Raw genomic sequence first — 72,089 nt, forward strand, 5'->3', positions numbered from 1 at the left:
TAGAAAATTTGTGTTAGTATTTTTTGATGATATACTAATCTACAACAAGTCTTGGAAGGATCATGTTGAACATGTTGACAGGGTGCTACAACTATTGGAGGAGAAACAATTATATGCAAAAAGATCCAAATGTTTCTTTGGAGTAGAAGAGGTGGAATATCTAGGTCATATTGTGTCTCATGAAGGAGTTGAGGTAGACACTAGCAAAATTAAAGCCATTAAGGAATGGAAAATTCCCACATCCATAAAGCATCTGTGAGGATTGCTCAGGTTGACAAGGTATTATCACAAGTTTGTTAAGAATTATGGGAGAATAGCAGCACCTCTAACAACATTATTGAAGAAAGATGCATTTTCATGGACTCCAGAAGCAACAAAGGCATTCGAACATCTTAAAGAGGAAATGTGCCAAGCACCAGTCTTAGCTACACCAGACTCCACAAAAACCTTTATTGTGGAATGTGATGCTTCAGGAAATGGAATTGGTGTTGTTTTAATGCAAGATGAAAGACCCATTGCTTTTGAAAGTCGTCCAATTAAGGGAAAGTTTTTACACAAAGCTATTTATGAGAAGGAAAACACTCCATGCACTTAAGAAATGGTGACCCTACCTAATGGGAAGACACTTCAAGGTAAAAACGGATCATGATAGCCTTAAATAATTTTTAGAACAAAGATTATCCTCTGAACAGCAACAAAAGTGGGTCACAAAGATGTTGGGTTATGACTTTGAAATCATCTACAAAAAAGGGAAGCAAAATGTGGTGGAAGATGCACTCTCAAGAAAGGATGAGGATGTGGAAGCATTGTTGTGCGCCATTTCTATTATCCAACCAGATTGGATAAATGAAGCAAGAGAGGAATGGAAGAATGACAAAGAAGTGTGGGCACTTATTCAAAAGTTACAACAAGATTCCATTATTTCTGATACATTTAGCTGGCAAAATGATTCGTTATGGTACAAAGATCACTTATACCTCTGTAAGAATTCCCAGCTAAAACAAAAGATTCTTATGGAATTGCACACTTCTCCCTTAGGAGGGCACTCAGGATTTTAAAAAACTTACCACAGGGTTAAGAAGGAATTTTTCTGGGATGGCCTTAAATCAGATATTCAAAATTTTGTGGTGGAATGTTTGGTTTGCCAACAAAATAAAGTTGAAACAATTAAGACACCGGGTCTATTACAACCTTTATCCATTCCAAGCCAATGTTGGGAGGAAGTATCAATGGATTTTATGACAGGTTTACCCAAGTCTGAGGGAAAGAGTGTCATCATGGTGGTAGTTGACAGACTTACCAAGTATGCACACTTTTGTGCATTATCACATCCATTTAAATCCATTACAGTTTATACTGCATTTATGGAAACAATTCAAAAGCTACATGGAAACCCAAAGATTATTGTAAGTGACAGAGATCCCATTTACATTGGAAATTTTTGGACAGAATTATTTTCTTGTCTTGGTACTCAGTTAGCTCATAGCTCATCTTATCATCCTCAATTTGATGGGCAAACTGAGATAGTAAACAAATGTTTGGAAGGATATCTTCATTGCTTTGTATCTCATAAACAAACACAATGGGTCAAATGGTTGCCTCTGGCTGAATGGTGGTATAACACTTCCTTCCATAAAGCAACAAAAATGACCCCATTTATGGCACTTTATGGGTATCAGTCACCATCCATCACATCATATTTAAGAGAAAATTCTAAGTTTCAAGCAGTGGAACATCACATCGAACATCAACAACAAGTCCTCCAACTCTTAAATGATAACCTTATGTTGGCATAGAATAGAATGAAACAACAGGCAGATCAACATCATAGCAAAAGAAGTTTTGATGTAGGTGATTCCTAAGGCTACAACCATATAAGCAAATGTCCCTCAAGCAAGCTAAGAAGGATAATAAATTATCACCAAAGTATTATGGTCCATAGAAGGTGTTGCAAAATATTGGTACTATGGCATACAAATTGAAGCTTCCTGTAGCTTCTCGATTGCACCCAGTTTTCCATGTTTCATGTTTAAAGAAGGTTATAGAAACAAGCTCCCAGTTCAAACAATATTTCCAGAACTTGACGAGGAAGGAAAAATTATATTTGAACCAGAAGTAGTCACAGAAACAAGAACTCGACAGCTACAAAAACGATCAATTTCAGAGTATCTTATCAAGTGGAAGAACTTATCCGCTGAAGATTCCACATGGGAGGATGAAAGTTTATACAGAAGCATCTAGAACTTCTCAAGCATTGAGGACAACACTTTTTTGGAGGAGAGGGGCATGTTGGGTCCCTATAATACTAGTGATTACCCCATTACTATTGTAGTTTTACCCCTTATTCATATTGTTGTGCCCCTATTATCCCCATATTGTTATTACTGTGCCCCATAGGATCCTTCTATTCTTATTTTTGTGGCTTTATATTATTATTGTTACGTCGGATGGGTTATATTGTGACTCCTTATACTCCTATATATAAAAATGAGGTTTTGTCATTTGAATCATCCAAGAATTGTTCATTTATGTAATGTAAAGGAGGTTGCCCCCTCGAAGAGGCTGAATTCTAAGGCGTTGATCTATCTTTTCTATCTTTTTCTTAAGCTGGTTTCATAACATTTTCCACCCTAAGTTTTGTAATGTAATTTCAGCCTACCCATGATCCATGGACCATGGGATTGTATAAAGAGAGCGAGGCTCTAAGTTGTAAAGGAAATAAGAGATACATGGAAGAACGGATGGAGTCAAGAAGATAGCGAGCATAGAGCAAGAGTCTAGTATCTTGATCGTAGTCGTAGGAAGAGGCTCTGCAACTGAGTGTGCAGAGGCCTAGTAGAGTCTACAGCTGAGTGCGCAGACCCCTGTAGCTGAGTGTGCAGGGAAGAGTCGAGTCTGTAACCACAGAAATAGATAATAAAGAGAAGTTTGATTCCAAATATTGTGTATCTATTTTGAGTTATTATATTTGATATCTTTTGCTTTTATACCGTTTTATTTATTACGCGCACTAGTATGAATGGTGAACAATGTTAAGTATAACTAAACACATGCAAGTAAGCTAAGTGATCAACTAATATTGGGCTAATAGTAGGGGATTGGTTACTAATGCGGATCGAGCCCTGAGTAGGGATGTGTGAAGGCAACATCATAGGCTGCGAGGTATTGATAGGTGTGCATAGTGACGTGCATGTAGGGTCAAACCATAGACCACCGAAAATCATCAAACATCTATAGGGTGCAGAAACCTGGTTCTAGCACCCTCCCATACTACTTCGGGTGAGACCTCAGTCTGCACTTCGCGGACTATTGCCGAAAGGGCCAATAGTACTGGGATTTGTTTGGCTAAATCACCTTTGAACCTAGGTCAGGCCCCTACAAGCCAACAAATGGTTCCCTTGCCAGGACCGGGATCTGCATAAGGGATGTCTGATGTCATGTCACTGGAATCCAACCAAGAAAGAAATTGAAAGGTTGTTGCACAACAAGTTTCACGATTTCACGGCACAGGAAATCCATGAAATTTTCTTTGCATCCTTTCCTTCTAAGCTATATGAGTGGATCGCGAAGCTAGCAGATAGTGAGGGAAGGTGTAGGCCTGACAAACCCATTGTGTGGGCCCCAGAATTAGTGCGCAGATTAGAAACGTCAGGAGATAAGATTGTGCTCACTGTGGACCATTGGCTCGATCGAATTATAGGAGTACTTATCACTGAGTTCGTGGTATATACAACCGTCAAATACAGTGAGGCAGAACGACGCTTCCTCAAAGGACTACGAGGTAAGTATATTAAATCTTTGAACACTTGGATTAAGATGTGATTGTGTGAAAAGCGGGTTATGCGAATAAATTAATGACTTGTACTACACGAAGTGGGAAGATCTACAGAAATGGAGGTAGTGAAGAATTAGAAACTAGTCCCTTAATTTCACCCTCACGGGAAAGCAAGGAAGAGCTCGTGAAAGTTTCTCCAAGAAGCGCGGTAAGTCTGATAAGGCAACGAATTCCACACTTACCACCCCCACCTACACCGCCACCCGTTTCACCCTCTTCACCTCCATCTCCACCCACACCACCTCTGCCACCCCCACAGTTTAGTATGGCGAGTGCAATCAAACTGCCGATATTTAGAGGAGTAGGGAATGAATATCTAGACCAATTCTGGTTCATGGTAAGGGCGGTATGGGAAGCACAAGGAGTCGTGGATGACAATATAAGGAAGGATATGCTGGTAAGCACATTGCAGGATCGCGCATTAACATGGTACATTAAGCATTCTAATAACCATCCAAATGTAGGAATCAAAGAAATCTAGGCTGTGCTAAACAGGGAAGTTAGCATGCCAAAGTCAGAGACATAATTAATTATCGGGTTTAAGGAGATCGTGATGCTCTTAGGCAAGACCCCCTGGGATCTGGACCAAAGACTGAAGAGCATGATTTGTGAAACCAACATGACTTTGATGGATGGGTAGCACCACGCATGGTTTGTAGCATCATTAACACCACATTTAATGACGGCGTTGTCACAACAAAAGCTTTCCACCTAGGCCGAAGCTTTGGAGATGGCAATGAGATTGCATGAGACCCTTATACAAGATCTGGTTTGGGAGTCCAAAAAATCCATGTGCAACAAGAAAATTTGTGTTTGGAAATGCAGAATTTGAAATGGATAGGACACCTCGGCCAGAGGTGCGCGAGGAGGTATGGTGCATAAAATACAACGGCTAGGGGCATGACAAGGACCACTGTCCAGTTTTCGTGAATTACTTGGTGGGAGGAGGGATGATGCTATTAAGACCTAAGGCACAAGTAGGACCAATCATGGTGCCTATACTATGGTGCACGATCTGTCAGATAGGAGGAAAACACACTATGGATAAATGTCATCTATTGCAGAAATATAAGTAGACGTCCCAACAATTGTGTTGTAATTTCTACAGGTCAGTAGGCCATGATGAACACACCTACAGAAGCTACGAACTAATGATGGATCAGAATCCTACCTACAGGGTACAAATCAAAATGCGAGCCCTCGACCCAAATTCAGGAATGCCGCGTGCTGGATTTTCGGGGCGCAGACGAGGTCAAGGTGGAATGGGACCAGGAAGGGGTCACGGAGAGCTAATTTGTTACAATTGCGAAGGGCCAGGACACCATGCCTGCGATTGTAAAAATACGACGAGGACATCATGTTTGTACTATACTCATTTTGATCATGAGGTAGAAGACTGCCCTACATTGATAGAGAGGCTGCGTGAAAAAAGGGTACTCCAGCCTCCTCCGACTTAGAATCTGCAAATGATGAGGTATGAGCCGCGTGAAGAAGACCCAAATGGAAACATAATGCTTAGAAGTAGTAGCACCATTGGTGATGATAAAGGTAAGAAATCAAAAGAAAGTGTGTGGGTTCACAAGGCTCCTACAAAGGAACCTGAATTTGATTTATAACGCATAAAGGAGACATTCATGGAAGCTAAGAAGAGATTCATGGATGCCTCCACTTCAGGTAGTAAGGATCAACTAGAACCAGGGATGGATCCTTCAATGCTCACTACCTTTTTGGAGACATGCATGAAACTGCTATGCGAAAGCAAGGCTATAAAAGGACTACAGGAACTTATCACTAGGTGCGCAGGGTCAGGAGAACCGCACGTGGTCCGGAAACTTGGAAAGCATGCATTATGCACAGGAATGGAATTGAGATTGACTATGCAAACTGGAGAGTATGAAATGGATCAGGTAATTCTAGATCTCAGATCGGATGCGAACGTACTGCCGAAACAAACATGGGAACGCATGGGCAGGCCCACACTACAATGGTGCCCTATTCAATTATGAATGGCGAACCAACAAAAGATCTTACCCATGGGTAGATTGCAAGAAGTAACGGTGGATAATGAAGGTGCGAGTGTGCTAGCGGATTTTGAAGTGATTAAGATTGTCGATGACAACAATCCATATCCTGCATTACTAGGAATAGACTGGGCCACCGATATGAATGGAGTCATAAATCTGAAGAAGCGCAAAATGATTTTTGAGAAAAAGTCACTACGTGTAGTAGTACCGCTAGATCTGGTCGAAGGAGCGCAATACACTGAACCGGTGCGTGACGATGATAGTGATGTCGATCTCGATTGTATCTACAAGATAACTGTGCAAGAACAGGATTGGGTGAACCCTACTACAGATGGTAGGATTTCTTGGGAGCGCAAAAGCTCCTTCACTTCAGATTCGGACGAAGAAATAGAACGATGGCAAAATCAACTACACGAAGTAACCACGCTTAATTGCAACATGATGGTTAGATCACTACACTGCCTGAAAACATAGGTAAGGGATCTGCTGATGTATGACGGGTTGACAGCGGTGGATGAATTCCTGAAAAAATTTGAAAGTGTAGTACTAGAACAACAGCAGTTCAATGCTCTGAAATGGGGACTGCGCACAATGCCCGCAAGATGGTGGGGTACACATCAGAGAAGTTTTGAGGACTGGTGCGGATGCAAGAGGATGATTCACCTATGATTTGGAAAACCCCAGCTAAGGAAACTAAAAAATCCCAGCAATCAACCCGTTTCTATACAGAAGACACATTTGTGTGGGTTCAACCCAATCTGATAATGCCTACACCTCATAAAGATTGCTCGTAAATGGACGAGGTGATCAGCTCGATGTAATGAATGAGCAGGCAAGTCATCGAGATACGGTTGCACAATGTGCTTGATGTCATGAAACACATAAGACATGGCCCTTTGAAAAGTTTCTCCGGCTTTCTTGAGCCCAAAAGGTAACTTGCAATAAGCAAATGTCCCCCATGGACAAATGAAAGCCGTTTTTGGTTGATCGACAGGTAGAATATTGATTTGATTGTATCCGGAAAAACCATCCATGAAGGATAATATTTCGCTGCTGGCACAATCATCAATGATTTGATCGATATAGGGAGTTGGGTAATTGTCCTTTGGACAGGCTCGATTAATGTCCCTATAATCGATGCATATTCTTATTGTTCCCTGCTTTTTGTTAACCGTGTTAGAAAATTATATATTACGGAGCAATGGAACACATAAAATATTGCAGAAATATAAACACAGAAAACGCACAAAACAAGAGAGACACAGATATACGTGGTTCACCCAGTTTGGGCTACGTCCACCCCGAGCAGCTAGTCCTTCCTTTCTATTATCCAGCGAAATGAAGAGACACAACCTACAGCAAATCCGCTGTAATATCCTCTGTTTTCTCTCACAGTCTCACCTCTCTGTTTCTCGCTCATAGAATACACATCTATCACACAGCCTCAAATACAATACCCTCATACAAAGAGAGGGGTTTCCTTCTAGGGCAAAAAAACCCTAAACTAAACATAAGTTCTACCGTCAGATCATCCGCCTAATGAACGGCCCAGATTGACTAGAAATTACTATACTTTTACAAGGCAATTTTACAGCTGTTTTTAGCTTCAGGGGCGCTACCCCTGAAACCCCCCGCCAGGGGGGGGCTCCCAAAGGTCGCAGTAGCCCCCCCTGGACCCCCCCTGCAGCGAACATTTTACGGGCGGCATTGGGGTCCTATGTGGTGATACCTTTGAATATAGAAGATAATCAGGCTCCACACCCAACAAACGAGAACAATATTCGATACCCAATCCGTTAACAGGATCGGATAAATGAAACCTTCTTTGAGTAATTTTTCAACTTCTGCTTTAATTGCAGCAGCTTTTCTTGGGTGAATCTGACGCAAACGTTGCCGGACGGGTTTAGCGTCCGGGTAAGTCTTGATCTCATGAACAACAATCGTGGGATCAATTCTTGGCATTTCCTCATAGGACCAAGCAAACACGTCGTGGAATTCTTGAAATAGGGCCTTATATATCTGAATTTCATCATCTGTACACGAGGCACCTATATGAATGTTCTCAACAATTCCGGGCTTAACCGAAATGTCAATAGGAATAGTTCGAGAGATGTTTCCCAAATTTAACTCTAAATCAGGATGTTTCATTGGATTCTGAGGTTCCTTGACATATTCAGTTGTAAAAATTGATGAGAAATCATTTTCAAAATGATCATTCTCGGGTAAAAGCGAAGATCTGTGATGGAGATCTTCCCATGGTAAATCATCTACACATAGGATTTCACGAATTTTCTCATTAGAGTGAACAAGTTCAGAAAACGTGATTAAATCCGAGCTTGATGGTAAAAGTGATTCCTCACGGACTACATTCATGAAGTCATTTTCGGTTGAAAATGGGTCGGTAAACGATTACACGGCCTCATACACAATTTCATATGGACTCAAAGGCATGACATCACCAAATGAGTCTATCTCAGATTCAGAAGGAATGATCCAAGGATCATCATAAACAATGGTGTCTGATGTAATCATATGAATGGTTGCAAATAAAGACGATGCGTTGATCGAAGGAAAAGGAAAAGTTCCCAGTAAACCGACATCTTTAACTAGTCCTACTCCAACATCCTTATATGGGATAGTCATTTTACCGACATGCTGAATACTTTCCAAAGAGGCTGGGTCGGATGAAAAGTAAGCTAGCTGGTCCATTGTTACGATCTTTCCATTATGAGGAAACTTTATAACTCGAAAGACTGATGAAACGACTGTTGTCATAGCGTAAGACCAACTTCGACCCAAGAGAAGGTTGTAATCTAGAGGGGCATCAACCACCTCCACATCTAGATTAATGATTTTTCCTTCAACCCCTATAGGAAAATTATGTAGAATGCCAAAAGGATGAAACCCACAGCCATCAAAGGCCTTTAGAATCGTCGGGGATTGATTTAGCGAAGGAGAACCAAGCGATATCCAACAATGTATCGACATAATACACGTTGAGGCTCCCTCATCAATCACAGTCCGATGAATAGGCCTATTTTTGACTATCATTGGGATCTGGAAAGCCATTTGGTGAGGCAAACGCAGTGTACTATTTTCTAGATCGAAAATTATTAGGTTCGAGTCCTGAACATCAACAGCTCCTATAGCCGACAAAAGTAATTTATATTGTGCTGGACATGATTGAAGCACTTCCAAAGCCGACATTACTGAGGGTGAAACAGCTAAATCCTCAACAATGTTATAGTTCTGAGCTGCTCTCGCATGTGGATTGAAAGATGACTTTCGAAGTACAACCTTGGCGGCCAGTTTGATTACCAAGTCTGGATTAGGTTTCTCGATCTGTAGTGGATCGGAACCGGGAGCTGAGGTTGATGGATTAGAATGAGAAGATTCTGCTTCTTTACCATCAACAAGACTTTTACTACCATAATCTTGCGTTCGAGTCGCAATCCTAACATGGGACATCATCAGTATGGGTTCTTCATTGGCACTCGAGGAAGAACCTATCATCTTACTGTCTTGAGCTGGAAAAGGATCCTACAAAACAGCATGAGTTTGGGAACCTTTGACAATCTTCGCAACCTCTACATGATGAGGGTAGTCTCTTGTAAAATGTTCATCGTCACAAATGATACAAGGATAACGAGGTTTGCACTTTTCATCATTGGATTCCGATTTTTCAGGTTTCTCCTTTGGATTTTTGTTCGTTTTATTCTTCTTCTTTCCTTTCTTCTTCCCACCGGATTTTGATTTGGCTGTAGATGACTCTACAATGTGAATATCGGCAGAAATCTCTGCAGAAGAATTTCCTGTTGGGGAATCAGGCAAGGTTATGATAGGAGAAGAATTCTTGGAAGATTTCTTCTTACTTTTAGTGTTAACTATACCAATCATACCATTGGCGGCATGAGATCCCGAAGGAGCTGCAGCGATTTGATTTTGCTTGGGAAGATCGGGGACTTTCTCGTGTAACGTACCTGACTGAGTATAGACCAAGTCAAGGTACTGTGCTTGAGAAATTACTTGCTCCTCAGTAAAAACTCTGGCTTTAGCTACATCTTCAGTGATATTTGGCAACAAAGATTTTACAAACCACTCGGCCAAGATCTGATCCAGAATAAACACCTTCACTAAACGTTGTCGACGTCTCCACTCATGAATATGGTTTGAAATGTAAGTGGATGTCGATTTATTTAACGAAGTTAACAATTCCGTGCCATTGTCATATCGGACTGGCAACTGAAAATGAGTTAAAAACGAGGTAGCTAACTGACTAAAATTATAAAAAGTGCCTCACGGTAACTCAATATACCACTTGGCCGTGAGACCAATTAGAGTGCGCTGGAAAAGTCTAATACAGATTGAATCATCTAAAATGGAGTTAGATGCACACCAGAGGTGGTAAGTCATCACATGGTTTGACGAGTCCTTTCCTGATTTACCTTCGAACTTAGGAATGTCACTGGGTAACTTATTCGGCATTGGCGGCCAAAACGAAAGATAATTAATGGGATCATTCGTTAGGTGCGACAAATAAGGTATGTCCAAAGTTGCGATAAACAGTAACTAACGATTTGGGATATTTTATCCTCCCAGAAAACCAAGATTAACCGGACCATACTGGGGTTGTTGAGGTTGTTGATAAGTGTACCCAGGGTATGGTTGATACTGATAGACTGGCTGCTGCACAGCAGGACCGAATTGGTATTTTCCCTGGTATGGTTGATAAGTAAATTGTGGTTGACTTGTGACAACCGTACTTGAACCAGGTTGTCCTACAGGCATCTGAACCGAAGTTTGAATCGTAGATCCAGACGGTGGTAAAGATGTCTAAGGAGTAGATAAAGGAACAGTAGAAACCGGAGCTGTCGATACTCCGAAAGTAGGAGGGGTAGATTGAACAGATGTTGCGGAAGCTGTAGCAGTCATTTGAAGCGGAGTACGAGGTGTACTCCGCCCAGACTAAGAAACTACCGAAGCTACAGAAGTTTGAATGTTAGACTGGACTGGTTTCTAGGGTGTACCAGAAACTAAGGGTTGTCCAGTTTGAGATAACAACGGTACATTTGGCTGCAACACCTGTTGAGTTTGCAATGGATCCCACACTATATTCATTCCGGGGTACTGACCCATAACAGGTTGAGAATATTGAGGACCATAACCGGGTTGAGGGTAGGATTGATAATTGAAAGGTACATTTCCCGTTCCTTGAACATACGTTTGACCGAAGGGTGGTTGGAAACCTTGGTTCGAGTACTGACCTTGGGTTTGATACCCTTGAGGCACGTACTGATACTGGGGTTGACCTTGAGGTATAAATTGATACTAGGGTTGACCTTGGGGTACATATTGAGTCTGGGGTTGACCTTGAGGAACATACTGTCCCGTAGGTATGTACTGTCCTTGAGGTTGCCGCCCAGATGCAAATTGAGTACCTTGAGGTTGCCCCCAAGCGATAATTTAGGCTGCCCCCCAGGCGGTAACTGCCCACCTTGAGGTTGAGGATTGGGAATAGAACCTGACATCATGAGAATGTCTTCTACGCTCAACGGCTTAGTACCATTGCTTCCAGTTAATAAATCTTGCTCAATGGGTTGAGGAGATGCTCCCAAAAAAGTACCAGAAAGGGACTGATACCCAGAGGGAACAGAGGGACCGTCGTACAAAAAGGATTCAGGCGATTGAGTAAACACGAACGACTGTCTTGACATATTTAACGGAGGATAATAACCTCTAGGTGTTGGGTGATAAGGAACACGAGGTGGTGAAAAAATTAACCCTGGTTTTTCTAAGAAATTAGTCAAAGAAAGATACTAAGTACTGCTCCTAGGTGGACTGTAAAAAATTGATTCACGCTCCCTTAGTTCAATAACAGGTTGATTTTCAGGGATAGGGATGCCTACTTCTTCTTCCGGAGTAGCAAGTTCTTCAATAGCAATACGTCCAGAAGGAAGATCTTGGGTGATTACTCTTTTTACCCTAGGTGAACCAAGACCACTAGAAGCTGGAGAAGCAAACCCCGATGTTGGAGTAGAAGCAAATTCACTTTCAGGCTCGGATATTTCAGGTTCCTCACCTATATCACTAGTAGATGAAAAGCTACCAGTCACTTCGGAAACAGACACTGGCTGTGGATTATAATCTGCCACTAACGCTTGAAAATTAGGATGTACTATCAAAGAAGATTCTCCTTCTTCAAGTGACCCAACTCTACTGTCTCTAGGAGTTACGAGGACTTTCAAGCCTTCAAGCTGGCTCGGTGAAAACTCAGGAGTTTGGCCCCGAAGTCTACGGGACTTCCTCGGTAATTCAGCGACGGTTAAAAACTTTTAACTACTTCACACGCAAACAAAGTAAAATCTCAATGAAAATCACCTAAAGTCTCTAAAGAACCAAACAAATTTGAATCACACGCCTAAAAAATCTAGGAGATCAAACACACACAAACAGTAACTTTCCATACTGAAAACACTAGTTGGTGATGAAATCCAACGTCGCAGAGTTCAATACAGAAATGGCGGTTGGAACAGTTACCCCGGCAACCTGCTTAATGAATAGACTGGCACAAGTCCCTCCACTTAACCGTCTCGAGTGAAGAGAACCCCCTAGAAAATCCAAGTGAGTCTAGCCGACGTCTGCTCCAGGTACAGTGGGATCTTCCCACCACTGTCACCTCAGGAAGAATCCTAAAGAATATGGCCACTAAGGTTACCAACTGAAACAACTATACCTGGGGGAACAATCTACGATCCGATACGCATGCAAGGGCAGAGTAGAAAGCTCAATCCCCTTGAAGGCTCCTTGACATAATCCAAGGTTTACCAACAAGTGACCCCACGCTCCTCGAAAATGGTTAATCCGAGGTTTACCGTTTTTAATACGTGAATATCTAGCATCGTTCCCAATGAGGAAGGATTGATTCCCACACTGGTTCGAACACGATCTCGTGCTTCTCCTTTAAGAGGAGCATTCCCAGAGCATAAATGCAACAATTGGATTTCCTCGCTACCACAAGGTACAGCTACTTGTTTGTTTTTACTGTCTTGGAGAGTTAATTACTCTCCTACTCCAAGACACTAGCCTAAGCTAAGTTGGTGTATCAGAGCCCTAGAAATAAAAATGTTACTAGATGAATTTTACTTTAAGCGTTATTTTTTATTGGTTTTTGTTTAAGTCAAAAGGTGAGGAGATGAAACTCGTGGTATGAAGACTCGACTCAAAATCACTAAAAATGCACCTAAGATGATTTAAACAATCTTTTTCTCTTCGATGAACTTCTAACTAAGAAAAAGTTTGAGAATGCAAATACTTTGTAAACACAAATCTTTCTTAATCAAACAAATTAAAAGAAGAGCTTTTGCATTTTCCAATGCACTCAAAACGAGAAAACTAATTATTTCACAAAAATTTCCCTTTTTCGTTTCAAAGCACTCAACCACTACAAAAAACAAACTTTTTTCAGAAAGAGATTATTATTTTTTTTTTTATAAAACACTCAAAACTATGGAAATGACTAACTTTGAGATCTATAAATTATAAAAACCTATTTGAAGTCAAAGCCTACAAGATGTCTTTTTTTAAGGATGTTTTACTTAGCTAGATGTAAGCTAAGGACCAATTTATGCAGAATCACAAATCAGTCAAGAACAACCAATTTTGTTTTCTTTTTGAAAATGAAAATCCAAACTTTTAAACACAAGCTTTTCGAATTTTTGTAAAGAGAAAACTCAAAGCGGATTCCTCAACAATGGGAGATTTCATAAATGGTCAGACTCATAAGAAGGCTGGTAGACACCAAGGTGATCTGAAGTCCCTACAGCTTCTAAGCTCAAAGCCACTACACAACCAAAAGGAAAAACAAGCCCAACAAGCAAAACTCCTAGGAATTTCACCTAAAACCCTAACACTAATGAAATCAATCTAAGGAAAGCTTATGACAAGTTATATGCAGGTCTGGGCAGTGGATAACAATTTCTAAACAAAAACTAAGCTGACTAACAGAGGAAATCTTATGTTTTTCAAAATTTTGACAGGGTCTGCAGACCCACAGTTAACACAGGTGCGGTCCCGCTCTGTGCTAAAAGCAAAGGTGCGGATAGGTACGCACTGTGTCAAAAGGCTAGGGTGCGGTCCTCTCCCAAAGCTATGAAAAACAAAAAATAACCCTGGATCTACAGACTCTACCCAATTTTACACACAACAAGCCAAAAATAGAAACAAAAACACAGTTTCTCAGGTCAAAGCAAAAACAAGGAAAACAATCAAGTCCCCAGCAGAGTCGCCATTTTGTCACACGGAATAAGTAGATCTTGTGGACAAGATAGACCTTCCTAGAATTTAAAGAAGACCTAATGACAAGCAAACCAAGTGTTTTTAGGACCTACCTTAGGTCCAACGCAAGTTTGTGGATGCCCTCGCTCCTTTGATCCAAATGAGCTCCTTTGTCGCGAATCTGCAAACACAAATAAGGCAAACAAATTAAATAGCACCTGAAAATCCAATATCATAAAACATATTTAACATGAAAGTCAAGGAGTCCATGAAAGAAATAACATGAGATACTTGTTGAGAAAAATGAGTTTGATTGTATTAATTCAAAAGAAGAAGAACTTTACAACCTATGCCTTGACGTTGTACAAGCTCCTCCCAGGGTCCAGCAAGAAGTCTCCTCTACTTTGACAAGTTTCACTCTCTTCCCAATGAAGCCAAAAAGGTATGTGATCTCTCCTCTTAAGCTCAACTAGGAAGTATTAATTTCACCAGCATTTACCCTAAAAAATGTTCAGCTTCTAACCTCTCCAGCAACCAGCCCAATGCCTGAATTTATAGTGCAATGGAGGGAGGTTACTAGGTCCTCCTTCAAAGGGATAAAGCCCTCCTTCAAAGGGATAGCTCCTCTCATCAAGGGATTAGCTCCTTCTCTTTTGGGATGCATGAACCACCTCAGAGCGAACAATCCACGTCAAAATTCCTTCTAGAATCCTCTAGAATTAACCCAAAGTGAGTTTTTTAAGATAAAACTTGCGCCTTTTGACTTTCAAAGGGGTCCACACCCACACCTTTAGGGAGAGAGTGGGCAAGTCCGCAGTTTTTGTAAACACAAGGTGCGGGACCGCAGGTAACAGTGAGAGAAAGTGCGGAACCAGAGTTTCATTGATTTTCAATGTCTTTCTCTCATTTTCAAAGCTTGGCTTGAAGAGCTGAGGTCTGAGACTTGCTTAGGAGGACAGTACAAGTGGTGATAGACCCATACTGACTGCAAATAATCATGGTGACGATATTTTGTGATATATTACCTTAGTCGCACTTTAAATCCAACTGAGCTAAAATACTCACATGTGGAGAAATTGGCATTGGCAGCCGTTCAAGCTGTCCAACGTTTTCGTCACTACAGTTTACTACGTAAAACTACAGTAATTTCGGATTGCAACCCGATCATCTACATTTTGACCAAGAAATTGCTAGGAGGCAAGTACTCTAAATGGATTGTTATCCTGTAGGAGTTCGACTTGGAATTTGAGAAATCCAAGTCTAAGAAATCTTTAGTTTCTGCGGAGTTAATGTGTGACTTCCCACGTGCTGACATGGAAACTGTGGCGGAGGAGCCCATTGTGGACGAATCCTTGTTTCTAATTAGTACTTTAGATCCGTGGTATGGGGATATCATCGTTTATCTCTAGACCCAATCCTTTCGGCCAGAAATTTCAAGGTCAGAACGTCGAAAAATTTGATTCCAGTCCCAACAATTCAGGATTATTGGAGATACTCTTTATCGCCGTGGGGCGGACTCTGTGTTTCAACGTTGCTTAACTCACAAGGAAGCTGAAAAGGTTCTAAATGACTGTCACTTTGGAGCGTGTGGTGGTCATATGTCTGGGTATGCCACAGCCCAAAAAATATTGCGCGCTAGCTACTTCTGGCCGTCTTTATTTAAAGATTGTATTACGGCGGTCCGAAAATGCCACAACTACCAAATTTTTGATCGAAAGATGCACGCTCCACCTGCTCCTCTCCACCCTATAATTTCCATTGGTCCTTTTGCCAAATGGGGTATCGATTTTATTACATGTAACCCTCACTCGGCCGGGGGGCATGCGTATATCATCCTTGCGGTAGATTATTTTACCAAGTGGGCCGAGGCGATGCTTACATTTGAGGCATACGGCAAGACAACTGCAATTTTCGTGTTCATCATATAATTGCTAGGTTTGGTGTCTCGCAAGCGATAATCACTGATCATGGGCATCATTTTCGAAACATTATGATGACCGAACTTACAGGCCAGCTTGGTTTACGTCACGATAGTTCAACTCCTTATTATCCACAAGCTAATGGTCTGGTTGAATCCATCAACAAAGTTTTAGTTATCATGATCCGACGAATCATTGGGATTCATCGGTCAAATTGGCATAACATGCTATTTTCAGCGCTTTGGGCATACCGAACTTCAGTAAAAACATCAACAGGGTTCACTCCTTTCCAACTAGTCTATGGTTTGGAAGCTGTGTTACCCATTGAATGCGAAATCCCGTCACTGCAAATGGCCATCGAGTTACTTCTAACCACTTCTGAAGAGGAAAAGTGTTTGTTATACTTGGCTCAATTAGATGAGAATCGACGTGATGCTACATTGGTGATCGAGACTCACGCAAAACGCATGAAAGCTCAGTATGATCGAAATGTGACTGCTCAAAATTTTTCAGAAGGAGATCTAGTCTTAGTTTACGATCAAGCTAATGATAAATTAGGCGCTGGAAAATTCGTTCCTATGTGGCATGGTCCGTATGTTGTCAAGCGAAAGCTAGCAAAAGGGGTCTATGAATTGGTAGACTTTGACGAGGACTCTTTGGGTAAACCCAGAAATGGTCTTTACTTGAAGAGGTATTATGCTTAAAGAATGGGTATGGAGATTTTTAGTTAGGATAGTTTTTCTTTCTAGCTGGTGTGTTTTAGTTTAAACAGTGTGCTTAGCTTAGAGAGTGTTTTTTCGTCATTATTCCTGCTTATCTTGGTTTTACTCTTGATATTGCAGATTTCGATGCCTCTCCAAACGTACATTGGTTTCGCTGATGGTGCTTGTCGTAATACATGGAACATTTCTTCCGCAGCTTGGGTTATCTATTCACCCTCTGACGAGTTAGTATCTATGCATGGGGTAAGCCTCGGTCAAACAACGAACAACATTACCGAGTATAGTGCATTGATTGAGTTATTTTCTGAATCTATTTCATTCGAGATTCAGAGTTTGATAGTGAGGTTAGATTCTGAACTCGTTGTATTACAGCTTAATAGAGTGTATGCCATTAGAAATCTAGTGTTATTAAGATTATTTTTGAGAGTTCGTCTCTTGGAACGTGAATTTGATTATATTGAATATCAACATATTCCAATATCTTTAAATACATTAGCAGATGCAATTGCTTCTCGAATGTTAAATAGACATTTGCAATAATCATACATGTAAATTTAAAACCATTCTATAAAATGATTTACAAGATAAGCCGGTAATAGTGATATATATGTATATAGGAGTGTGTCAAAAAATACATCGTCCTCGATCATAGGTTGAAAAACACCTTATGATCAGCAAAAATGATAAGTACAAAAAACAAAAATGTCACATGTGCCCACAATAGGCGATCATCATATCACTGGTGATGATCTCGATAAGAAACCACTGCATGGGCCACCTTGCAAAGGAACCTCCTAAAAGGTCCCGGGACCCCAATCGCATAGTGCTGAAGTCGACGAGGAATGTCATCTATAGTGGTCTCCAGAATATCTCTTGTCAAGCGCTCGAGATGACCCTCCAACTCGGCCAAAACCTCTGCTGATTCATCCTGTGGGGTTGGCGCGGTTGCAACTGGTTGTTTCCTCTCGTAAGGCCGAAGAGTGGCTGGTTGCTGTGGACCCACATCTGCATTTGAAACTATTGCTATCAGTTTTGAGATGATGGAAAAATAATAAAAAAAATTAAAATAGGAAAAATGTTGAAAATGATTTTACCTAAGTCATCCCACTGGTCTCCTGGTGGAAGAACCATGTCTAGATCACCAGGAAAATCTACCCCAGAATAAGGGAAGTCCTGAATAGAAAAGACCTGGTTTTCAAACCATTGGAAATACTCAAGTTTGAATCGAGCAACCTCTGTCCTCTCGTCCAGGTGACGGGCCATAACTGCGACCCATCGCATCAGTTTGGGCTCTCGAGGAAGCCCAGCTCCAACAGTAAGGTGTTGCGGGATCAACATGGGAACCCTCTCGAGGCCAAAACTCACAACCAAAGCCCCATAACCAAAGGTCTTTAGTTGTCCGTTTTTGGCCCTGGTCAGCTGGCCTTTTAGATTTGCCAACACAGCATCGCACCAGTTGAAGATGGTGCCTTGAAAGCAATCAACTGCCATACGCATCTGGGATCCGGTGGTAATTTGTAATGCGGCAGCCCCGCAAATTCTGGTGACAGTAAACGCAATCACCATGAGTTCAGGACGGGATATGGTCTTTATGTCTATCCCTTTGTCTCTAGCCTGGCTATTGCAAAACTCTAGCCGGAGGCTATCGACAGACTGGCCACCTGGCCTAGCCCCAAACAGAGTCAAGTCTTCACCTCTCTTAGGCAAACCAGTCAAGAAATATATGTCCGTCGACTCGATTTCGAGCTGGTGGCCACCAATGAAGAAGCACTGGTCCTGTATGCTCCATCTGTCAACCAACCACTATAAGAAATCCACCTAAGCCCTCATGCCAGGAATGGCCCAGAATTTGTACAAGCCGCACGCCCTCAAAGCATCAAGTGAAGGCTAATGATTCCATGCAGCAGCATCCACGTCCTCATGCTCTCGTTCACGCCAATCTAGCATGATGTACTCTCTGCATCAAGTATAAAGACAAATTAAAATGCTAGAAATCATTTTGTTTGGTCCAATTTTGAGAATTTTTGGGTTAAAAACCCTTGCGATGGGTATCGCACCCTCCGGGTTAGACACAGTGCGTGGGACCGCACCTTGTCTACATGGAAGGTGCGGACCCCTGGCTTTTTCCCAATGGAGAAAAAGTCGGGGTCCGCAGGCCAACAGTGGTAAACCTGCGGGTCCGCGCGGGGGTTTTAAGCCTAAAAACCCTCCAAAAAATGAAATGAAAGATTAAAACAAGAAATGAAACGGTTAAAAATGAAGAGTAGGATGATGTGGATTACCTGGAGGAGACGGCGTTCGATTCCGACGGTTGGATTTTCCGCAATCTTCACGGGACGTTTTCTAAACAAAAGCACTATTTTCTCACCCAAAACTCAAACGGTAAAAATGAATGGACGAAGGCCCTTTTTATAAGTTTTTTGAGTAAATAAATTGCAAATTTGTTTATGTTTCACTTTGAAAAGGTATTTTTCCAACATTTTTATCCATTTCAAATAGGTATGAGTAATGTTTGCGTTTTGTTCAGGGTAACGGATTATTCAGGCGAAATCTATCATTTTCAACGAAAAAACATTTAGACTCACCTTTAAGCTCTTTTCTGACTCCTGAAACGTGAAAAGATCGTTGAGTTTTTCTTTTAAACTCGTTAAAACGAAATTAAAAGACGGTCCACTTACAGCTCTTTTCCGACCGTAAAAACATGAAAAGATTGCCAGATTTTTGTCGTTTCAAATCCAATATTGGTTATAAAACGACGTGTCGTCGATCGCTGTTTTACTTTTTCGGATCAAGGGCACTAATGATGAAAAGTACTCCTTGGTCATAAAAGATCAAGCGGTTCTCTCAAGTATTATTTTATACTTTTTCGGGCTTGGGAGACACAAATTTACGAAAAAGGTCAACCTTGGAGTCTTCTTAAGTTTTTTCAGACTCTCTAAAATTGAGAAAAGCCGATTTTCTCCTATACTGGACTCGTTAAAATTTCACAGTAAAGGACATGTTCAATTACAAACAGGAATGAACCACTCCTTCTTAGGGTTTGAATTTAAACTAAGTTGGACTCATCCAAAGGATGAGCTTATAATCAAGCAAATATTATCCTCCTCAAGCTTGTCAAAAATAAAGAGGTACTTGCCAGAAATGGTGGGGGAAAAGAGAGAAAATGAGCCTGTTTGTCATACTTTGTAACCACTCTTGAACACGACACTTTTATTCACCTGGGTTGGGAAATCCTTTGCCTAAAAGTTGATCAAACCACATTGAAAGTCTTCAGTTGGTTTCTAGGTATGAACTTTGGGTCAATTGTCACCAAACCATCTGTCATGTCGTTATTTGTTCAAGAGGTCACTGCCAATAAGCCATTCATCTGAAAAATATCTGTCATCCATCTTGACCATCCCTGAGTTAGTCCTTGCAACTAAATTTCTTCGACTTGATCTATGATTTCGTGTTGTGGGCTTGCCTACGATGGATCGCTTTCTATCGACTTCAGCTCATTATCTAGAAACATGATCTAGAAATCGTCAGTACCTTGAGATCTGCATGCCTCAATGGTAGGTTTCTCGCCTTTGACGACAGGTTGCATCATTGACCTTCGATCAAAGGATTCCATGACATGTTCGACATCAACACATTTATTTGCATCTCATGGATTGTACGGGGTACTTTGAGAGCCATTGACATCACTGGTGGTGTCTCTCACACTTGTTAATAGTTTACATCATTGACTGGTAATCAAGTGGTTTCTACCATGTTCGACATCAACACATTCATTCGCATGGATAGAATCGTACTGTTTCAGGAAGTAGAAATGAAGACCCTAGATCTAGTTTCCACAATCCAGGCTGCGAGGAATATTGTATTCATTATATAATGGACTATTCATAAACAGATGGTTGCGTCGATACTGTGTCCACATGAGTCTATACTTGTGATGTTTTACAAGATCATTCATGTATCAGAGCAGTAGTTAGTTTTCTAGTCAGTTTTGATCTGAGTATGGGAATGCCTACCTCAACGATGATATGATCTCATATATATATCTTGCATTGAATGTTTTTACAGGTTCCAACCGGGCTATCCACAAGATGATCTTCGAAATGATAAAGTACTTCACTTTTCCTAAATGATAAATGAAATCCTCATCTACTACAGACTTCGCACTTTAGGGGGAAATCTGTTACACAAAAATATCGTCACCATGATTATTTGCAGTCAGTATGGGTCTATCATCACTTGTACTGTCCTCCTAAGCAAGTCTCAGACCTTAGCTCTTCAATTCAAGCTTTGAAAATGAGAGAAAGACATTTAAAATCAATGAAACTCTAGTTCCACACTTTCTCTCACTGTTACCTACGGTCCCGCACCTTCTGTTTACAAAACGGCGAACATGCCCGCTCTGTCCCTAAAGGTGTGGGTGCAGACCCCTATGAAAGTCAAAAGGCGCAAGTTCTATCTTAAAAAATCACTTTGGGTTAATTCTAGAGGATTCTAAAAGGAATTTTGACGTGGATTGTTCGCTCTGAGGTGGTTCATGCATCCTAAAATAGAAGGAGCTAATCCCTTGATGAGAGGAGCTATCCCTTTGAAGGAGGGCTTTATCCCTTTGAAGGAGGACCTAGTAACCTCCCTCCATTGCACTATAAATCCAAGCATTGGGCTGGTTGCTGGGGAGGTTAGAAGCTGAACATTTTTTAGGGTAAATGCTGGTGAAATTAATACTTCCTAGTTTAGCTTAAGAGGAGAGATCACATACCTTTTTGGCTTCATTGGGAAGAGAGTGAAACTTGTCAAAGTAGAGGAGACTTCTTGTTGGAACCTGGGAGGACCTTGTACAGCGTCAAGGCACAGGTTGTAAAGTTCTTCTTCTTTTGAATTAATACAATCAAACTCATTTTTCTCAATAAGTATCTCATGTTATTTGTTTCATGGACTCCTTGACTTTCATGTTAAATATGTTTTATGATATTGGCTTTTCAGGTGCTATTTAATTTGTTTGCCTTGTTTGTGTTTGCAAATTCGTGACAAAGGAGCTCATTTGGATCAAAGGAGCGAGGGAATCCACAAATTTGCGTTGGACCTAAGGTAGGCCCTAAAAACACTTGTTTGCCTTTGTTTATAAAAGCGTATTTAGAGAAAGATAGTGTTTGGTTGGTTTGCTTGTCATTAGGTCTTCTTTAAATTCTAGGAAGGTTTATCTTGTCCGCAAGATCGTCTTATTCCGTGTGACAGACGGGTTGACAGTGGTGGATGAATTCCTGAACAAATTTGAAAGTGTAGTACTAGAACAACAGCATTTCGATGCTCTGAAATGGGGACTGCGCAAAATGCCCGCAAGATGGTGGGGTACACATCAGAGAAGTTTTGAGGAATGGTGCGAATGCAAGAGGATGATTCACCTATGATTTGGAAAACCCCAGCTAAGGATGAGAGCTGGCTACTAGGGCAAAAACAACTTGCACGCCCGCCTTTCCTGATGGGTACAGACATATGACATACAGCCCGCGCAAGCACACACCACTCTTAGAATAGAGAATCGGAACAAAACGCAGCAGCAGGAAAGGCGAAGTGCACCAAGGATTATCCACAGAGAATCATTCGATAGGGTGTCTGAAGTGTTGAATGGGGTTCACCAAGTGAAACACACTGACTAGGACCTATGCGTACCAGTGGTTGGATGGGCCTATAAGACCATGTGCAAAACCCTGACCGTGAAAACAATTCCAAGGTTGTGGACTGAAGTAGGGACCCTAATCTTTGAGCAGCATGCAAAGATGAATCCACATGTAATAACACCCATAGGTGTGACAATCTGCAAAGCCTAGGATGAAGAAATCACACAGCTACACGAAGCAGAACACATAAGACTTCAGGAAGCCATTCGGAAAGGAAACCTTAGACTTCACAAACTTGAAAAGGACCAGGTATGATTAAGTAAGAAAAGGATTTTGATGGATGCAGAGATCAGAGGTTGGAAAATGAGATCAAGCAAGCATGTATCATCAATAAACCAAGGATGGAAAGGCAAGGTGTGGATGATCATACTAATGAGTTAGAAGACTATCGCCGAGAGTTAATTAGTCTTCTACCATGGCTATGACCACATATCACCAAACGCAGTAACCAAGGGAGTGCACTACGTACTGTAGAGCGCGCGACACCGACTCCCATGAGGAAAAATGAGGATTTTCCACAGACTATACTGGAGGGTGAGATGGAGCCTCACATAGGCGGTGCGACCACCTGACTAGCCGTAGGAAGAATAGTCTTAGCACTCTAGGCAGCTAAAAGAGAGTGCAGTATTATAAATTATTCTTCCTGGTAGTTGCACGCTCTGACAGGTGCACGCAGGAAAAACCTATCACAAGATTCGCACCCGCGCAGGGGGGAATGTGCTGCCACGTGGGTAGGCTAGGAAGTGACCATTGGTGTCACTATTCATGATGGGATGTCCGTTTTAAGGCCAAATGTAGCAGGTGGTGGACATTTAAGACAAATGTTATGGGCAAGATTTCGGGAAATCTGTCACCAAGAAAGGATTGATGGCCCATAATTGGGGGGAACAGTCAAATTTGAATTCAAAAGGTGCTATAAAACTCCAAGGGCTAGCCAACAAAGAAAATTTGGTCAATTGATATTTGAGTGGTTGAATAGAGTGCAAAGCATTGAGAGTCGAGCGATAATAGAGCCTTTAAGTATGCGAAAAACCACATATAGTGCAAAAATGATGACGACCACTAAGGATGGGTTGGGAATTGAAGAAGGAACCATTGGCAAGGCTGCGCAGATCCACAATGTTCCTGAAGAAATTGGGTTGTTCCAGAAATCCCTAAATCATCTTGGACGTTGAGACCAAAGAAAGATAAACAGGAAATGGGACTAGTATGCATGTCATTGAGGAATCCACGGCATAAGTTATCAATGGAAGAAAAAGTCAAGGCAGACACCATTGAAATAGATGAAGAGGAATAGGACTTGTAGGCTCTAATTGCCATAGTAGGGGAAGAAGAAGATGTGGAGGAAGACATCCAACCAATGCGCTCCGCAAATTTCCTGAGTATGTCCCTCTGTAGAAAGGGAAAGACAAAGTACCAAAGGATCTGGATGCAACGAAGAGTGCACTCCACACCCCGCTCCTCCCCGATGGAATTACCTTTGAGGGTCTACTCCTAGGCTGAGTGCCCACCTTGAAATTTGAAGACTAGGACCTCACGAAGAGCGAGAAGTTCCCACACTTAGAGACGATGAGCCTAATGAAATAGAATATGGAGGGGCTAGTGATAACATTAGAGCTGCAAAACTGGCTGTGTGGTGTGGAAAAGGTCGGGTTGCTTCATTTGCTACAGATACCACATTTTCACCGTGCACCATCACGACAGATCTCATATATAGAATTTCTTAGCTTCCCTGTAAGGGAAAGGACCCTGCGAAAATAGCAGGAAAAATCAGCAATTTGGCTCTCATGGAAGCCATGAAGACAAAATATAAACTCGATAAGAAAAAGAGGGGTTATGCTATCACTAGTGTCAAGGATAAAGGGGTACACATAGCCACCCAACTCCTGGTCAGTAAAGTAATGATAAAATTCCCCACAGATGAAGTACCAGTGTCGGTGGTTGCATTGGCCAAATCGTGTGTGGAGGGGGTCCAATTCAACTAGGCTGAGTTCCTCTACAAAGAGTTTTTTCTCAACTGTCAAGAGGCCTAGGAACAGGGTAAGATCTTCCACTATGCTTGGTTGCTCTTATCCATCTTGCTGGTAGTGGGGGAGTTGCCGGAGGATAGCCAGTTCTCGAGCATCAACCGAGACTTACCAGAGGTCGCGAAGTATGCTTCGCTCTGGGCCACTAAGGACATGAAACAGATTCATGATAACAAGATTTTCTGGGTGCTCATGGACGTGAGCATCTGAATGTGGATTAATGGGAGGCTGCGCATATCCCCCACGGTGAACAAGAGTCTGCAGAGTTTTGCAGACTTCAAGGCAGACATGCACAACATCTACATCAGGGTGTGAAAAGATATGGTGTAGCAGTGGACAAAGCTCCCATTCATATCCACTAACGATGCGATCTTTACAGTGTGTTACACTAAAAAATGTCACCTTGACTACTTACAGTTAGTATGGCTCCAATCAACAAGTCATGCTACCCTCTTAGGCAAGTCTCATGCCTCTGTTATCCATCTCAAACTCAAAGAAGAGAGAAAGTCTTGTAAAAATCATGTTTATCTCTGGGGTCGCAGGTTCTCTCTAGCCTTACCTGCGGGGACGCTGACCATGTTCACAAAATATGCGTCCATGGACGCTCTGTATGTTAAGGGACAGGTGCGTCCCTCTGAAAAAGGCAAAATGCGCGAGTTTTATCTTGAAAAAGTTACTTGTGGTTACTTCTAGAACATTCTAGAGGTCGGTTTGATGAAATGGATGCGCCTCCAGTTGGTTCATGTATCTCTATTAAGGGGGAACTTATCCCATCAATAAGGGAGCTATCCCACCCATAGAGGGGGATGATCCCATTGATAGTGGACCTGAATAACCTCTTTACAGCACTATAAATAAAGGCATTGAGCCAGAAGGAGAGGAGGTTGGAGCTATACATTTTCTTTGGGTAAATGCTGCAGGATTTAGGTCTTCCATTAGAGCCTTTGTGAGGAGAGATTGTCTTCACTTGATTCTACTTGGGAGAGGGTGAGCTTTGTCAAAGTAGAGGAAAACCCTTGATGGACCCTGGGAGGAATTTGCACAACACCAAGGCCAGGTTGTAAGAGTTTCTTTGTTTCGTTATTAATACAAACTGGTTTATTTTTCTCAATAGCTTGTGTTAATGAGTTATTTCATGTGTTCCTTGGTCTGCATGTTGAATATATGTTTTATTATATGAAATGCAAGTGCTTGGTAATTGTTTGATTGTTTGTGGTTGCAGGAATTGACTTGAAGGAGGAGCTCATCCGGATCGTCAAGAACGGACTTCAACAACAGCGTTTTGGAATAAGGTAAGCCTAAACACTTGTAGTTTTCATGTTGTAAAAGGTGTATTTAGAGAAAGATCACTCCATTTTGTCTTGTTTGTCATTAGAATGTCTTAGACTTCTAGGAAGGTCAGTCGTGTCCGCACCCTTGACAGATTCCGTGTGACAAATTGGCGACTCCGCTGGGGAATCCATTAATGAGAGAGTCTTTTCCTTTATATGAACTTTGCTTTGAGAAAATCATTTTTATTTTCTGGTTTTTGACTGTGAGAATTAGTATTTGGGTGGCTTAGCTGTAGCTTTAGTTGGCTTTAGTTTTTCTTCCTTTTTCCAGAAAGACGCAGTCTCTGTGTGCTGCACAGTGCGTCCTTGGACGCGCTGTTGTCGACTGCACAGTGCGGGGTCGCACCTGTGACAACTGCTGGCCTGCGTCTTCCTGTAAAAGTTAAGAAAATTCCATTTTTGCCTTAAATTACTTTTAGATTTTGTTTTTCTTAGTGTTTTCCGCCCAGATCCTTTAGTACCCTGTCAAGAATTCTCACCTGAACTCGTTTTGTGAGCTTTGAGTGTTTTAGTGGTTTTCAACGAAGTTTAGACCTAGGGTTTGATTTTTGGTAAGGCTTTGTAGTGACTTTGAGCTTAGAAAGTTGTCCAGCCTTAGATATCTCTGGTTAGTCAACCTTCTTAGAAGTTGAGCCTGCCGTAAAGTCTCCTTGTTTGAGCAACTTGTCATTTGAGTTGTTTTGGGTCAAATTTCGAATTGCTTGTTTTTAAAGTATTGATTTCCATTTTCAAAAAGGACAAAAAGATTAGAATTTTGTTTTGACTAGTTTTTGGTTCTGCAATAAGCTAGTCCTTGATTTGATTGTGATCAAGTAAAACACCTTAGAAATAATCATTGTTAGTTTTGGCCTCGTTAAGATTGCTTAGAGTAAATTTGCCTTTAGTTTGCTTATGAGTGCATTTTCATAGATTTTAAGAGTTGTTAAGATTGATTTTTGGTTATATTAGATTTATTTGCTTTATTAAAAGAAAAATACAAAAACATCTTCTTAAAAAGTCTTGTTTCAAGTAGCTTTTTGTTTTCAAAAGAAGAAAAGAGTTTTTTCGTGCATGTAAAGAGAAGTTATGTTTTTATGCTTGGAAAAGAAAAACGAATTGTTTCTTTGATTGTCTTCAATTAAAAAGTTGCTTTTATAAGGATTGCATTCTCTCAACTTTTTAGTTAAGCAATTCATCGAAAAAGTAAAGTAGTGGATAAATCATTTTAGGTGCATTTTGTAGTGGTTTCGAGTCGAGTCAACATACCACTAGTTTCACTTCCATCACCTTTTGACTTAAGAAACAACCTTAAAAGTAACGCTTAAATTAAAATCAATCTAGTAATCTTTATTTTTCTAGGGCTCTGAAGCACCAACATAGCTTAGGCTAGGGTCTTGGAGTAGGTGAGTACTTAACTCTCCAAGACTACAAAACCAAACAGATAGTCTATCTTGAGTAGAACAAATCCAATTGTTTCAGTTACATTCTGGGAAAGCTCCTCTTAAAGGAGAAACACGAGCTCGTGTCCGAACCAGTGAGGGGATCATTCCTCCCTCGTTGGGAACGACGCCAGGCAGTACGTATTACAAACGGTAAACCTCGGATTAACCATTGTCGAGGAGCCAGGGGTCACTTATCGGTAAACCTTGGATTGTTGTCAAGGAGCCGGTAAGGGGATTGGAGCTTGCTACTCTGCCCTTGCGTGCTGTCGGAGTTTAGACTGTTCCCCCAGGTGTAATTGTTGTGATTGGTAACCTTAGTGGCCATAATATCTAGGATTCTACCCAAGGTGACGGTGGAGGGAAGGTCCCACTGTACCTGGAGCAGACGTCGGTTATACTCACTTGGATTTTCTGGGGGGTTCGCTTCACTTCGAGACGGTTAAAGTGGAGGAACTTGGTCCAGTCTATTCATTAAGCAGGTTGCCGGGGTAACTGTTCCACCCACTATTTCTGTACTGAATCCTGCGAGGTTGGGCCTAATCACCAACTAGCGCTTTTGGTCCGGAAGACTACTGTTTGTGTGTGGTTTGACGCTCTAGATTATTTAGGCGTGTGCTTCAAATTTGATTGGTTCTTTAGAAGACTTTAGGTGGTTTGATTTGAAATTTTTTACTTTGTTTTCGTGTGTTGTAGTTAAAATCTTTAATTGTGGCGGAATTACCGAGAAGGTCCCGTCGTATTGCGGGCCAGTCTCCTGAAGTTGTATCTGTGGCCGAATTGTTGAGAAGATCCCGTGAACTTAGGGGTTCACCTCCTCGAGACGACCCCAGTTATTTAGAGGGTTTAAAGGTCCTTGTAACTCCTAGTGGCAGTAAAGTAGGTTCACCTGAAGAAGGAGAATCTTCTTTGGTAGTCCATCCAGATTACCAAAGATTAGAAACAGGTTACAATCCCGAAGCTGTTACAGTTTCCGAGCTTGCTGGTAGTTTTTCATCTGCCAGTGAAACAGGCGAAGAACCTGAAATTTCAGAACCTGTTACTCCAACTCCTAGTGTTCCTGATTCACCAAGAATAGAAAGAATTATCACCGAAAATCTTCCTGTTGGATTAATTGCTATAGAAGAACTTGTTCCAGAGGAAGAAATAGGCGTTTCTGATTCTGAAGATCTAATTACCCTTGATCTAAGGGAGCGTGAATCCATCTTTTACAGTCCTCCTAGAAGTGAATCTTGGTACCTTGCATTAACCAATTTTTTAGACAACTCAGTAGGTTTTTCTACACCTCGTACTCCGGTTCCACCTAGAGGAATTCATTCTCCTGTAAATATGTCTGGTCAGTCGTCTGTGTTTTCGCAAAGTCCTGAATCATTTTTACATGGCGGTCCTTCTGTTCCTACTGGGTATCAGTCACTTTCTGGTACCTTTGCGGGAGCATCTCCTCAACCTGTTGATCATGGGTTATTAGTTGGAAACAGTGGTAATGTACCATTGAGTATAGGTGAAGTTTATATGATGTCAGGTTCAACTCCCATTAACCAACCTCAAGGTGGCCAATTACCGCCTGGGGGGCAACCTTCGTTAATGCCTGGGGGGCAACCTCAAGGTACTTCATTTGTGACTGGGGGGCAACCTCAAGGGTATCAACCCCAAGGGTATCAACCCCAGCCTCAATACGTACCCCAAAGTCAACCTCAGTATCAGTATCAACCTCAAGGATGGCAACCTCAAGGATGGCAACCCCAAGGGTATCAACCCCAAGGGTATCAACCTCAAGGATACCAACCTCAAGGTCAAGGTCAACCCCAGTATTCGTATTTACCTCAAGGTTATCAACCTACGGGTCAATACCCTGGTCAAGGTTATCAACCACCTCAAGGGCAATCATATGGGACTACACCTTACAGTTATCAACCCTATCCTCAATACGGCTATGGATCTCAGTATCCTCAACCTGTTACGAGTCAATACCCTGGAATGTTAACATGGGATCCGTCACAGGGTCAACAGATGTCGCAACCAAGTATACAGTCGGTACCTCAAGCAGGACAACCTGCAGTTCCTGGTCCACCCCAGCAACCGCAACCTGTCCAGTCAAGTGTTCAGACCCCTGTAACTTCTGTAGTTACTCAGCCGCCAATTGCACCGAGTACTCCACCTCACACGGCTGCAGCAGCTACCGCTTCATCTACCATGCTTACATCTGGAGTATCGGCAGCTCCGGTTTCTACTGTCCCTGTAACCGTTCCTCAGACATCTGTACCGTTGTCTGGACCCACGGTTCAAACCACAGTCCAGATGCCTGCAGGTCAACCTGGTACAAGTACGGTTGTTACTACTCAACCTCAATTTGTTCAACCTCCGTACCAGGGACAGTATCAACCTGGTCAAGCTGCCCAACAACCGGTTTACCAGTATCAACCGTATCCTGGGTACAATTATCAACCACCTCAACAACCCCAGTACGGTCCGGTTAATCCTGGTTTTCCAGGAGGATATAATATCCCCAATGCGAATCCTGTTCCTAGTTATCCTGGATATCCTCCTCCTGGGGCTGGTATTGTGACTCAGAGTTTCAGAGATCCTAACCGGCAGTTACCATTTATTGCGACTTTAGATTTACCCGACTTGACGCGCCTAACGAACGATCCAATTCAATATCTTCCGTTCTGGCCGCCAATGCCAAATAAGTTGCCCAGCGATATACCCAAGTTCGAAGGTAAGTCTGGAGAGGATCCGTCTAATCACGTGATGACTTACCACCTCTGGTGTGCATCAAATTCCATCTCAGATGATTCTATCCGCTTACGTCTTTTCCAGCGTACACTCATTGGTCTCGCAGCCAAGTGGTACATTGAGTTGCCACGGGCTTCTTTTTACAACTTTAGCCAGTTAGCTACTTCATTCTTAACTCATTTTCAGTTACCAGTCAGATACGATAATGGTACGGAATTATTAACTTCGCTAAAACAATCGACATCCACGTACATTTCTGATCACATCCATGAGTGGAGACGTCGAAGGAGATTAGTGAAAGTTTTTATCCCGGACCAAATTTTAGCTGAATGGTTTGTAAAATCATTATTACCAAGAATTACTGAAGATGTAGCTAAGGCCGGCGTAGTTACTGAGGAGCAAGTCATTGCTCAGGCACAATACCTTGACTTAGTTTACACTCAGTCGGGTACGTTACACGAGAAAATTCCGGATCTTCCAAAGTCAAACCAAATCGCTGCTGCTCCTTCGGGATCTCATGCCGCTGATGGTATGATCGGTATCGTGACTACGAAGAGTAAGAAGAAGTCTTCCAAGACCTCCAATACTCCAATTATCACTTTGCCTGATTCTCCGACAGGAGAGTCTTCTCCTCCTGAACTTACCGCCGACATTCACGCTGTAGAGTCATCTACGGCCAAATCCAAAAACGGTGGAAAGAAGAAAGGAAAGAAGAAGGCTAAAGCAGACAAGGCTCCAAAGGAGAAAACGGAAAAGTCGGAAACTAATGACGAAAAGCGCAAACCTCGTTATCCTTGTCTCATTTGTGAAGAAGATCATTTTACGAGAGACTGCCCTCATCGGGCCGAGGTAGTGAAAATAGTTAAAGGTTCTCCGACTCCTGCTGTGTTAAAGAATCCATTCCCCGAGCAGGAAAATAAGATGATAGGTTCTTCTTCGAATGCCAGTGAAGAACCCATTTTGATGATGTCTCATGTCAGGATTGCGACTCGATCGCAAGATTATGGTAGTAAGGCTCCTGTTGATGGTAAAGAAGCAGAATCTTCTAACTCTAACCCATCAACCTCAGCTCCTGGTTCCGATCCACTACAGATCGAAAAACCTAACCCAGACTTAGTGATTAAGCCGCCCGCCAAGGGTGTACTTCGAAGGTCTGCTTTCAATCCACATGCGAGAGCAGCCCAGAATTACAACATTGTTGAAGACTTAGCTGTTTCACCTTCAGCAATGTCGGCACTCGAAGTGCTGCAATCATGTCCAGCGCAACGAAAATTGCTTTTGTCGGCTATTGGAGCTGTCGATGTTCAGGACCCGAACCTAATGATCTTTGATCTAGAAAGTAGTACACCGCGTCTCCCCCATCAAATGGCTTTCCAAATTCCAGTGATAGTCAAAAACAGGCCTATTCATCGGACTGTGATTGATGAGGGAGCTTCTACGTGTATTATGTCGATTCAATGTTGGAGATCGCTTGGTTCTCCTTCGTTGAACCAATCCCCCACCATCCTTAAGGCCTTTGATGGCCGTGGGTTCCGTCCGTTTGGTATTCTACAAGAATTGCCTATAGGGGTCGAAGGTAAAACCGTTAGTCTGGATGTGGAAGTGGTTGATGCCCCTCTAGACTACAACCTTCTTTTGGGTCGAAGTTGGTCATATGCTATGACAGCGGTCGTTTCATCGGTCTTCAGAGTCATTAAGTTTCCACATAACGGTAAGATCGTGACTATTGATCAGCTGACATACTTTTCATCCGACCCAACCTCTTTAGAAACTATCCAGCATGTTGGTAAAACGACAATCCCTTATAGGGACATTGGTGTAGGTTTAGTTAAGGATTCCGGTTTACTGGGAACTTTTCCTCTCCCTCCACTCAATGCAGACCCTTCGTTCGCAACAATTCATATGATCACGTCAGAAAACATTATTTATGATGATCCTTGGTATGTTCCCTCTGACTCTGAGCTAGACTCACTCGGTGATGTTATGCCGTTGAGTCCGTATGAGATTGCTTATGAAGCTCTTATGTCTTTTACCGACTTTCATTCAACCGACCAAATGAATGTGGTCAGTGAAGAGTCACTTTTCACCTCACCCTTAGAACGGATAACGTTTCCCGAAGAAGTGTCATCTGACGAACAACTTCGCGAAATCCTAAGTGTAGATGATCTACCATGGGACGATCTCCATCACAGATCTTCGTTTTTACCTAAGGATGATGCTTTGAAAATGATTTTTCATCTATCTTTACCGCTGAATATGTCAAAGACGCTCAGGATCCAACGAAACATTCTGATTCAGAGCTGAATTTAGGGAATATTTCTCGTACTATTCCCATTGATATTTCAGTGAAGCCCGGAATCAAGGAGAACATTCATATAGGTGCCGCATGTACTGAAGAAGAAATTGAAACTTACAAGGCCCTATTCCAAGAATTCCGCGACGTGTTTGCCTGGTCCTACGAAGAAATGCCAGGAATCGATCCTGCCATTGTTGTTCATGAAATCAAAACCTACCCGGATGCTAAACCCATTCGGCAACGGTTGCGTCAGATTCACCCTCGAAAAGCAGCTGCAATCAAAGCCGAAGTCGAAAAGCTGTTGAAAGCAGGTTTCATTTATCCGATCCCGTTAACGGATTGGGTATCGAATATTGTTCCCGTCAATAAAAAACAAGGAACAATAAGAATCTGTATCGATTATAGGGATATCAATCGAGCTTGTCCAAAAGACAACTATCCTACGCCTTATATCGATCAAATTATTGATGATTGTGCCGGAAGTGAGATGTTTTCCTTCATGGATGGTTTCTCGGGTATAATCAAATCAATATTCTACCTGCCGATCAACCAAAAACGGCATTCATTTGTCCATGGGGGACATTTGCTTATTGCAAATTACCTTTTGGCCTTAAGAATGCCGGTGCTACTTTTCAACGGGCCATGTCTTATGCATTTCATGACATCAAGCACATTGTGCAACCCTATCTCGATGATTTGCCTGCTCATTCTTTACACCGAGCTGATCACCTTGTCCATTTACGAGCAATCTTTATGAGGTGTAGGCATTATCGAATTCGGTTGAATCCCCACAAGTGTGTTTTCTGTATAGAAACAGGTCGATTGCTGGGATTTGTTGTTTCCAAAACCGGCATTCGCGTCGATCCCTCGAAAGTCGAGGCTATCATCCAATTGCCTCCTCCTTCGAGTTTGCGCCAACTCCAAAGTTTGCAAGGGAAAGCAAACTTTTTACGCCGATTCATCCCTAACTACGCCGAGGTCACTAAAGGTTTTACACGGTTGTTGAAACAGAACGTACAATTCTTTTGGGACGAGATTGCTCAACAATCTTTTGATGCACTGAAACACGCGTTGACCCATGCACCGTTATTGCATCCTCCCAACTACAACCAGGACTACTTCTTATACCTCGCAGCTTCGCATTCCACCATTGGAATGGTGTTAGTTCAAGAAGATGAATTCAAGGCAGAGCATGTGATATATTACCTTAGCAGAACCTTAAATCCAACTGAGTTAAAATATTCGCATGTGGAGAAATTGGCCCTGGCAGCCGTTCAAGCTGTCCAGCGTTTTCGTCACTACATTCTTCTCCGCAAAACTACTGTTATTTCGGATTGCAACCCTATGATTTATATCTTGACAAAACAACTGCTAGGGGGCAAGTACTCTAAATGGATCGTCATCCTGCAAGAGTTCGACTTGGAGTTTGAGAAGTCCAAGTCTAAGAAATCTTTAGTCTTCGCGGAATTGATGTGTGATTTCCCGAGTGCTGACACAGAGACTGTGGCAGAGGAGTCCATTGCGGACGAATCTTTGTTTCTTATTAGCACTGTAGATCCGTGGTATGGGGATATAATCATCTATCTCCAAACCCAAACCTTTCGGCCTGAAGCTTCCAAGGAAAACCGTCGAAAAATTCGGTTTCAATCCCAGCAATACAGAATTATTGGAGATACACTTTATCGCCTGGGGGGGGACTTAGTTTTTCGACGTTGTTTGACTCACGATGAGGCTGAGAGAGTTTTGAATGATTGTCACTCTGGAGCATGTGGCGGTCATATGTCTGGGTATGCCACAGCTCAGAAGGTGTTGCGCGCTGGCTATTTCTGGCCGTCTATGTTTAAAGATTGTATCCTTGCCGTCAGAAAATGCCACAACTGTCAAGTGTTTGATCGCAAGATGCGCGCTCCACCTGCTCCTCTCCACCCTATAATTGCCGCTGGTCCATTCGCCAAATGGGGCATTGACTTTATTACTTGTAACCCTCACTCGGCCGGGGGGCATGCGTATATCATCCTTGCGGTTGATTATTTTACTAAGTGGGCCGAGGCGATGCCTACATTCGACGCAAGCGGCAAGACAGCTGCACTTTTCGTATTCAATCATATCATAACTAGGTTTGGTGTCCCACAAGCAATCATTACGGACCATGGAAGCCATTTTCGAAATGTCATGATGACTGAACTTACAAGCCAGCTTGGTTTGCGCCACGATAGCTCTACACCTTATTATCCGCAAGCCAACGGTTTGGTTGAGTCAATCAACAAAGTTCTAGTCGTCATGATTCGACGGATCATTGGTATCCATCGAACGAATTGGCATAACATGTTATTTTCGGCACTATGGGCATATCGAACTTCAGTGAAAAATTCAACAGGTTTCACCCCTTTTCAGCTAGTTTATGGCTTAGAAGCTGTGTTACCTATTGAGTGCGAAATCCCATCACTTCAAATGGCTGTCGAATTACTTCCAGCTACTTCCGAAGAGGAGAAACGGTTGTTATACTTAGCTAAATTAGATGAGACTCGACGTGACGCTACTTTAGCTATCGAGACTCACGCGAAACGAATGAAAGCTCAGTACGATAAAAATGTAACCCCTCGAAGTTTTTCGGAAGGAGACCTAGTACTATTATATGATCAAGCAAACGATAAGCTAGGTGCTGGAAAATTCGTTCCCATGTGGCATGGGCCCTACATTGTAAAGCGAAAGCTAGCAAAAGGGGCTTATGAGTTAGTTGATTTTGATGGGGACTCTTTGGGCAAACCCAGAAATGGACTTTACCTAAAGAGGTATTATGCTTAAAATGGTGGATGGAGAAATTTTTAGATAGGTTAGATTTCCTTTCTAGCTAGCAAGTGTGTTAGTTTAGTCAGTGTGCTTAGCTTAGCAAGTGTGGTTTTTCGTCATTATTTTGGCTCATCTTGGTTTTACTCTTGATATTGTAGATGTCGACGCCTCTCCAAACATACATTGGATTTGCTGATGGTGCTTGTCGTAGTACACGGAATATCTCTTCCGCAGCTTGGGTTATCTATTCGCCCTCTGACGAGTTAGTTTCTATGCATGGGGTAAGCCTCGGTCAAACAACGAATAACATTGCAGAATACAGTGCAGTGGTTGAATTATTATCCGAATCTATTTCATTTGGAATTCGACGTTTGATAGTGAGGTTAGATTCTGAACTTGTTGTATTACAGCTTAATAGAGTTTATGCCATTAGAAATCCTGTGTTATTAAGGTTGTTTTTGAGAGTGCGTCTCTTGGAACGTGAATTTGATTACATTGAATATCAACATATTCCAAGGTCTTTGAATACATTAGCAGATGCAATTGCTTCTCAAGTGTTGGACAGACATTTATAATAATCATGCAAGTAAATTTAAAGACATTTCATCATACATGTTAAACAAGATAAGCCGATAATAGTGATATATAGATATAGATAGAAGTGTGTCCAAAAATATATACATCGTCTTCGATCATAGGTTTAACACACCTTATGATCGGCAAAATGATAGTGCAAAAAGTCAAAAATGTCACATGTGACTACAAAAGTGACTAGTCAATCACTGGTGGTGCTCTCTGTACGACACCACTGCGCGGGCTATCTTGCGCAGAAATCTCCTAAACGGTCCAGGGACTGCAACCACGAAGCGCTGAAGCCTCATTGGAATGTCATCCATAGTAGTCTCAGGTATATCTGCCGTGAGACGCTCTAGATCATGCTCCAAATCGGCTAGTACTTCTGCTGTCGCATCCTGTAAGGCCGGTGCCGGTGCAGCTGGATGTCGTCTGTCGTAAGGCCGGAGATTGGCTGGACGCTGTGGTCCAACATCTGCATTTTTAAAATTTTACTGTTACTTTGAGACGATATATATGAAAAATAAAAAATACATAATTAGAAAACTTGTGAAAATGAAAGTACCTCTGTCATCCCATTGTTCTCCCTGTGGAAGAACCATGTCCGGATCACCTCTGAAATCCATTCCGGCATATGGAAAGTCTTGTATCACAAAAAGCTGGCCCTCTAGCCAGTCGAAGTAACTGTCAGAGAATCGAACCACTGCAGCACCCTCGTCAGGATGCCGGGCCATCACCGCAACCCATCGAACAAGCTTTGGCTCCCGAGGACCCAAGTCATCAACAGTGAGTTGCTGAGGGATCAGCATAGGAACTCTCTCCAAGGCAAAGCTCACGACTAGAGGCCCATATCCAAAAGTCTTTAGTCGTCCGTTCTTTGCCTTGGTTAGTTGGCTCTTCATATGAGCCGACACAGCTTCGCACCAGTTGAAGATGGTGCCTTGGTAACAGTCAACTGCCATCCGCATTTGGGATCCGGAAGCAATGTGCAAGGCGGCCGCGCCACAAATCCTAGTGACCGTAAATGCAATAACTCTAAGTTCCGCCAGAGCGATGTGCTTTATCTCCACGCCCTTTTTATGGCGAGTCCCTGGTCTGCACCACTCCTCGCGGAGATCATCAAGGGATTGGCCACCCGGCCTGGTCCCCGCAAGGTTGAGTTGCTCACCTCTGTTTGGCAAGCCAGTGAGAAAGTATACATCCGAGGGCTCTATCTCGAGCTGGTGCCCTCCAATGTAAAAGCATTGATCTTGAACGTTCCATCGCTCAACTAGCCATTCCAAAAATCTTACCTGGCCCCTCATGCCCGGTATGGTCCAATATTTGTACAATCCACATGTTCTTAAGGCATCCAGAGAGGGTTGGTGGTTAATCGCAGCTTCATCGTCTTCTACGTGCTCTCTCTCTCTCCAGTCTAACATGTTTTGGGCCCTGCACATCAAAAGAGTCAATTAGAAATTAATTTGAGAAAATTTGGTGGTTTTTTGAGAGAGTTAGGGTTTTGAAATGCGCCCTTTGCGGAAGACGCACCCCGGCTTTTTAGCACAGGGCGTCCGGACGCAGCTCGCCTGAAGGCGGACTGCGTCCCCAGACCTTTTTCCCGTGTGAGAAAAAGTCGGGGGACGCGGCTCACCCGAAGGGCACCTGCGTCCGCCGAGGGGCGCATTTTGAACCCAAAACCCCCCCAAAAAATGAAACAGAGACCAAAAACAAAAAACTAAACGGATAAAAATGAAGAGTGGGATGTGTAAAATACCTCGGTGAAGCGGCGTTCGATTCCGACGGTCAGATTTTCCGCAGCAACCACGGGAAGTTTCTTGTCAAAAGCTCCTTTTTCAACCTCAACAGTGAAACGGTAAAAATGACATGGTAAAAGGTCTTTTTATAGGTTTTTTGGATGAATTAGTTCATTTTTTACCATGAAAAGATGTTTTCAAATGTATTTTTGCCTATTTTAAACAGGTATGAGTAATGTGTCGCTTTTGTGCAGGACGAAGGGATTTCAAGGGAAATTGTAATTTTTCACAAACAAAATTTCAGAGTCATCTTTTAAGCCCTTTTCTGACTCCTAAAACATGAAAAGATCGCCGAGTGTTTCTTTTTCACTCGTTAAAACGGAATTAAAAGACGGTCCCCTTTTAGCTCTTTTCTGACCGTAAAATCAGGAAAAGATTGCCGGGTTTTTGTCGTTTCAAACTCGATAAGGAAATAAAACGACGTGTCTTTGATCGCTTTTTACTTTTCAGGTCAACGATACTATTATGAAAGTACTCCTTGGTCGCAAGATCAAGCGGTTCCCCCAGGTATTATTTTATACTTTTTCGGGCTTGAGGGACACAAATATACGAAAAAGTTCAACATGGAGTTTCCTTAAGTTTTTCAGACTCTCTAAAATTGAAAAACGCCGAGTTTCTCCTATACTGGGCTCGTTAAACTTTTACAGTAAAGGACCTGTTCAATTACAAACAGGAACGAACCACTCCTTCCTAGGGTTCGCATTTAAACTAGGTTGGACTCGTCCGAAGGATGAGCTTATAATCAAGCATATGTTATCCTCCTCAAGCTTGTTAAAAATAAAGAGGTACTTGCCAGAAATGGTGGGGGAAAAAAAGAGAAGAATGAACCTATTTGTCACCTTTTGCCTCAGAAGAAACTTTATTACCGCTCTTGAACACGACACTTTTCATTCACTTGGGTTGGGAAATCTTTTACCTCACAGTTGACTAAATCACTTTGAAAATCTTTAACCGGGTTCAGGGATCAACTTTGAGTTATTCGTCACCAAACCATCTGTTGTGTCGTTATGTGTTCAAGAGGTCTGCAAGCAAAACTTTCATCTGCAAAATACTTGTCATCCATTGGCCATCCCTGAGTCAGTCCTTACAGCAACATTTCTTCAACTTGAACAATGATTTCGTGTTGCAGGCTTGCCTGCAACGGGTCGCTTTCTATCGACATCGACACATTATCTAGAAAGATGACTTAGGAATCGACAGTACCTTGAAGTCTACATGCATCAATGGCAGGTTTCTCGCCTTTGACGTCAGTTTACATTATTGACTTTCGATCAGAGGATTCCGTGAAGTGTTCGACATCAAAACATCTATTCACATTTCACGGGTTGTGCTTGGTACTTTGAGAACCATTGACATTACTGGTGGTTTCTCTCACGCTTGTTAACAGTTTACATCATTGACTGGTAATCAAGTGGTTTCTACCATGTTCGACATCGAATCATTTAATCACATGGCTAGAATCGTACCAATTCGGGAAGTAGAAGTGAAGACCCTGGATCTAGTTTCTACCATCCAGGCTGCGAGGAGTTTTGTATTCATTATCTATGTAGACTAATCATAAACAGATGGCTGCGTCCATACTGTGTCTACAAAAGTCTATAAAAATGATGTACTGCAAGATCATTCCTGTATCAGAATAGTTAGTCCATTAGTTAAAGTTTTGAATCTGAGAATGGGAATGCCTACCTCAGTGATGATATAATCTTATCCATGTATTTTGTGTTGAAAATTGCAGGTTCCAACCAGGCCATCCACAAGGCAATCCTTGAAATGATAAAGCGCTTCACCCTTCCTAGAATTACAAAACCCTATTCTATTCCAGGCTTCGCACTTTAGGGGGCAATCTGTTACACTAAAAAATGTCACCTTGACTACTTACAGTTAGTATGGCTCCAATCAACAAGTCATGCTACCCTCTTAGGCAAGTCTCATGCCTCTGTTATCCATCTCAAACTCAAAGAAGAGAGAAAGTCTTGTAAAAATCATGTTTATCTCTGGGGTCGCAGGTTCTCTCTAGCCTTACCTGCGGGGACGCTGACCATGTTCACAAAATATGCGTCCATGGACGCTCTGTATGTTAAGGGACAGGTGCGTCCCTCTGAAAAAGGCAAAATGCGCAAGTTTTATCTTGAAAAAGTTACTTGTGGTTACTTCTAGAACATTCTAGAGGTCGGTTTGATGAAATGGATGCGCCTCCAGTTGGTTCATGTATCTCTATTAAGGGGGAACTTATCCCATCAATAAGGGAGCTATCCCACCCATAGAGGGGGATGATCCCATTGATAGTGGACCTGAATAACCTCTTTACAGCACTATAAATAAAGGCATTGAGCCAGAAGGAGAGGAGGTTGGAGCTATACATTTTCTTTGGGTAAATGCTGCAGGATTTAGGTCTTCCATTAGAGCCTTTGTGAGGAGAGATTGTCTTCACTTGATTCTACTTGGGAGAGGGTGAGCTTTGTCAAAGTAGAGGAAAACCCTTGATGGACCCTGGGAGGAATTTGCACAACACCAAGGCCAGGTTGTAAGAGTTTCTTTGTTTCGTTATTAATACAAACTGGTTTATTTTTCTCAATAGCTTGTGTAAATGAGTTATTTCATGTGTTCCTTGGTCTGCATGTTGAATATATGTTTTATTATATGAAATGCAAGTGCTTGGTAATTGTTTGATTGTTTGTGGTTGCAGGAATTGACTTGAAGGAGGAGCTCATCCGGATCGTCAAGAACGGACTTCAACAACAGCGTTTTGGAATAAGGTAAGCCTAAACACTTGTAGTTTTCATGTTGTAAAAGGTGTATTTAGAGAAAGATCACTCCATTTTGTCTTGTTTGTCATTAGAATGTCTTAGACTTCTAGGAAGGTCAGTCGTGTCCGCACCCTTGACAGATTCCGTGTGACACAGTGTTAGAGACATGGCCTCCCGAGTGGTGTGCCCCGGATTTGGCAGAGTTGGAGAAGACAACAATGCAGAAAAGGAAGGATGATATCAAGCTGCGCATAACCCAATTGGCCGAGAAAAGGCACAATGAAAAAGCGGCAGTCAAGGTCAGGGAAACTCGCAAAGTAGCACAAGTAGCTGTAGAGCAGAAGAAGGCCGTCAAAGCAGCAGCAGCAATGTAGACAATAGAGGCCGCAACAGTGTAGGCAAAGGAGGTCCAAGCAGTGTCTCCAGGATAGGAGGCAGAGGACACAGACCTTGCAGAAGAGACCACAGACCCAGGAACCACCTCGACCCAACTTAAACGATCGTGCATTGCAGAAAGACCAGGTCCAAGAAAAAAGGTCAAGGCCTCGAAGTTGGCCATTAACTTGATCACTTTAACTAAAGGTGATCTCTATGACATCGGCAAGACGGTTCACGATGTCACAACTGAAGCACTCCAAGATTTTATGATGGAGCAACAGACTGTGTTGGGGGCCCTAAGGGTGCAACTGCAAGAACTACAGGTGCGGCCCTCATAGGAAGGTACCTTGTCCACATACGTCACAACAAGCATGTCAATAGAAGAACATATTTTACGCACGAGGATGGCTAGTACCATAGTATTACCGGAAGGAGAACTAGTAGCAGCAAATGAAACCGACAGAGTTGCGATTAACAAGATCAAAGGTCTTGGCCTCAATTTGGCTACCATTCTGTGAGAAACATTGTACCAACTGCAGGATGGGGTAGCAACAGAACTCTGCGCCAGGGAGGGCCGCGCGATCTAGGTGGGGTAACAGCAGAACTCTGCACCAGGGAGGGCCACATGATCTAGGTTCTAAGCGAGCAGAAGATAAACATCGAACAGCTCAGCTTGTAGCATGATGAACTAGTATCACAGAATCAACAGTTGGATCAGGTGGTAGATGACGCTTGCAGATGCGTCCTGGAGCTAGCCATCCCAGCAGATCTACTAGTATAGGAGCAGATCCACAGGTTGGTGACCGGAGTCCGCAAAGCCAGAGCAGAAACAAAAATGGTTCAGTTAGAGATGAATCTTCAAATCACCGAGCTGCAGTTGAATGCGCAGCCTTCCACTCCCTTGAAAGTCAGAGAACAATGCACTAGCGCTATCAAAACACGGTTGGAAGAAATTGGATGTGCAGTGCAAGACTGTACCGACATGCTAGAACAAGCACTTGATGTCATCACGTCTTTGCACAAGGACCCAAACATCGAGCGCCTAGAGGCCGAGGCATGAGAACTCCAACAACAATACAACAATGTCCGAGGAACTGCACAGACAGTAGTCCTCACTCAACGGCTTGCGAAGATGTAGCAAGCTAAGGCACTGAAAGAGCTGGTGGATGCAGCACGACATAAGGAGGTAGTTTTCAAAGCATGCGTTTAGCCATGGATTGACGAGGGCTTCACCATCATGGTAGATATAGAAGGCAAGCTCACACATATGCAAGGGATGTACGCGTTGAGGTAGGGATGCATTGCTAAAACAGAGGGCTTCGGAAGACCGAATGAAGCAGGTTCAGCAAACACAGAACAGTGCGCCGTGGACCTTCGAGCAGCACGGGACCAGCTGGAAGGATTCCACAACATGATCATCGTGCCGACCAATTGACTCAAGGGTGAGTCACAATGTTTGTGTTAGGGGCCTGTTGGGCATGGAATCCCCCCACAACATGTTTTGGGGCTCAAAGGCCAAGTTTTGGTCAAATAATGTTGTAAGACTCTGCGAATTGCGGGTGTAGAGCATGAAATGTATGTTGATTCATAGGGTTGTCCACCCTAAGTTTTGTAATGTAATGTCGATCTACCCATGGTCCGTGGACCATGGGATTGTATAAATAGAGCGAGGCTCTACGTTGTAAAGAAATAAGAGATACATGGAAAAACGGATGGAGTCAAGAAGATAGTGAGCATAGAGCAAGAGTCTAGTATCTTGGGTCATAGTAGTCGGAAGAGGCTCTGTACTTGAGTGTGCAGAGGCCTAGTAAAGTCCGCAACTGAGTGCACGGACCACTGCAGCTGAGTGCACAGGGTAGAGTCGAGCCTATAACCAAGGAAAGAGATAATAAAGAGAAGTTTGATTCCAAATCGTGTGTATCTGTTTTGAGTTATTATATGGCTGATATCTTTTGCATTTATACTATTTTATTTATCGCACACATTGGTATGAATGGTGAACACTGTTAAGTATAACTAAACACATGCAAGTAAGCTAGGTGATCAACTAATATTGGGTTAATAGTAAGGGATTGGGTACTGATGCGAATCGAGCCCTAAGTAGGGTTGCGCGAAAGCAACATCACAGGCTGTGAGGTACTAATAGGTATGAGTAGCAATGTGCGTGCAGGGTCAAACTGCGGACCACCGAAAATCATCAGACATCTCTACAATGTGGAAACCTAGTTCTAGCACCCTCCCATACTACTTTGGGTGAGGCCTCAGTCCATGCTCCATGGAATGTTGTCGAAAGGGCCAGTAGTACCAGGATTTGTTTGGCTAAATCACCTCTGAACTTGGGTCAGGCCCCTACAAGCCAACACCAAGATAGTCTCAACACATCGGCAAGACTAGGCTACTAGACTGCCAGAGGCCTTGTGGGCCTATCACACAACTTGGTGAAATACTACTAGATATTCTCCATACCAATTTGTATTTGGAAAAGAACCTATCTTTCCTATTGAATTTGAAATAAAGACTCTAAGAACAACTCAGGAAGTGGGATTGGATCTGACAGAGGCCCAAACCAAGCGACTTCAAAAAATAAATGAATTGGTCAAGGATCGACTACTTTCTCTATAACGCACCACAATTATTCAGCAGCAAAGGGAAAAGTGGCACGATGGTCTTATTAAAAAGAAGACGCTTCAAAAAGGATATTGGGCATTTCTCTATGACTCCAAATTCCAAGACTTTTCGGGAAAGTTAGAGACAAGCTAGCTTGGCCCTTATGAAATTCAAGAAGTACATAACAATGGTATTCTCACTTTGACTACCATTACAAGTCTGGCCATTCTTTCAAGGTAAATGGGCATTGAGTGTGTCTTTATCACAAACCACTCACCAAGGAGTCTTTTTGTCAACAAGTACGTGATGACCCCGCTATGCAAATTTTAGCTGCAAGGGGTAATGACCCGAAAACTTTTCTCTTGTGAAATTGTATATTTCTTTAGCTATAAATAATGTATATATTCTTTTATGGTGGATTGCAATCTAGTTAGGCATCACCATGTAAATATGAGGATTTCTCTTGTCTTTGGGTGTGTTTAGTAAGTGTTGTTCAATCGATTAAACGATTGTTGTTCAATCAATTGAACAACACTTATTTTTGTGTGTATGTTGTTGTTCAATCAATTGAACATCACTAATTTTTGTGTGTATGCTGTTGTTCAATCAATTGAACAACACTTATTTTTGTGTGTATGTTGCTGTTCAATTGATTGAACGATTGATGTTCAATCAATTTAACAACACTTATTTTTGTGCTTGTGTTGTTGTTCAATTGATTGAACGATTGTTGTTCAATCAATTGAACAACACTTATTTTTGTGTGTGTTTTGTTGTTCAATCGATTGAACGATTGTTGTTCAATCAATTGAACATCACTTTTTGTGTTTTGTTGTTCAATCGATTGAACGATTAATGTTTAATCAACTGAACATCAATTTTTGTGCTTTGTTGTTCAATCGTTTGAACGATTGCTGTTCAATCAATTGAACAACACTTTTTGTGCTTTGTTGTTCAATCGTTTGAACGATTGATGTTCAATCAATTGAACAACACCTTGCGTGTTTTGCTATTCAATCAATCGATTTTTTTTTTTCAATCAATTGAACAACACTTTGTGTGTTTTGATGTTCAATCAATTGAACGATTGTTGTTCAATCAATTGAACAACACTTATTTGTTCGTGTGTATTTTACTGTTCAATCATTTGAACGATTGTTGTTTAATCAATTGAACAACACTTTTTTTGTGTTTTACTGTTCAATCGATTGAACGGTTGTTATTCAATCGATTGAAAGGTTGTTGTTCAATCAATTGAGCAACACCTTTTGCATGTTTTGTTGTTCAAATCAATTGAAAGACTATTGTTCAATCAATTGAATAACACTAATTTATTTTTGAGTGTATGTTTTTCAATCAATTGAACAACCCTAATTTTTCTTTTTATGTGTATTTGATTGTACAATCAGTAGAATGAATAATTGTGATTTCTTTTCGTTGTTGATCACCGGTCATTCTTTTTACCATTTTCTCTCTCTTCTATGTTTTGAATAAAAACCATCTGGTTGGATTTGTGCCTAAGATAAAGAATGTTACACAGCAATTTGTCACCGTTTGTCACCGTCCCTGTTACCCCTTACCCGTACACAGGAGGACTCATTCCGGGACCTGTGAGAAGTGACATGACCTGAAACCGCTCGCATCATATTCCTCTAAGTATGAGCTTCATTTGCCTTGAAGACATCTCCTGCAAAATACCAATGAAAACAGCTCTTTTTGCATTAGCGCGGGTCCACAGTTCACTGCCCGCGCCAATGAGGGAAATCCTCTAAAAATGGCACACCATTGGCGCTCTGTCCCAGAGTCGCACTCGCGCCAACCGAATTGAGTAAAGTTTTTAACCAACAAACTCCCGAAGGTTCTCTTCAACCCATTCACCAACAGAATCTATGTTGAGCTAGGATGGTTTGGCTTCGAATCTCCATAGAAGGGAAAGTGGTTTTCCACCTTTCATGGAAGTTTCCAAGTGATAAAGCCAATCCCATGAATAATGTGGTTGATCTTATCTCTTTCCTCTCTATCTATAAAATCTTGCCTCTATGCCTTGAGCAAGCTAGTTAGAGTTACAATAGTTCCAGTTCTAAGATAGTGATAGAGAGTTTGAAGCTGCAAGAGCCTTCTTTGCACCCATAAGGCCAAATCTAAGTAAGGAGATTCTTGTCACCCAAAGAGAGAGAGGCTTGTTCCTCATCCCAACAAGCTTTGCAAGACTTGTGTAGCTGACTACCCAGCCAAAGGAGGGTTTGACATCAGAACAATGGTTGTATTCTTCTTTGTTATTTATTAATAATAGATGACTATTGTTATGGTTCCACTCTCATTGTCCTATGTTTGATGTTGAGTTATATCTTTTCTGACTGATATATAATTGCATCTACTAGATTTTATGCTTGTTTTCGTGTTGTTCTTTACATGTGCAGGTGTCCAGTCACGGAGATCATGGGGATCGTGACCAGCCAAGGCAAAGGAACGAGGGCGACATATCTTCTACGAATACTAGCGTTGGAATCCAAGTAGGTTCTCACCATCCACTTTTTATTTGCAATTAGGAACTTGCGTGATAGCATTGTGTGATTGTTGCTAGACCCAGTCTGGGCTAGTAGGGATCGTCTCTGTCCGCAGAGAGGATTTACCTCCACAACAATTTGGCGACTCCGCTGGGGAGTTAACTTGTTGTTTGATTTGTAAACTTTAGACGGAGCCTGAAGTACGGCCAGATAGCCTTCGAAACGCTATTGCTTTGCATTCGCGAAGTAGATAAATGCCACTTCAGTCAATCTCTGGTTTGGTTTATTAACTAAACAACTTGGAGTTTGTCTTGTCTCTTTGGTTTCTCGTTTGATTACTTAGATAGCTTTCTGGGTTGGATTTCTTGTTGTTTCTAGCTTCCTGATTTGCCTAGATATTGTTCTCAAGCCCTGGGTTGCCTGCTTTTGTTTTTGATTTAGCAAACTTGATTAGCGCTCTTTTTAGCCTTACAGTCGCGCTATAGGCGCAAGTTGCTCGAAGACAACCCGCGCCAATCCTATAAAAACACAAGTTGCAGCCTGACACTCACGCTAGGCCTATCAAATTTTCCAGTTCGCTTGTCTTCAAGCCCTCTGAACTTGGATTTGTATCTTGCTGTGTCTTTTTCAATTACTGGAGTGTGTTTGATCCTTGTTTGACTGGTTTTAGACCTTCATCCTTCGGGTGTTTTCCGCTTTCCATTGATTTCACATTTTAGCCCTATGGCATCTAGTGGCTTTGTGCATTGAGCCTTCCATAGGTGTTTTGGGTTCTTTGATCGTCCAGTCAACTTTGTGATTATTCTTTTGCATTTTCTCAGTAGTTGTCAAAGCTTTTTCTTGATATTCAAGTGATTTTCTTATTTTTCCACTTGGGTTTCGCTTGGCTTCGTTTGGGCTTAGATCACATAGCTCATAGAGGTCTTTGTGCTTTCTTCTTGGTTTGAAGGACTGTTTTGGTGTTTTGGGGATTCGATTGTGTGCTCATTGAGTGAAATTGGTCTTTTTGCTCAGTGTTACTATCTCTCAAAATTTGTCTAGTGCACTTTGCCATTGAAAAGAAAATGAACAATCTCTTTTGCGTTGTATTAGTTAATCGAAATTAGAAGCTTTTCATTGATTAAGTGATTTAAAGCAAAGAAAAGTTTCATTTATTTTTCATTAGCTACATTAGAGTGGTTCTTGTTTGTTTGTGGTCATTTTGTTTGAAAAATCCTTAACTCTCTCGTAGTTAGTATTCATCAAATGAAATGATATTCTTTGGCATATAGTTTGCATTTAGGGAATTGTTAGAGATTACATACGGTAGGACCTGGAAATTAAAACTTAATCAAAGATCAACCATAAAATGAACTGAATGAACTTAAAAATGCATTGGAACATAACGCTCATTGATTAGAGGTCTAGGCTAGAGACGTGCTCCGGCGTCATTAAACCTAGTCACTGTTGTTTCACACTACGGTTGGGTGATTCCTCCTTTTGTGACTCGATAGTGGTCTAGCACGAACTTGAGCTCCCACGTACCATCGCGTATATAGGTGAGACCCCACTAGGTTATCATCCTTTACCCATAGGAAGCCATGTCTGCCGCCTTACAAGCCGTGACGCACCGAACACAACATTCGGAAAGATTGACTGCCGTACGGGAAGTCCTTGGTTTTCATATGACTGCCAAGGTGTATATGCAGTTTTACGGATTTGTTTGGTAAACCCTTTTGCCTAGTTCTCCAGAGTAGTCATTTTTTATCCTTTTTAGACTCCTTAAAAGAAAAGGCTCACTTGAGCAGTTTGTCACTTCGGGCTCACAAAACATTCGAAGGCGACTAGAGTCACCTTTTTGTCCTTTTCTTGACTCTTAAACATGAAAAGGTCAAGTTGTGTCCTTGCGTCTTAAAACTTATTTGGCCGCGATAAACATTACCTGGTTAGATCTTGTGTGCGTTAGTTTGAGTAGGGTCCTTTAATCGTTAGATTCCCTTAGGTCTTGTTTGAAGTTTGTCATCCTGGCTGAACCGTCAACTCCCGTTCCAAGTGATCAAGGGTCTCCGTCTTCCGTTGCTCCTGAGGTACCGGTTGTGAGTGATACTCTTCCTATTATTCCGAGTATCCAATTGATCAACTCTCGCGCTCCGAATGATGAAGGTTACGAAATTCATTGGAACCCCATCTAGGAGCCTGAAGAGGACGATATTCCTTTTACCCCCCCTGGTGTTTCGTCTCCAATGTCTACCTCTCACATGGATGAGACATCTCCTAGAGTGAGTGAGACACTTGTTTTGTCGAATATCGACACTCCCATCCCAGCTACTTCTCCGCTCCCCCCACGCTACCAGTCGTTGAGGGATAGGGTAAGTACCAGGATCCCTGCTTCCACTATGTGGGACCCCCATATCACTCCCACCACGGGATCTTTTGTTTCACAAGTCCACACTACACCTGCCACTACAGTTCCAACAAATCCAACTATTTGTGTAGCACATTCAACTCCGGTTGTTAGTGCCATTATAGCGTCTTCAGCCTTGAACACTGGTGCTGGTCCCCCTCACGGTCAAGTGAGTAGCGGCTAGCCAGCACACTCACCTAAAGTTGTTCACCCTGCACAAAGTGCTCCACCCTCTTCTTGTCCCGTCCCAGGAGGGGGGCCATATGATGCCTATGGAAAAGCTGTTCAGGATCCGAATGCGCAAGGTCCATTCTTTTATTATGATTCTACTGGTCAATACCTTCATCTTTCTCGACCCTTGCCTACTCAACCTTTTTTTGAGGTTTCGGTACCATTATCTGTTGCTTGGAATGCCACCACCTTCCATGGGGTCCAAGCAATGCCTGCACAGCTTCAGGGACCACCTAACCAAGGCCAGCCATCTTATGTGCAAACCCCCCAAGGGCAGCAATATTATGGCCAGTCTTACCCAGGACAACCTGAGGGCCTACAAGGACAACCCTATCAGGGACAACCTTCAGCCACTGGCGGTCCATCTTTTACTTGTCTGACTCAACCTTCTGGTTATCTGGGGCAACCTGGTACCCAGCAAGGTTACCCTTCTAGACAACCAGGACAACCTTACACCCAACAAGGCCAACCTGGTATTCAGCAGGGTTATCCCTCTGGACATGCTGGACAAACTTATATTCCACAAGGTCAACCGGCAGTCCAACAGGGGTATCCTTCTGGGCAAGGGGGGCAGCCTTACGTACAGCAGGGCCAACCCACTACTCAGCCTAGTCATCCTTCTGGGCAAGCGGGTCAGCTTTCTGCACAGCAAGGCCAACCCACTACCCAGCTTAGTCATCCTTCTGGACAGGCTGGCCAACCTCAAGGTCAACCGACCGTCCAGCCCGCTCAACCATCTGTTTCGCAAGGACAACCCTTGGTTGTTCAAGGACAACCTGGTACCCAGCAAGCACATCCTTCTGCGCAAACGGGTCCGTCCCAAACCCAACCAGGCCAACCTTCCGGCCAGATGGTCCGAGCTCAACCTGTTCAAGGACATTCTTCTGGGCTCCAATCTCAAATTGGTTATCAAATGCAAGGTGGGCCATGACCCCAACCTTCTTACCAAGTGTAGCCTTCTTATCAGGCTCAGTATGGAGCTCAGCAAACGTATGGCTACCAGCAACCCCAGGGGCAAACTCAATTTACCCCTTATCAAAATTATCAACAAATGCACGTTACTCCTTACCAGAATTATCAGCAACAGTACGTTGCACCTGCAAGTCAAGTTGCTAATCCATGGGGTGCTGGGGGGCAGACCCAAGGTCAACTGTCTGCTTATGGACAGAATCCTTATGGACAAAATCCATATGGACATAACCCCTATGGGAAAAATCCCTATGGGCAGAACCCTTATGGGCCAGGCCCATCCACACAACGTCCATGGGGGCAACCACCTCCTGGTTGGAACCCTGGTACTACCTCTCTTCCACAGCCACAAATGTCCTTTAATCCTTAGTTTCCTTTCTTAGCGACGTTGGAACTTCTAGATGTGTCCAAGTTGACAAATGATCCCATTCTTCATAATCCATATTGGCCACCAGTTCCAACTAAGATACCCGGTGATTGCCCGAAATTCGATGGCAAAGCTGGTGAGGACCCTCAAGCCCATGTCATGACCTATCACCTTTGGTGCTCATCCAACTCATGGCTTGATGACTCCATCCGGCTCCACCTCTTCCAAAGGACTCTCACCGGTTCGGCCGCTAAGTGGTATATTGAGTTGAATCGCGGAACATTTCAAGATTTCAACTTGCTGGCTATGGCATTCCTAACTCATTTTCAGTTACCCATTCGGTATGAGACAGGGACACATCTCCTTACGTCTCTCAAACAGGACACAACCATGCATATATCCGATCATATACATGAATGGAGACGGTGTCATCGCTTGATCAAATTTTGGATTCCTGATCAGCTCCTGACAGATTGGTTCATGACTTCCTTTGTCCCTGCAATCGCGCGAGACATCGCCATGGGAGCTTGTGTAACTGAAGAGCAAGCTATCGCGCGTGCTCAGTACCTCGACTTAGTATACTCTCAGTTAGGTACTTTATATGATTATTTGCTAGATGCTCCGAGACCCAGAACATCCAAAGCTCCGCCAAAACCATCTGTTGACGGAGTTATTGGCTCTGTAAACGCGTCTTCAAAGAAGTGATCCGCGAACCCTAGGAAGCAAAAACAGAATGCTTCTAATGGAAACACTTATCAGGGTCAATCTAATTCTGGAAGTACCTTCGAGGTTAACGTCGTTCAGTCCACCACGGCGGATAAATCCTCGAAAGGGAAAAAGAAAGGGAAAGCCAAAAATAAATCCGAACAGCCCAAACAGGACTCCCCTAAACCTCCACCCGAGGAAGGAGCAAAACGTAAACCTAAGTATCCTTGTCTTATCTTTGATGAGGATCACTACACTAAAGACTGCCCCAGGCGGTCTGAAGTTAGTCGATTGTTAAAAGGTGCTCATGGGACTCCTATTGTGCTTAAAGAACCTTTCCCTTCTCAGCAAACTCAAATGGTGGCAGATCCATCGCAACCCTCTTCTTCATTTGGCTCTCAAGTATTTATGGCTGGGACAATTCCCATCCATGTCACTACTCGAGCAAAAGAATATCCATCTCACACTGGGAAAGAGCCATAGGTCCCCTCCAGTGCTCCTCCGTCCAGTTCTGGTCCTCTCCACATCGAAAGACCTAGCACTGAGATGACTATCCGACCCCCTCCAAAAGGTGTACTCCGGAAATATTCTTACAACCCTAATGCTCGTGCTGCTCAGCACTACAGCATCGTTGAGGACTTAGCTCAGCCTCCATCCACTATGTCCACTCTAGAAGTCCTCCAGAGCTGCCCCTCCCAGAGAAAGTCCTTGCTATCAGCCATCGGTGGCATAGACCCGGCTGACTCGGATCTGATCTCTTTTGATCTCGATGGCTATACGCCGAGACTGCCGCACCAAATCTCTTTCCTTATACAGGTCATCATCAATGGTAAAATGATTCATCGTACAGTCATTGATGAAGGTGCCTCAACTTTCATCATGTTTGTTGCTTGCTGAAAAGCTATTGGTTCTCCAACATTGAGCAAGTCTCCTACGACGTTAGAATCCTTTGATGGAAGAGAGTCCCGTCCTTACGGTATCCTCCAACGCTTGCCCATCTCCTTGGAAGGAAAGACGGTAGAAGTGGAGGTCAAAGTTGTCGACGCTAATATTACCTACAACCTCCTCCTCGGACGTAGCTGGACATATGCCATGCAAGCCGTGGCCTCCTCCCTTTTCCGTGTCATTCATTTCCTTCATCAAGGGAATATTGTCACAGTGGACCAGCTCTCTTTCTTCGCCTCTTCTTATGAAGGTAATGTGCCTTTCGTGGAGCATACCTCCAAATCATTCGAGAGTGTGGGAGCTAGGCTCTTTAAGGATCCCGCCCTAATGGGTGTCTTTCCACTTCTACCTCCGAATCTCGCCCCTATTAACATGATTTCCGTGGGTTCTGATCCGTGGGTCCTTCCTCCCGCTAATCAGATAGAATCCTGGGGCGATATGATGCCGTTGAGTTCTGTCGAGCTCAACTACGTCGAGATTGTTACTGCATTGGCTCCCACTCCCGAACCTGCTCTTTCGAGCGGTGTTCCCGACTCATATGTTCATTTCCCTTGGCTTGGAGATGATGCTACTTCGGATCCATTAAAGGAAATATTTCCTTCTGATGAAGCCATCATAGAGACCACGTCTCTTGAGGAGCCCCCTTGGTTAGATCATCACCACCGTTCCTCGTTTCTCCCTGCCCATCAGGAAATGATCACATGTCTCGAATGGTTTGCTTCGTGTATCCCATTCGAGCCTCTTCAAACACCTATTCAAATTTACCAAGTGTATTCTGAGGGCAATATGGGAAACATTACGCAGACCCAACCCATCGACATCTCTGTGAAAGCAGGGATTGTCGAGCACATTCACATTGGAGTCACTTGCACTCTAGAGGAAGTTCAACTTTACACCAATCTATTTCATGAATTTCGTGATGTCTTCGCTTGGTCCTACGAAGAGATGCCCGGCATCGACCCTAACATAGTGGTGCACGAGATACCTACGTATCCAGGTGCTAACCCTGTTTGTCAACGCCTACGCCCTGTGCACCCCCGAAAGGCTGCAGCCATTAAAGCAGAAGTCGAAAAGCTTCTCAAGGCTGGTTTCATTTACCCCATTCCACTCACGGATTGGGTTTCTAATATAGTCCCTCTGAACAAAAAGCAAGGTACTATTCGAGTCTGTGTTGATTATCATGACATTAACTACGCCTGTCCTAAGGATAACTTCCCCACACCTTTCATCGATCAGCTTATTGATGAGTGTGCAGTATGCGAAATCTACTCATTTATGGACGGTTTTTCTGGATATAACCAGATCAATATCGCGCCCGCCGATCAACATAAGACCGCTTTTATCTGTCCTTGGGGCACTTTTTCCTATAAGAAGCTCCCTTTCGGTTTAAATAATGCCAGCGCTACCTTCCAACATGCAATGTCCTATGCCTTTCATGACATTCGTCACATTGTACAGCCGTATCTGGATGATCTTCCAGCTCATTCAGCTAAGCGTCAAGACCATCCCTCCCATCTTCGCGAAATTTTTCTCCGTTGTCGACACTACCGTATCAGGCTCAATCCTCATAAATGTGTCTTCTGCGTTGAATCAGGCCGACTGCTCGGGTTTATCGTCTCCCGAGAGGGCATCCGTCTGGACCCCCTCAAAGTCAAAGCTATTTTGAACCTTCATCCCCCTACTTCTTTGCAGCAGTTGCAAAGCCTGCAAGGTAAAGCGAATTTCTTAAGACGATTCATTCCGAACTATGCCGAGGTGGCTAAGGGTTTCACACGGTTGTTGAAGCGAGACACACCCTTCCATTGGGATGATATCGCTCAGGAGTCTTTCGAGTGACCCAAGGGCCTCCTTGTATCAGCTCCATTATTGTGACCTCCGAACTACCACCGTGATTATACTTTGTACCTAGCCGCCGCTGATACTACTATCGGCATGGTTCTCGTGCAAGACGATGATGTTGGCAATGAGCACGTCATATATTATCCCAGCCGCAACCTCTTGGATATGGAAACTCGATAAGCTTACGTCGAGAAGTTGGCATTGGCTGCTGTTTGTGCCGTCCAAAGTTTCCGGCATTATATCTTGTTGTGCACCACGACCGTGATTTCTGACTGAAACCCGATGACGTACATTTTTTCACGTCAATTGCTTGGGGGCAAATACTCAAAATAGATCGTAATCCTCCTGGAGTTTGACTTGGAATTTACTGCTGCCAAGTCTAAGAAATCCCTGGTCTTCGCTGAGTTGCTCTGTTCTTTGCCATCTCCTTCTGCACCCTCTGTTTCAGAAGATCATATCCCGGACGAAATTCCATTTCTGATCAACACCCTCGATCCCTGGTATGGGGATATTATCGTTTATTTACAAACGTCCTCTTTCCACCCTGCTGTATCCAAAGATGCTCGACGGCAGATCCGCCATCAGTCTCAACCCTATCGTATCATAGGGGACACCCTGTACCGTCTCGGCGTTGACTCCGTTCTCCACCGATGTCTTACCCTCGAGGAAGCTGAGAGAGTCCTGAATGACTGCCACTCTGGTGCCTGTGGTGGTCACATGTCCGGATATGCCACAGCTCAAAAAATCCTTCGCGCTGGTTATTTCTGGCCCTCCATTTTTAAGGATTGCATTCTTGCCATCCGTTCATGTCATGCATGCCAGATATACCAGCGGAAGATGCGTGCGCCACCAGCCCCGCTGCACCTTGTAGTGACCGTAGGCCCTTTTGCAAAATGGGGCATTGATTATACAACCTGTAAGCCTCGCTCGGTCGGGGGGCATGGGTTTATTATCGTTGCCATCGATTACTTTACAAAATGGGCCGAGGTGATGCCCACATTAAATGAAGATGGTCATACAGCAGTGCAGTTTCTATTCAATCATGTTATTATGCGGTTCGGAGTTCCACAGGCCATCGTCACAGATCAAGGAAAACATTTCTGTAATCACATGATGACCGAGTTGACAACCCAACTAGGCTTACGGCACGATAGTTCAACCCCGTACTATCCTCAGTCTAACGGCCATGTTGAAGCCGTTAACAAGATTTTGGTTACGATGCTTCAACGTACTGTTGACATGCATAAGTCTAATTGGCATCTGATGTTGTTTCACGCCTTGTGGGCCTACCGAACCTCTGTGAAGGATGCCACCGGTTTCACTCCATTTCAACTAGTTTACGGACTGAAGGCTACCCTTCCTATAGAATGTGAAATTCCTTCGTTGAAAATAGTCGTCGAGTTGCTTCCCAACACTACTCCAGTAGAGGAACGGCTTCTTTATCTAGAACGGCTAGACGAGACCCGTCGCTTAGCCTCTCTAACCATCAAAGCTCAAAAGAAGAGAGTCAAAACTCATTTTGACCATACCATTCATCCTCGTTCCTTTGTTGAGGGAGATCTAGTCCTGCTATACGACCAAGCAAATGACAAGCTGGGGGCAGGCAAACTCGAGCCCATGTGGCTAGGCCCTTACATTGTAAAGAGAGTGTTGCAAAAAGGGGCGTACGAGCTAGTTGACTACGAAGGTAATCCTCTTGATAAGCCCCGCAATGGGCTGTACTTGAAAAAGTACTATGCATGATTCATGCACTTCGATTTGTACATGCGTGTGTGTGTGTGTGTGAGTTTTCATGTTTTCAGTTTGGTGTGAAAGCATGCTCACCCCTTATTATGTCTTTTCGCTTCTTGTGCAGATGTTGGGTGCACCTTACATTGGTTTCGCTGATGGTGCCTGCCGCAGCACTCGTAATTTGTCCTCTGCGGCATGGGTGATCTACGATCCTCACGGTGAGTTGATAGATCTTTAAGGAGTCTGTTTAGGATGTACTACAAACAATGTTGCTGAATATAGCGCTATTATTGAATTATTAGCCAAGGCAATTAATCTCAGTATTCGTACATTGCTTGTTAACCTAGACTCTCAACTTGTCGTCCATCAGCTCAACGGGCGATATTCCGTCAGAGACAGTCACATTTTAAGGTTGTACTTACGCGTTAAATTGTTAGAACGAAATTTTGACTTTATTACATATCAACATATTCCAAGATAATTAAACACATTATCTGATGCATTGGCTAATCATGTATTAGATAGACATTTGCGTAATTTGTAATCAAAACATTATACAAGTAAGCACATAAAAGCACAATAATAAACCATAGGCATATGTATATATATATGTGTGTCATAAAGTTTTGCACTGCGTGCATTACATAAGTCCAAAAAATAATACATGTTCATCCTGATACATCCTCGGACAACATGTCCCTCAAAAAATATGCATGAAAGAAGCCTAGAAGTCTATTCGTGATGGTGCTCATGATAGCACGTCACCACACGCACCAAGCGTCTCAACAGATGATGGATGTGGCTCGGTACCCCTACTGTGTGCCTCTGGTATGCAAAAGGCACGTCCGCCAATCGAGCATAACCCGGAATCCCTTGGGTCAGTCCCTCGAGATTCTGCACCAGCTCTTCCGCCACGGCACCCCTTGCCTGAGGATCAGCTGCAGGTTGGCCCCTCCGCGCTATAGGAGACAAGCCGGCTGGCCGCTCTGGGCCCACATCTGCATATACATACAACTGTCATCAGAACATGCATGTATTGACACAAAAAAAATGAAGATACTTAAAACATCAAAAAGAGAAGATCATACCTAGCTCATCTTCCCACTCCTCTCCCTCTGGCAGTGGGAGGTCTGGATCTCCCATGAAGTTGGTTCCCGCGTATGGCCAATCCTCTACCACGATCAGCTGACGGCGAAGCCATATGAAGAACTCAGGCTGCCAAGACATCTGTTGGCCCCTCCTCCTCTGGGCATCAATGCTGCCTAGCGAGCCATCCTAGGCTCTCGTGGCAATGGGTTCGCCACTACAGCTCCCTGGTACCGGAAGAGAGGTAATCGTTCCAAGAAGAACGACACCACAATCGAGCCATACCCGAACTGTTTCACTCCCCCGCGCTTACACTTTTGTAAGCTGCCTTTTGATATTTGTAGTCACCGCTATAGCCCAGTCAAAAATGGTGGGGCTAAGGCATTCTGTCGCTAGTAACAGATGATTCTTGCTTGTCTCATGGGGCGCCTGTACCCCAACTGCACGTGTGATGGTGAACAGTATCACCTTAAGAACCAAGTCGTGGATGGTGGCGATATCCACCTTGGCACTTTTTTTCCCAAATTGTGCCTCTGGACACACCCGGTCCTTCACTTCACCTATTTTCTCTCCGGAAGGCCTGCTTCCGGTCAAAATGGGGCTCGCCTCTCTCCGTGACAACCCAGTAATGAAGTACACATCAGATACATCCAGCTCTAAGGTTTGATCCCGTAATCGAAATACTTGGTCATCAACATCCCAAGCATCCACTATGAACTATCATAGCTCCGGTTGAGCTCGCAGATAAGAGGTGAGGAAGAACTTCTTGAGACCACAGTCTCTCAAAGCATTCATACATCCCTCATCTGCTATGGCCAAGGCATCTACGGCATCATGCTCCCGTTCTTTCCATTCCACCACCATTTTTGCTTGTTTCCTACACCCACAAGGACGAATAAATCATTAATGAAACCCTGGTAGGCTTACAAACCAGACAAATTTCAAAAGTGATGGGAAAATTCAAGTAAAAAGTTAGGTCGCGCAGTTGGCGCGACACCTTTAGGCAAATCACCCCATTGGCGCGGACCCGTGCCGGATACCCGCGCCAATGGGGTGCAACCCTAAATTTTGAAATCCCCCTTGTGGACGCTCAATCAGTGAACAAAATGCATAAAAATAGAATGAAAATGGAGCTAAGGGAAGCGCCTCTTACCTGGAACTGGTGGAATCTCAAATGGTTGCACGGATTGGCGGTAATCACTGCTCGAAGTTTGCTCCCCAAATGGACCACTACCACTATGCAAGAGGTAAAAAGTAAAAGTAATTCTATTTTTTACATTTTCACCATATTTATAGACTTTTTGACTTGTAATTAGGTTTAAGGAGTTGTTTTTTGAATATTTTAATATATTTTGGTCGAAAATGGATTTTACACTTGCTTTTGGTGCTATTACAGGTCCTTTTTTGCAACTTCGATGGTGAAACGAGTTGTATTTTATACTTTTTCGAACGCGGTAAATACACGAAAAAGTTACTATGGAGTCATCTTTCAACTCTTTTCTGACTCGCTAAAAATGAAAAGATCGTCGAGTTATCACTCTTGACTCGTTAAAATATAAATAAGATGTGGTCGTCTTTAAACCCTTTTCCGACCGTGTAAAAACGAAAAGATTCTCAGACCCTTGTCGTTTCAGGTTCGTTAATGGTTACGAAATGACGTGATATTGATCGCTTTTTTACTTTTTCAGGTCGATGTCACTAACATGAAAAGTACTCCTCGATCGAAATGGTCGGGCGGTTCTTTCGAGCATTGTTTTATACTTTTTCGGGCTCGGGAGACACAACTTTACGAAAAAGGACCCCCTTGGAGTTTTCTTTTCTGTTGTCTTTTCAGACTCTCTAAACAAGAAAAGACGCCGAGTTCTTCCTTTGTCAGACTCGTTAAAACTTAATGACATCAGATTCCGTCGAAATGACGCTCACAAGCACATGCTATCCCCATCAAGCTTGTTAAAAATCACTGGGGTACTCGCCAGAAATCGTGGGGAAAATGGATCCATAATTATTGTCGTGTCGGCAGCCTGTCGCTCTTGAACATGGCACTAGTCTGCATTCGTGTCTAGGTGGGGGCATCTCATCTTGTTTTACACTAGCCTCCGTGGGTTTGGGTTATCCTATTTGACCTCTCATCTGCTCATTGCCTTGTCACCATGACCTCTGCTCATTTGATGTCAAATACTGCCAAGTCCACTGTCGTGCCGCCAATATGTTCAAGAGAAGTTGACCTCTGCAGAATTACAACCTCCCTCTGATGCCTCACATAATTCTGATTCACCACAACATTCTTCCTCTGTCTCGTGTCGATGATGTGGGAAACACTATGGCCCACCTTTGATCAAGGTCACTTCCTGTCGACTTCAGCTCATTATCCAAGAAGTTGATCTAGAGACTCCCTTTCGGTGCCTTGGAGCCTGCATGCCTCAATGGCAGGTTCTTCATGTTCGATGAGAGGTTTTCATCACTGGCCTCCGATCGAATGATTCTACAGGTGTTCGACGCCACCTCACCTATTCGCACGCCGCAGACTGTACCTATAGTACCTTGAGGGCCATTGTCATTATTGGTGGTACCTCTCACGTCTGTTAACGGTTTTCATCATTGACTGGTAATCAGACGATGTTCATGCATGTTCGACTTCAACTCATGTATTCGCATGCCTGAACTTGTACTCCATTCGGGTCGAGATGGAGCGCAAGAAGCTAGATTTTCTCTATTGGAATCCAGGCTGCAATTTGTGGATTATTATGATCATTACGTGACTCATACATTGGATGGCTACGACCATGCCTGAGTCTATTTGTCAATCCTCTCTGGATGGCTGTGTCCATACCTTGGATCTAGATTATTATGTACTCTATTATGGATGGTTGCACCCATACCACATATATCATGTACTTGAGATATCAGTTGTACTTCTTTACGCAGGTTCTCTGGCAGCCGTGTTTTCAGTCATGCATGTTCTTGTAAAGCATTTCACCCCTCTCTCTCACGGGCCTCATGCTTTAGGGGGCATCTGTTACATAGCAATTTGTCACCGTTTGTCACCATCCCTGTTACCCCTTACCCGTACACTGGAGGACTCATTCCGGGACCTGTGAGAAGTGACATGACCTAAAACCACTTGCATCATATTCCTCTAAGTATGAGCTTCATTTTCCCTGAAGACATCTCCTGCAAAATACCCATGAAAACAGCTCTTTTTCCATTAGCACGGGTCCACAGTTCGCTGCCCGCGCCAATGAGGGAAATCCACTAAAAATGGTGCACCATTGGCGCTCTGTCCCAGAGTCGCACTCGCGCCAACCGAATTGAGTAAATTTTTTAACCAACAAACTCCTGAAGGTTCTCTTCAACCCATTCACCAACTGAATCTATGTTGAGCTAGGATGGTTTGGCTTCGAATCTCCATAGAAGGGAAAGTGGTTTGCCACCTTTCATGGAAGTTTCCAAGTGATAAAGCCAATCCCATGAATAATGTGGTTGATCCTATCTCTTTCCTCTCTATCTATAAAAGCTTGCCTCTATGCCTTGAGCAAGCTAGTTAGAGTTACAATAGTTCCAGTTCTAAGATAGTGATAGAGAGTTTGAAGCTGCAAGAGCCTTCTTTGCACCCATAAGGCCAAATCTAAGTAAGGAGATTCTTGTCACCCAAAGAGAGAGAGGCTTGTTCCTCATCCCAACAAGCTTTGCAAGACTTGTGTAGCTGACTACCCAGCCAAAGGAGGATTTGACGTCAGAACAATGGTTGTATTCTTCTTTGTTATTTATTAATAATAGATGACTATCATTATGGTTCCACTCTCATTGTCCTATGTTTGATGTTGAGTTATATCTTTTCTGACTGATATATAATTGCATCTACTAGATTTTATGCTTGTTTTCGTGTTGTTCTTTGCATGTGCAGGTGTCCAATCACGGAGATCGTGGGGATCGTGACCGGCCAAGGCAAAGGAACGAGGACGACATCTCTTCTACGAATACTAGCGTTGGAATACAAGTATGTTCTCACCATCCACTTTTTATTTGCAATTAGGAACTTGCGTGATAGCATTGTGTGATTGTTGCTAGACCCGGTCTTAGCTAGTAGGGATCGTCTCTGTCCGCAGAAAGGATTTACCTCCACAACAATTTGGCGACTCCGCTGGGGATTTAACTTGTTGTTTGATTTGTAAACTTTAGACGGAACCTGAAGTACGGCCAGATAGCCTTCGAAACACTATTTCTTTGCATTAGCGAAGTAGATCAACGCCACTTCAGTCAATCTCCTGTTTGGTTTACGAACTAAAAAAATTGGAGTTTGTCTTGTCTCTTTGGTTTCTCGTTTGATTACTTAGATAGCTTTCTGGGTTGGATTTCTTGCTGTTTCTTGCTTCCTTGTTTGCCTAGATATTGTTCTCAAGCCCTGGGTTCCTTGATTTCGTTTTTGATTTAGCAAACTTGATTAGCGCGCTTTTTAGCCTTACAGTTGCGCTATTGGCGCAAGTTTCTCGAAGACAACCCGTGCCAATCCTATAAAAGCACGAGATGCAGCCTGACAGTCGTGCCAGGCCTGTCAACTTTTCTAGTTCACTTGTCTTCAAGCCCTCTGAGCTTGGATTTGTATCTTGCTGTGTCTTTTTCAATTACTGGAGTGTGTTTGATCCTTTTTTGACTGGTTTTAGACCTTCATCCTTCGGGTGTTTGCCTCTTTCCATCGATTTCACATTTTAGCCCTAGGGCATCTAGTGGCTTTGTGCATCGAGCCTTCCGTAGGTGTTTTGGGTTCTTTGATCGTCCAGTCAACTTTGTGATTATTCTTTTGCATTTGCTCAGTAGTTGTCAAAGATTTTTCTTGATATTCAAGTGATTTTCTTATTTTTCCGCTTGGGTTTCGCTTGGCTTCGTTTGGGCTTAGATCACATAGCTCATAGAGGTCTTTGTGCTTTCTTCTTGGTTTGAAGGACTGTTTTGGTGTTTTGGGGATTCGATTGTGTGCTCATTGAGTGAAATTGGTCTTTTTGCTCGGTGTTACTATCTCTCAAAATTTGTTTAGTGCACTTTGCCATTGAAAAGAAAACGAACAATCTCTTTTGCGTTGTATTAGTTAATTGAAATTAGAAGCTTTTCATTGATTAAGCGATTTAAAACAAAGAAAAGTTTCATTTATTTGTCATTAGCTGCATTAGAGTGGTTCTTGTTTGTTTGTGGTCATTTTGTTTGAAAAATCCTTAACTCTCTCGTAGTTAGTATTCATCGAATGAAATGATATTCTTTGGCATATAGTTTGCATTTAGGGAATTGTGAGAGATTACATACGGTAGGACCTGGAAATTGAAACTTAATCAAAGATCAACCATAAAATGAACTGAATGAACTTAAAAACGCATTGGAACATAACGCTCACTGATTAGAGGTCTAGGCTAGAGACGTGCTCCAGCGTCGTTAAACCTAGTCACTGTTGTTTCACACTACGGTTGGGTGATTCCTCCTTTTGTGACTTGATAGTGGTCTAGCACGGACTTGAGCTCCCACGTACCGTCGCGTATATAGGTGAGACCCCACTAGGTTATCATCCTTTACCCACAGGAAGTCGTGTCTACCACCTTACAAGCCGTAAAGCACCGAACACAACATTCGAAAAGGTTGACTGCCATATGGGAAGTCCTTGTTTTTCATATGACTGCCAAGGTGTATATGCGGTTTTACGGATTTGTTTGGTAAACCCTTTTTCCTAGTTCTCCAGAGTAGTCACTTTTGATTCTTTTCAGACTCCTTAAAAGAAAAGGCTCACTTGAGCAGTTTGTCACTTCAGGCTCACAAAACATTCGAAGGCAACTAGAGTCACCTTTTTTTTCCTTTTCTCGACTCTTAAAACTTGAAAAGGTCAAGTTATGTCCTTGCGTATTAAAACTTATTTGGCCACGATAAACATTACCTGCTTAGATCTTGTGTGCGTTAGTTTGAGTAGGGTCCTTTAATCGTTAGATTCCCTTAGGTCTTGTTTGAAGTTTGTCATCCTGGTTGGACCGTCGACTCCCGTTCCAAGTGATCAAGGGTCTCCGTCTTTCGTTGCTCCTGAGGTACCGGTTGTGAGTGATACTCTTCTTGTTATTCCGAGTATCCAACTGATCAACTCTCGCGCTCCAGATGATGAAGGTTACGAAATTCATTGCAACCCCATCTGGGAGCCTGAAGAGGACGATATTCCTTTTACCCCCCCTAGTGTTTCGTCTCCAATGTCTACCTCTCACATGGATGAGACATCTCCTAGAGTGAGTGAGACACCTGTTTTGTCGAATATCGACACTCCCATCCCAGCTACTTCTCCGCTCCCTCCACGCTACCAGTCATTGAGGGATAGGGTAAGTGCCAGGATCCCGCTTTGACTATGTGGGACCCCCATATCACTCCCACCACGGGATCTTTTGTTTCACAAGTCCACACTACACCTGTCACTTCAGTTCCAACAAATCCAACTGTTTGTGTAGCACATTCAACTCTGGTTGTTAGTGTCGTTACAGTGTCTTCAGCCTTGAACACTGGTGCTGGTCCCCCTCACGGTCAAGTGAGTAGCGGCCAACCAGCACACTCACCTAAAGTTCTCCACCCTGCACAAAGTGCTCCACCCTCTTCTGGTCCCGTCCCAGGAGGGGGGCCATATGATGCCTATGGACAAGCTGTTCAGGATTCGAATGTGCAAGGTCCATTCTTTTATTACGATTCTATTGGTCAATACCTTCAGCTTTCTCGACCCTTGCCTACTTGTTACACTAAAATTTTTCACCGTGACTATTCGCAGTCAGTATGGCTCCGTCAATAGTCATACTGTCCTCCGTGGCAAGTCTTATACCTCTCTCCTCATGTCAAACTCCAAGAAAGAGAGAAAATCCTTAAAAGTCAATATAACTCTGGTTACGCAGTTTCTCTTATCCTTACCTGCGTGTACGCACCCCAAGTTCATAACACCTGCATACTTGTACGCTTTGTCTGTAAAGGAGTGGGTGCGTACTCCTGTAAAGGTCAAAAGGCGCAAGTTTTACTCCAAAAAAGTTACTTGTGGTTGATTCTAGAGCATTCTAGAAGATGGTTTGACGTGGATTGAGCGCCTCCAAATGGTTCATGCATCCCAATGAAAGAGGAACTTATCCCATGAAGAGGGGAGTTATCCCATTGAAAGAGGGGCTTATCCCATTCATGGTGGACCTGATTAACTTCCTCCAAAGCACTATAAGTACAGGCATTGGGCCAGAGGGAGGGGAGGTTGAAAGCTGAACATTCCTAAGGGTAGATGCTGCTGAAATTAGGACTCCCTTTTAGAGCTTGAGAGGAGAGATTCCAATCCTTTCTTAGCTTCATTTGGAAGTGGGTGAGCTGATCAAAGTAAAGGAGAACTCTTGCTGGACCCTGGGAGGGACCTGCACAACACCAAGGCACTGGTTGTAATGGTTTCTTTTTTTCCAATTAATACAATTAAGTTCATTTTTCTCAACAAGTTGTTATATATAATTTGTTTCATAAACTCCTTGGTCTTTATGATGAATATGTTTTATTATATGAGTTATTCAGGTGCTATGTAATCGTTTGCTTGTTAGTGAATGCAGGCTTCAAGGAGAAGGAGCTCATCTGGATCAGAGAGGCTGGACTACAACAAACAAGCGTGGGACTAAAGGTAAGCCTTAAACACCTGGTTGCTTTTATTTTAAATGCATATTTAGGGAAAGATAGTGCTTGATTGTTTTTTTTGTCACTAGAAAGCATTAGCTTCTAGGGAGGTCGATTTTGTCCGCAAAATTGACTCTTTCCGCATGACAAAATGGTGACTATACTGGGGAATCCATGGATTTGATTGATTTCTCTTTTGATTGATACTTTGATTTGAGAAAATCTGATTTCTTTCTAGTTTTTGACTGATTGACTGTGAATTTGGGTGGAATAGATTAGGGTTGAGTTAGTTTTTATTATTCTTGATTTTGAGAGCAGTACGCACCCTCTGCGTTAAGCACAGTGCGTACCAGTACGCACTTTTGCTTTGTGCACAGAGCATGGCCGCACCTATGTAAACAGGCTGCCTGCGTACCCTGTCAAAAGCCTAGAAAATTTCAATTTTTTCCTTTTTTCCTTTTAGATTTTGTTTATAGCTTGTTTTTGCTGCCCAGATCCACTGTTTACCTTTCAAAAGTTTTCATCTCAGCTTGTTTCATTAGCGTCAAGGGTTTTAGTGAAATTCAAAGAGATTCTAGCCCTAGGTTTGATTTTTGCATTGGTCTTGTAGTGACTTTCGCTTTAGAAGTTGTAAAAGCCTTGGATCTCCCTGGTCTTTTCAGTCTTCTTAGGAGTCGGACCTTTCGTAAAATCCACCTTTGTGAGAAACCTACCTTTGTGTTGTCTCTTTGCGGAATTTCAAGAAAGCTTGTTGGTTAAGCTGTGAATTTCATTCTTAAGAAAAAGAACAAAAACTTTTTTTTTTTTTTTGACTAGTTTATGATTCTGCATGAATTAGTCCTTGGTTGGATTGTAACTGAGTAAAACATCCTGGAATTATATTTGGTAGGCTTTTACCTCATTGGATTTTCTTTTAGGTGAATTTCTCTTAGATTTGCATAGATCTTAAGTTGATTTTCGTTTTCATAGATCTTAGATTGATTTGATTGTCATAGATCTTAAGATTGATTTTTGCTAAGTAGTTTTACAAGCTTTGTTAAATAGGAAAAAATACAAAATCTCTTTTGAGGAAAGTTTGTTTTAGTAGCGTTTGAAGTCTTTGAAAAGAGAAAGGAAGTTTTCGTGAAATAATTAGTGGTCATGTGTTGTGTGCTTTGGAAAAGATAAAAGAGATTGTTTCTTTGATTTTCATTGCCAAGAAAGTTGTCTTTATAAGTTTTGCATTCTCCAACTCTCTTAGCTAGGGAATTCATTGAAAAGGAAAGATTGTTTTGTTTCATCCTAGGTGCATCTTTTTAGTGGATTTGAGTCGAGTCTACACACCATCAGTTTCATCTCCGCTACCTTTTGTCCTAAAGAAAAGCCATAAAAATTAACGCTTAAAGTAAAATCAACTTAGTAACTTTTTATTTACTAGGGCTCTGAAACACCAATATAGATCAGGCTAGTGTCTTGGAGTAGGAGAGTAATTAACTCTCCAAGACAGTAAAACCAAACAAGTAGCTTATCTTGTGGTAGGATAAATCCAACTGTTTCATTTGTACTCTGGGAAAGCTCCTCTTAAAGGAGAAGCACGAGATCGTGTCCGAACCAGTGAGGGAATCAATCCTCCTTCATTGGGAACGACGCCAGATACGCACATACTACAAACGGTAAACCTCGGATTAACCATTGTCGAGGAGCCTGGGGTCACTTATCGGTAAACCTTGGATTATTGTCAAGGAGCCGGCAAGGGGATTGAGCTTGTTACTCTGCCCTTGCGTGCTATCGGATCGTAGACTGTTCCCCCAGGTATATTTGTTACTGTTGGTGACCTCAGTGACTATTATCTTTAGGATTCTTCCTAAGGTGACGGTGGAGGGAAGATCCCACTGTACCTAGAGCAGACGTCGGCTAGACTCACTTGGATTTTCTGGGGGGTTCACTTCACTCGAGACGGTTTAAGTGGAGGAACTTGGTCCAGTCTATTCATTAAGCAGGTTGCCGGGGTAACTGTTCCACCCGCCACTTCTATACTGAATTCGGCGATGTTGGATTTCATCACCAACTAGTGTTTTCGGTCCGGAAGGTTACTGTTTGTGTTTGGTTTGACGCCCTAGATTCTTTAGGCATGTGATTCAAATTTGTTTGGTTCTTTAGAGACTTTAGGCAGTTTTCTTTGAGATTTCACTTTGTTTGCATGTGCAGTAGTTAAAAGTTTTTAGCTGTGGCTGAATTACCAGGACAGTCTCGTAGACTTCGGGGCCAGTCTCCTGAGGTTGTAACCATGGCTGATTTGTTGAGGAAGTCATGTAGACTTCGAGGCCAACCTCCTAATGACGTCCCGGGCCATTACGAAGGTTTGAAAGTCCTTGTAACTCCTAGTGGCAGTAAAGTAGGGTCACCTAAAGAAGGAGAGTCTTCGTTAGTTGTTCATCCTGATTACCAAAGTCTAGAAACAGGTTATAATCCTGAAGTTGTTTCGGTTTCCAAGCTTGCTGGTAGTTTTTCATCTACTAGTGATATAGGCGAAGAACCTGAGATATCTAAACCTGTCACTCCAACATCGGGGTTAGTCTCTCCGGCTTCTAGTGTTCCTAATTCACCTAGGGTAGAAAGAGTCATCACTGAAAATCTTCCTTCTGGTTTGATAGCTATTGAAGAGCTTGCTCCGGAAGAAGAAATAGGCGTCCCTATCCCTGAAAATCAACCTACTATTGATCTAAGGGAGTGTGAATCCATTTTTTACAGTCCACCTAGAAGTACTACTTGGTATCTTTCTTTAACTAATTATTTGGACAACTCAGTGTCGAGTTTTTCACCACCTCGTGTTTCTTATCCACCTAGGGGTATTTATACTCCCATAAATATGTCAGGTCAGTCGTCCATGTTTACTCAATCGCCTGAATCTTTTTTGTACGGCGGTCCTTCTGTTCCTGCTGGGTATCAGTCTCTGTCTGGTACTTTTTCGGGAGCATCTCCTCAACCCATTGAACAAAGGATTTTCACTGGAAGCAATGGTGCAAAGCCATTGAGTGTAGAAGACATTCTGATGATGTCAGGTTCTATTCCCACTTCTCAACCTCAAGGTGGCTAGTTACCGCCTGGGGGTCAGCCTCAATTAACGCCTGGGGGGCAACCTCAAGGTACACAATTTGCATCTGGGGGGCAACCTCAAGGACAGTACGTGCCTACGGTACATTACATTCCTCAAGGTCAACCCCAGACTCAATATGTACCCCAAGGTCAACCCCAGTATCAATTTATACATCAAGGTCAACCCCAGTATCAGTATATGCCTCAAGGGTATCTACCCCAAGGTCAGTACTCGAGTCAAGGTTTCCAACCACCCCAAGGTCAATCTTATGTTCAAGGTATGGGAAATGTACCTTTCACTTATCAATCCTTCCCTCAACCCGGTTATGGATCTCAATATCCTCAACCTGTTATGGGTCAATACCCCGGAATAAACATAGTGTGGGATCCATCACAAGTTCAACAGGTGTTGCAGCCAAATGTACAGTTGTCATCTCAAACTGGACAACCCTTAGTTTCTGGTTCACCCCAGCAACTAGTCCAGTCTAATATTCAAACTTCTGTACCTTCGGTAGTTTCTCAGTCCGGGCCTATTTCGCCTCGTACTCCATCTCAAACGACTGCTGCAACTGCCGCAACATCTGTTCCATCTACCACACTTACTTCTGGAGTATCGACAGCTCCGGTTTCTACTGTCCCTGTAACTACTCCTCAGACATCTTTACCATCGTCTGGATCCACAATTCAAACTAAGGTTCAGATGCCTGCAGGACAACCGGGTTTAAGTACGGTTGTCACAAGTCAACCACAATTCACTTATCAACCGTACCAGGGACAGTACCAGTTCAGTCCTGCTGTCCAGCAGCCAGTTTACCAGTATCAACCGTATCCTGGGTACACTTATCAACAATCACAACAACCCCAGTACGGTCCGGTTAATCCTGATTTTCCAGGAGGATACAATATCCCGAATGCGATTCCTATTCCTAGTTATCCTGGATATCCTCCTCCTGGGGCTAGGATAGTGACCCATAGTTTTAGGGATCCTAATCGGCAGCTACCATTTATCGCAACTTTGGATTTACCAAAATTGTTGCGCCTAACGAACGATCCAATTAATTATCTTCCGTTCTGGCCGCCAATGCCTAATAAGTTGCCCAGTGACATTCCCAAGTTCGAGGGTAAGTCTGGAGAGGACCCGTCGAATCATGTGATGACTTACCACCTCTGGTGTGCCTCAAATTCCATCTCGGATGATTTGATCCGCTTGCGTCTTTTTCAGCGCACTCTCATTGGTCTCGCGGCCAAGTGGTACATTGAGTTACCACGGACCTCTTTTTATAATTTTAGCCAGTTAGCTACTTCGTTTTTAACTCATTTTCAGTTGCCAGTCAGATATGATAATGGCACGGAGTTACTAACTTCATTAAAACAATCGACGTCCACTTATATTTCCGATCACATTCATGAATGGAGACGTCGAAGGCGGTTAGTGAAAGTTTTTATCCCGGACCAGATCTTAGCTGAATGGTTTTTTAAATCATTGTTACCAAAGATTACTGAAGACGTAGCTAAAGCCGGAGTAGTTACTGAGGAGCAAGTGATTGCTCAAGCGCAGTACCTTGACTTAGTTTATACTCAGTCAGGTACGTTACACGAAAAGATCCCAGATCTTCCTAAGTCAAATCAAATCACTGCTGCTCCGTCAGGGTCTCATGCTGCTGATGGCATGATTGGTACGGTGAATACTAAAAGCAAGAAGAAGTCTTCCAAGAATTCTTCTCCTATTATAACCTTACCAGACTCCCTGACAAGAGATTCTTCTGCTGAACTCTCCGCCGATATTCACGTTGTAGAGTCATCTACGGCTAAATCAAAATCTAGTGGGAAGAAGAAAGGCAAGAAGAAGAATAAAGTAGACAAAACTCCAAAGGAGAAAACTGAAAAGGTGGAATCCAATGATGAAAAGTGCAAGCCTCGTTATCCATGTCTTATTTGTGAAGAAGAACACTTTACAAGAGACTGCCCCCATCGAGCAGAGGTTGCGAAGATCGTCAAGGGTTCCCAAATTCCTGCTGTCTTGAAGGACCCATTTCCGAAAGATAGCAAAATGATAGGTTCTTCCTCGAGTGCCACTGAAGAACCCATTTTGATGATGTCTCATGTAAGGATTGCGACTCGATCACAAGATTATGGTAGTAAAAGTTCTGTTGATGGCAAAGAAGCAGAATCTTCTCATTCTAATCCATCAACCTCAGCTCCTGGTTCCGATCCACTACAGATCGAGAAACCTAACCTAGACTTAGTAATCAAACCGCCCGCCAAGGGTGTACTTCGAAGGTCTGCTTTCAATCCACATGCGAGAGCGGCCCAGAATTACAACATTGTTGAGGACTTAGCTGTTTCACCCTCAGCAATGTCGGCTTTGGAAGTGCTGCAATCATGCCCAGCACAACGCAAATTACTTTTGTTGGCTATAGGAGCTGTTGATGTTCAGGACCCGAACCTAATAATCTTTGATCTAGAAAATAGTACACCGCGTTTACCTCATCAAATGGCTTTCCAGATCCCAGTGATAGTCAAAAACAGGCCTATTCATCGGACTGTAATTGATGAGGGAGCTTCCACGTGTATTATGTCGATGCAATGTTGGAGATCGCTTGGTTCTCCTTCACTAAATCAATCCCTGAAAATTCTTAAGGCCTTTGATGGTCGTGGGTTCCGTCCTTTTGGCATTTTACAGGATTTGCCTATAGGGGTTGAAGGAAAAACCGTTAGTCTAGATGTGGAGGTGGTTGATGCCCCTCTAGACTACAACCTTCTCTTGGGTCGAAGTTGGACTTACGCTATGACAGCGGTCATTTCATCGGTCTTCCGAGTAGTAAAGTTTCCAGATAATGGAAATATCGTAACAATAGACCAGTTGACTTACTTTTCATCCGACCCAACCTCTTCAGAGAGTATCCAGCATGTCAGTAAAACGACTATTCCATATAAGGATGTTGGTGTAGGATTAGTTAAAGATGTCGGTTTACTGGGAACTTTTCCTTTTCCTCCACTCAACGCATCATCTTCATTTGCAACCATTCATATGATTACATCAGACGCTATTTATTACGACGATCCTTGGATCGTTCCTTCTGAATCTGAAATAGACTCATTTGGTAATTCTATGCCGTTGAGTCCATATGAAATTGCCTATGAAGCCGTGCAGCCTTTTTCCGACCCGTGTTCAACCAAAGTCAACCAAATGAATGTGGTCCATGAGGAATCACTTTTCACATCAACCTCGGAGTTAATAGCGTTTCCCGAAGTTGTTTCATCTGACGAACAACTTCGTGAAGTCCCGTGTATAGATGACTTACCATGGTACGATCTCCATCATAGATCTTCGTTTTTACCTGAGGATGATCATTTTGAAAATGATTTCTCATCAATTTTTATAGCTGAATATGTCAAGGAAGCTCAGAATCCCATGAAACATCCTGATTTAGAGTTAAATTTGGGAAATATCTCTCGAACTGTTCCCATTGACATTTCAGTTAAGCCTGGAATTGTTGAGAACATTCATATTGGTGCCTCGTGTACAAATGTTGAGATCCAGACATACAAGGCCCTATTTCAAGAATTCCGCAACGTGTTTGCCTGGTCCTACGAGGAAATGCCAGGAATTGATCCCGCAATTGTTGTTCATGAGATCAAGACTTACCCGGACGCTAAACCCGTCCGGAAACGTTTGCGTCAGATTCACCCACGAAAAGCTGTTGCAATTAAAGCAGAAGTTGAAAAGCTGTTGAAAGCAGGTTTCATTTATCCGATCCCGTTAACGGATTGGGTATCGAATATTGTTCCGGTTAACAAAAAACAGGGAACAATAAGAATATGCATCGATTGTAGGGACATTAATCGAGCTTGTCCAAAGGACAACTACCCAACGCCCTATATCGATAAAATCATTGATGACTGTGCCGGCAGTGAAATATTTTCCTTTATGGACGGTTTTTCTGGTTACAATCAAATCAATATTCTACCTACCGATCAACCAAAAACGGATTTCAATTGTCCATGGGGAACATTTGCTTACTGCAAATTACCTTTTGGGCTTAAGAACGTCGGAGCAACTTTTCAAAGGGCGATGTCTTATGCGTTTCATGACATCAAACACATTGTGCAACTGTATCTCGATGATTTGCCCGCTCATTCATTACATCGAGCTGATCACCTTGTCCATTTATGAGCAATCTTCATGAGGTGTAGGCATTATCGTATTCGGTTGAACCCACACAAATGTGTCTTCTGTATAGAAGTGGGACGATTCCTAGGATTTGTAGTTTCGAAAGCCGGCATTTGCGTCGATCCCTCGAAGGTAGAAGCTATCATCAAATTGCCTCCTCCTTCGAGTCTTCGCCAACTCCAAAGTTTGCAAGGGAAAGCAAAATTTTTACGACAATTCATTCCTAACTACGCCGAGGTTACAAAGGGTTTTACCCAGTTGTTGAAACAGAACGCTCAATTCTCTTGGGATGAGATAGCTCAGAAATCTTTTGATGCACTCAAACACGCGTTGACCCATGCACCATTGTTGCATCCTCCCAACTACAACCAGGATTACTTTTTGTACCTCGCCGCCTCCCATTCCACCATTGGCATGGTCTTAGTTCAGGAAGATGAATTCGGAATGAAACATGTGATATATTACCTTAGCAGGACATTAAATCCCACTGAGCTAAAATACTCACATGTGGAGAAATTGGCATTGGCAGCCGTTCAAGCTGTCCAACGTTTTCGTCACTACATTTTACTCCGTAAAACTACAGTCATTTCGGATTGCAACCCTATGATTTACATTTTGACTAAACAATTGCTAGGGGGCAAGTACTCCAAATGGATTGTTATCCTGCAGGGGTTCGACTTGGAGTTTGAGAAATCTAAGTCTAAGAAATCTTTAGTTTTTGCAGAGTTAATGTGTGACTTCCCGCGTGCTGACACGGAAACTGTGGCAGAGGAGCCCATTGCGGACGAATCTCTGTTTCTAATCAGCACTTTAGATCCGTGGTATGGGGATATCATCATCTATCTCCAGACCCAATCCTTTCAGCCCGAAGCTTCAAATTCGGACCGTTAGAAAATTTGATTCCAGTCCCAACAATACAAAATTATTGGAGATACTCTTTATTGACGTGGGGCGGACTCTATTTTTCGACGTTGCTTAACTCACGAAGAGGCAGAAAGGGTTCTAAATGACTGTCACTCTGGAGCGTGTGGCAGTTATATGTCTGGGTATGCCACAGCCCAAAAGATCTTGCGCGCTGGCTACTTCTGGCCGTCCTTGTTTAAGGATTGTATTACTGCGGTCCGAAAATGCCACAACTGTCAAGTGTTTGATCGAAAGATGCGCGCTCCACCTGCTCCTCTCCACCCTATAATTGCCGTTGGTCCTTTTGCCAAATGGGGTATCGATTTTATTACATGTAACCCTCACTCGGTTGGGGGGCATGCGTATATCATCCTTGCGGTAGATT

Source organism: Pinus tabuliformis, chromosome Q, assembly GCF_031772625.1.
Source record: "Pinus tabuliformis cultivar Carrire ecotype Pingquan chromosome Q, CPIR1, whole genome shotgun sequence".
Classification (NCBI taxonomy): domain Eukaryota; kingdom Viridiplantae; phylum Streptophyta; class Pinopsida; order Pinales; family Pinaceae; genus Pinus; species Pinus tabuliformis.